At 41.6% G+C, this 65,862-nt stretch overlaps 1 protein-coding gene and 1 long non-coding RNA gene across 2 annotated transcripts; both read right to left on the reverse strand.

Moving 5' to 3' along the window:
• Positions 1-1,135: 1,135 nt before the first annotated feature.
• Positions 1,136-33,303, reverse strand: LANCL3 (LanC like family member 3). Its single transcript, XM_068686590.1, has 5 exons — positions 32,546-33,303; positions 8,266-8,389; positions 6,640-6,837; positions 4,775-4,982; positions 1,136-3,741 (listed from the first exon to the last, which is right to left on the reverse strand). Exons 1-5 carry the CDS (start codon positions 33,083-33,085, stop codon positions 3,582-3,584), a joined length of 1,230 nt encoding a protein of 409 aa, XP_068542691.1. The 5' UTR covers positions 33,086-33,303; the 3' UTR covers positions 1,136-3,581.
• A 1,000-nt stretch (positions 33,304-34,303) lies between these two features.
• On the reverse strand, positions 34,304-35,118 carry LOC137858614 (uncharacterized). Its single transcript, XR_011097884.1, has 2 exons — positions 35,062-35,118; positions 34,304-34,569 (listed from the first exon to the last, which is right to left on the reverse strand). It is a non-coding gene; the product is annotated as an uncharacterized lncRNA (long non-coding RNA).
• Positions 35,119-65,862: the final 30,744 nt, after the last annotated feature.

The following is a 65,862-nucleotide window of genomic DNA, read 5'->3' on the forward strand; positions in this document are numbered from 1 at the left end:
AAGGAACACAAAGGACCTTATTTTTTATCACACCAAAAAGTGCCAATGGCTCTACTCAGGTTGCTGTCCTGTCCATGCATTTAATGCAGCAAATAAAGGTTGCAACAGCGTATGTGTAAAATAGTAAGAAGGAAAAATAGCAATTAGAAGATTAAAAGTAGGAAAAAGATGGAAAACCGTGCCCATTTAACGAGTGGTATTTTCAGAAGAGCCCTAGGGTATACTGACATTGTTCAGAAGTTGTGACTACAGCACATACCTTAGTCCAATTGGATCAGATAAGAAAAGCAACAAAGCTGTAAGAATGAGCTCAAACTGACACATACAATGTGACAGATGAGTCACTATATTCCAAGATTTTACACAATGTATCCTATGGGACTGGATGTCTATGTTACTATGATTTATATCTTAAGTTTCAGTAAACACACTTTGTGTGTTGCTCTTGCTGACCTCAGTGCTGAACTTGTGGAACTTGCAGAGAGAGAGTTGGGACCTAGATTTTGAAAACTGGGTGGTTGCATGGGTTTTCTCATTGCTGAACCTATCAAGTGAGCATTTTCTTTCTCATAGGATTAGTATCAAATGACGCCAAACACATGGCTTTATATACGGAGAAGGGTAGCAGACACAGAAGATTGTTTTGCTGGTGCTGCAGAAAGCAACACAGAGCAGATCTGAACCTTCTCTGAACCTAAATCAGAAGAAATGAAATCTACAAAGAGACGTGGGGTGGGGTGGAGGGAGCACCAGAAAACTGGCACTGAATTCTTCAGATAGATTTATATTATTATAGAGTTATATTAAAAGATAAATGACTGTTGGAAGTTAAGCATAATAAAATGGAGTGATTTTATCTACTACTGTTATGGTAAATTTTAACATATATGTGGTGTAAGTTACAATATCAGCATTCATGACCTGGTCAGGGTCTAAATTACTGTATTTATTTATTGTGCTCTAGACTTACTGAGGTTTTGGCAAAGGTTTTCTCCTTCAAGCATCTCCTGACAAATAAACAAGTAAATGGATGCAATTAAATGCTTTGGCATAGTGAAAATTAAAAAGTGCGTGCTGGGAAAATCGAAAGGTCATGATTACTCTGTTGATAGGCGTGGATTCTGTTAAGGCTTAATTTTTGTTTGTTTCTTTTTTTTTTTTTTTTTTTTTTTTTTTTTGACTGTGTAGTTATCCGAACACTAGGCTTTTTTTGTTTTGTTTTGTTTTGTTTTTGTTTGCATCTATAAATAAAATAATTGGTAATAAATGTAGGACTGCAACATCCTGTGCCAGATTGTGGCAGAACCCATGTATTTCTCTGTCTTACGATAAGATAAAATGCAATTGCAATAGCTGTCTAAATGCTCTGACACAAATGTTACTTACATATTTTAGCTGAGTGCCACTACCCTGCAATACAAATTGAGACTGACATGTTGTTGGTCATGGGGAAAAAGTGGATAGGCCACATGTTACCTTCCTTCATCTTTTGTGTAAAAAGGTTCCGGTTATGACATAGATTAGCCCTATGCATTACAGTAAGCAACTAGAGGAGAATCCCAATGGGCTCAGGATCTGCACTGCTGAAAATGGACTTTGCTCTGATTTAACACGTGCTTTTAAACATGGCTGGGCAGAGCACATGGACTTCCCATTCGCTTCTGGATTTAGCCTCACATGTGTACCTCCCTATGAAATACCTGTACACAAAAATCGTACACATCTCACTGCTCACAGTGATGAAGTGACAGTAATGGCCTCCTTAAAAGACCCTTTATCCCACAAATGAACCTGTAACAAATGTATATTGAATTTTAACATTCATCAGAAGATTCCCAAATACTTGCTAAGCAGATACAGGACTACATTGCTTTAGTCACCAGTGAAATATGGTTACTTCTATGTTTAAATAATTAATTAGAGCTGCACAGTGCAAGACAAATAGCAGAAATCCCAATCTGCAGCTCATAATAATGCAAGTCATCAAGTTAAAGTAAGAGTGGCATGAGGAGAAATAGGATTACAATATTAAAATATGGAAGGATTGCAAGACTTGGCTCCATGTTATAGCCTGACCAAGGCCCACTGAAATCAAATGGGAACTTTAATCCATTAGGCATAAAAAATAAAGAAATTGTAATCTCCCTCAGTTAAGAATGCAGGAAGAGAGACTGCAATGCTTGGCAGTGCACAGAGGTCAGGTTTTTTTCACTCTAACTGCAATCTTTGACGTACTGGCCTTCCCAATCTATCTGTAAAAGGTAATTGCATTACATTACTCCCATATAAATAAAAATAAATAAAAATATTTAAATATAGGTATTGGCTTTATATTTTTAGTACAAATTACATATTTTCTTTAGTTTTTAATTATCATAATATATATATATATAATACGTATAAAACTGGATATAATTGCAACCTTAAGTGCTAGTGCAACTAGTGATTAGGAAATCATTATTTCTATAGAAATAATTTGGGCATATATATTATTTTGTTAACCAGGAGAAGAAGCAGTTTTGTTATCATTTTTTTCTTAAGCTCAGTATGCCACCAAGGGTTTGCATTCAGTTTGCAGGGTCTTTAATGAACAATTCATCAGGAAAATAGTTTTTCCATTCTCTGAACTATGTATGTCTTAGTTCAGAAGTGCTGCTATAGGTAATTAATTTTTAAAGGGAGCTTTTGTATCACTGAACAATACCTATCTAGCAATGCTGTACTGTGAAGAAAGCACCTGCCTGCTGTGTCTTTGCTATTTAACTTCTTCATCCAAGTCTCCTCCACGGCTCCACTCATCTTCCCTGTGAAAGGGAAGGTATTGATGAGTGACACTGTTACGATAAATTAGTAAAGGAGACCAGCTCCCTACCACAGACTGTGCTCTGAAGAGAATGGTCAAATTCAGTCCTGATTTACATACGTGAGACCCCACTCACTGAAATGAACCTGTGAAACTGCCAGCTGAATATGTATCTACCTACATAACTGTCATTATATGCATATGATGATGAAAGAGCTCCAAGATACAGGTATTTCTAATACATGGTACTAGTACTAGTAAACGTGGTTTAGGTAGAAAATCCCAGATTTTGCCTTTGTGCAGTGTAGTGACATATCTACAACACCCTCCCCGTTAAGTGCATCGCTGCAGAAGACTTGCTTTTACAGGTCTCTTTTTAAAACATTCTGGATGTATCATTTTCTTCCTTCTTTGCGTGTCCCTGTAATTCTACCTTGCCTTTTCTATTCTCCTGTGTAACCACCAAATTAAAAGTTTGATAATGCCCCTTTCTCTCTCACTTGAATAATTAGATTTTACTTCTTATTACAGATAAATATCTACCCCTGTCAGATTTAATCACTTCCCCCCTTTTTTACTGACCCATTTTTTTGGTCACATGCTTCCCTCCCAAAGCCCCAGAGTATTTACTCCTTCACCTGACTCCCAGCTACATTAAGGCTAGCATTAGTGGTACCACTGGCTTGATTTTTGTAAATAACCTCTCCCGACACATAAGTGAAACTGCAGGTGCCCTCTCCCGTTGCCAATGGGATGCGGCCCAGAAAAATGCTATTCTCTAGACAAAGACACTGAAGAGAGGAAACTCAGCTTGGTTGGGTTGCAGCAAGTCAGTCAGGAAACACACGGTTCCCGAGAAGCCTTCATACAGACTATATACACTTTCTAATGCCCGGGAACCAGCCTTAAATTCTTCTGTAAATAAGAACTCTGCAAACCTAAGAAACAGAAAAAAAAAAAAAAAAGAATTTGTTATTATCTGATGTCCCTGTATATCTACTTCCTTGTTGCTTGAAAGCATCTTTCTAATAACGTTCAACAATTAAAAGAGTTAAAGGTTCATTATTTAACCTTATCTTCAATTTTTACACTATTTGATTTCCACTCCAAAGTCAGGTCCATTAGATTTAGAAGACTCAAGCCTTTGTGATCTCTGCATGTGCTGTGCTTCAAGAGCTACGCATTGTTCTGATTTCTATAATGCATATCATTAAGCAAATACTTTTTCATAACTTTTATATCAATTGTTTTTTCAGCAAGACTCAAGCAATGTTTTGAATTGACACAACAAATTATATAAAGCTGAAATAACAAACTTCCAAGAACATGGCTGAAAATAAGTCACCATAATTACCAAACTACTTCTTCTCATTAAAGAAAACAGTAACAAACACAGAATACTATCATATTAAATGTATAATAAATGACAGAAATATAAATCAAAGATAACTGCAGCACTATGACAATTCTCATTGGGCTGTACTTTCCTGCATCAACCAAATTGGGCTTGACTCCACCAGGTAAGCTGGATAGGACAATGTCAACTGGGCATGGTGAATTAAAAAAAAATGTGAAATACACAGCACAGCAGGTTCTGCACTTCTTTTCCACTTTTAGTGGTCAGGGGTACCGTGAAATGCTCTGAAAACCAGAACAAATCGATACGATGAACAGTATCTCATCCCACCCTGCTTCTGGCCTTGTGTAGGCAGCTTGGCAGGTTTCTGACCTCAGGTCAGGCCGAGGCATGGCCGTGGGCCATTCCTTCTTTTCCCTCTGCAGGGATCCCAGGCTGTGGGCAGGGAGGAAGGCGAGTCAATGCCGCCACCTCTGCCGCCACAGGCAGGCTGGCCTGCACCCTAACGCTCCCATTACACCAGAAGGCTGGGATCGCAGCCCCCGAGCAGCTTTAAATTCAGTTTTTGAGGCTGTCTGGTGCTACCCTCAATCCAGACGGGTAGTAATGCTAACCTTTGTGCCCTGTAGATGTATTTTGAGTTCCCAGTCAGCCTATAGAGCAGCAGGAACACGTAAGCACTACCAGCCACTCCGTGGCATATGCCAGGTCCCTTCTTCAGCAGGCCTTTCTGCCAGGTTAGCTCTCCACAGCGGATACAAGTGTCCAGATACTGAGGCTTCTTGGAAACCAGATAAGCTTTGGCAAACAGATACGCAATGCCTAGGGAAACAGCAATAAAAATAGTCTTGTTATAAGTTGTACACATAATAAAACAAAGATAATGCATGAATACATAGTAGATTGACATGCAATACACCTACAGTCTCATGCTCTACACGTCAATGTTACATGCCTACATGTGGAGGGGAGAGTATCTGCTACACTAAAAAGCGCAAGGTAAGATGCACTTTTGCACTCTGTGTGAAAACACCGCTTTCAGTCTTTTCAATGCTGTACTTAATTTCAGGTTTCCCTCTAATATTCCCAGTCCTTCAGCAATTTAAAACAGTAGCCACATTTCTGCCTTGAAAACAATAAACTCTTACCACTGCCTTCTACCCGTTTCAAATCCCCATTCACCTCACCAGTTTACAGTGAGAGAAAAACAAGGATGGGCAGGACAGGCAATATAGTTTCCTGCATTAGCAACAGATACAATTTTTCTTGAGAAAAGAATCTTGTCTTCTCTTCAGTAGGGCACACGTTGCTTTACTCTGGTTATGAACAGTTATGAATACAGACTTTTGTAACAAAATGCTGTTCAGCTTATTTTTTGAGGGATTCAAATAATTTAATCATAATCTTCAACAGAGCATTGCACTGTTTAGTTCATGGTAACCCTAAAAGAATGCATATGACATATAACCAAATCAAGCACCTGAGGGTATATTTTGAATAGCTCATTTGTGGTCTGAATATGAAATACACTGAAGTAGCTAAAAAGCTACTTGTAAGCTATATGTGCTTTATTACGCACGAAGAGTGATGGGATGAAGGAATTTCTGGGAAAGAACAATAGCAATTAATGAATTTAGATGTCTCTAAATGTTTGCTAAATTAACTTCTTTATGCCCTTTGGGATTTTGTCACCTTGGCTGAGTCTCACTACGTTTCCACTAATAGGTAAACCCACATCAAAGTCTCAAGAAACTGAAACGAAGAGGGCATTTCCTCACAGATTTCATCACTAGGCCAGCCACACCATAGAATTCACTTTTTTCCTCTTAAAAAAAAATGTTTTCATTAGAGTGCAAGAGCAAGAACCTTGTTCCTTAATCATACCAATAAAAATATAATGCATCAGCAGAAAGCACATTTGAGGAATATTAATTATGATGTACTTTTTGTAATTTAAATAGAAACCTTTAAAAGAAGTGCCTCAATGCTTAAGGCCATTCTTGAACAGAAGTCAGCTTCTCTGTAACCTATGTTCATGTTACAAAACCAATAGGACTGGTCAGCAACAAAATTCTGCCTGGGGTTAAAAGAGCAATTTCTACATACAGCATTACTTGCCAAACTTGGTAGGGTATAAGACTAGATTCTGATCAGCCTTAACTCATGAACCCAAACTAAGTCTTAATGGATCAGGCCTTTTTCTGCATGTCAGTGCTCAACCAGATCCCTAGAACTTTTTCAGCTACGATCACATACATTTATAAACTAAAGTAGGATGTATGCCTACCCTTCCAGCTGCTTGAGCAATAATTAAAACACTATTAACTGCAAGAAAAAAGATTAAATAGTTCACCTCCATCTCATAAAATGTCAAAATCAGTGACATTTGACCTGAGATTATCTTCTTCATGGCATCACCTAATGTGGAAAAACAATGTGATCAGAATCTGGCTATGCATAGCATCAATGGGGAAAGAACCTGGAGCTCCATGACACCAGTGGACAAGCTCATTCTCCCTCTCGATCGTCTCCCCCAGTTCAGGAGGCCAGTTGCTGTTCTGCTCTTGGTCCATGAGGAAATCAACACTCTGCCACACAAGCTCCTGATCTGCTGGCTGCAGGTACTCGTAGTAGGAAAGTAACATCTGAAGGATTGATGAAAGCCCATGTGCTGCACCTGCAAGGAACAGCAACAGTCAAAAGGAGAGGGTAGATTTAGGTGCCACCTCCATCCCCCTGGATCTTTCCTTCATGACTGATTTCCTTGTCCAGAGCATGGCTCTTTGGTCTTCTTTATGCACGTCACAATAGTGCTTTAAATGAAAGCATTTCAGGTGCATGACATGATGCTTCTGTCTTTTCCAGTTCTCCGAGCTAAGGAAAAATATGCATGGATTTTGTCTGCTCTCTCTCTGGCATGACTGACATTCTGTGCATGAAGTTAAACTGAACATTAACTGAAAACTGTTTTAAGATGTCATTTTTCTTGACACAGTGCTGAGTCTGAACCATTGTTCTGAAGTTTCTCTTGAACCCAAATTGAAACTGGGCCAAAAAAGGCATTTCCAGTTACTGACTGAGAGTATCATCCAGCTAAAACCTGAAGTTCAGCACAAGAACTGTCTGTACCTGCCAGAGTCTGTGGAGCAGTATTGCTCCGTGACACCTCTGTCTGCTCCCCTGCCAAAGAACTCACTAACATCTGCAAACCAGTCTCGTTTTCTGCACTATGGCACAGCGCCTTGAGGACCCCACTAGCGATATGCTCAACAACTTTTCATCAGTGCTTCAGAGGTGCTCCAGCTAAGCTGCTCATGATGGTGACCATATGCTTGAGTTGCATGGCAATTACCAGAAAGGCTCCCCAAGTCCCTGCCTGGCAGCATCAGCTTACAAAGTACCTCCCCTGACACTTCTCTCCAGAATTCTTCTCCACATATGCATGGGGACCAGCACCTCTCCCTGCCTCCACCTGCCAAGGGCAAACGCACCAGGGCAGAAAGGAGGGAATGAAACTGTTCTGTTGTTGCATAGGCACCTTTTGTACCCTCTAGCTCTAGAAATCAGTCCTTCCCTCCATCTCCTCAATCCCATACAGCCGATTTAGGAAGCTTGATACAAGCCGTGACACTAGGCTGAAGCTGCATTTGGTGCTGGGGTACAGGAGCTGGGGGTCAGGAGTGTTAGACACCCTCCTGGGCTTGAGGACACTCTTATTGTGCTATCTGTTAAAATATCTGCTGCTACATGTTTTTTCCAACTGGAGCTGATTGTGCCTTGTTAAAACAGTTAATGTACCCGCAGAGAAATAATCTCAGTCACAGCTAGACCCAAACTGGAACCAGATGGAAAAGTATAAAGGTTCAATTATCCTATTTTAGAATAAGGAAAATTAAACTTTTTTTTTTTTTTTTCTTTTTTCACACACAGGAAAAAGCATTTCACAGCTAGAAACACTACTTTTAGGAAAGGAAAAGGTCCCATCTCAGTCAGGAGAAATCCCACACTATAGATTTTACTTATTTTTTTACTTATTTCTGAATCATCTACTGGCTCAGTATCTACACACTGCATTGCTTTGAAGTATTTGGTGTGTTTTACTCACCGAGATACTCTGTTCCATAGTAGGAATACATGAGTGGGAATGGTTTCCTCTTCTTCACTGCATACTGCTTTCCTGATTCCAATATGGCCAGGCAAATTGATTTTATTTGTGCTGGGGTCAGCACCTAAACAGACACACCAAAAACAAACAAACAAACAAGTCTATTATAATAATTTTGTATTTCAGACATTTTTCAGGACTGTGCTATTTTCCTGGTGCACAAGACAACGTACTGCCTTTAATCTTATGAACATGCTGTAGTGTACATTCCTGTTAAGAGTTCCTTACATAATACAGTAATTGTACATAATATTTCTCAAAAACAGAGTTTGATCCCATCTCAGGAAAGTGAATGTCAAATCTTAGGTGCACAGAGGTGAAAAGAGGCCCACTAAGAGCCTTTCTTTCCCAGAGATACTTGAACCTGATGAAAGCAGACAGCAAGTATCAGGCAAGCTGCAGAACAACAGCTGTGAGACTGGAGGAAGAGACAAGATGGGAAGAAAAAAGACAACATACCTAGAGAAGAAGTAAATGTTACAGGCTTTATTGGGACATACTGAGCAAGGCAGATTTTTCTTCAAACAAGATTAAAAAAAAAGAGTAAGCAAGGAAGAGGGTATTAGACTTTATTGAAAATCAACACTACCTATGTGGGTTCAGAAACATCTTACTCAAGAATCACCCCTTGTAACTTTACAGAAATGCTAACAAAAATGAAGTGCGGGAGATTCCTATGAAGGGAGGCTAGCTATGTTTACAGGACTTTGTCATCAAGAACGAGTCAATGCTGCCTTTGTTTTAATGGAGTGCTAGGAACTGTCTAACGCCTCACTTTTAGGTGTGCTGAAAGGAAATAGGATTGACAAATCACATGTTCCACCAGACATGAACTTTGTCAAGTTGCTGACCTGAAATATCCAGTGAGGAATCTGTTTTACAGCTTTTAACTGCAGCTCTAACGATACATATTTCACTGCAATCATTTGCAAGTTCCTCCATGTCAGCCACTTGTGCACATTACTGACCAGTAAGTACCTAGGTTGTTGAAATAATTCAGCTCAGCTCAGCAGCATTTTGGCTTTTGAGGAAAGCCTGTATGTCACCTGTGTTTTGCAAAAATACACTTCAACTTGTGAAAAGAGAACTGGGAAAGAAAGGGAGAACAAGCAAAGTGAGACACATAAAAGAAAAAGGTTGTAGGATAGCCTCAACAAGATAGATAAAAATCCTAAAACTAACTGGAATAACAAGATAATGTATTTAAAATGTTTTTGTACACATTTGTGCTTGTAAATTGTATTATCAGAGGTCTTACAATTACTTAAGTTTAAAAAATACCATTTGCAGTAATTTTGCAGGCAACATTTGTTATAAACTATACACTTTGGCAAGTAAGATATGCTACAGATAGTTAATGTCACTTAGAACTTCACTGAAAAATCTTGTTTGTCCATCTTACTTTACTCCCTGACAACAAGGCTTTTTATTACTGCTACTCCAACGAATTTGTACAACCTAGAGAACAACCCAGTTCTGCTCTTGATTAGTGTTCTTTCATTTAACTGCAGCAGAAGTAAATAAGCTCTTAACATCTGGAGACTTCACTCATTTCCAGTCATTTTAAGATTAATTGTTTCAGCTTCACTGAATTTAATAACAGCTTAAATCCTAAGCAAATGAGAAGATCACAGACGTAGAGAGACACACTGCACTCTCTCCAGGGTTCTGATTTATGGTCTTGTAACTTGGGACCTAATTCTCCAAATCCTATACTTTGTACAGGATCAGTAACATAACCCTTGAAAAATAAAAGTAAAGGTTAAGATCTCCTCTTTGTAATGCTGGAAGGCAAATGCATGCGGATTAGAAAACTCAAGATCAGTTCATTTTCTATGTGCAATGGTTTCTTTACTTAATAAACGAACTGGATTTCAATATAAACCATGTTTTGATCAACTTATTTTCATGTTTGGCACATTTAATTTTTAAATTGAATTAATGACAATTTCAAAATGCTGATTGTATTTTTTAAATGGAATTCAACTTCTACCCAAATCCAGCCTTACATGACACTGTGTAAAGAAGTATCAGCTACTAATATGTGTATCATCACTATCTTCTAATGTAAATTAAGAGTAAGAAGCAGAATGCTTAAGCACTACGTTTACAAACAGTATACCCTTTTGACTGGGTTAATGAAATTATGTCAGCTAACAACTTAAGAATGGAAAAAAAAACAAAAAACAAAAAACAAACAAACATGAAAAGCCAGATGAAAACTTAATATTTAAAATCATGACTAGAATGGATGTTAGAAATCAACCCATCCTGAGGCACATCCATGGTACTGAAGAGAAAATGGAGAAGCAAATAACCTGTATATCTTGAAAGCAACCTTCTTCTCTTTGGCCACTCAGAGTGGCCTGTACACATGAGGTAGGTGGGAGATGTGTACTAAGAGCTAAATAAGAAGAATTTTGTGCTGACTCCAAATACTTCTAGCCAAGCACCTCAATCCACATGTTCGAATAAGGCTGCTGGTTTTCAAAATACTTAAATATGAGACATTTGTATTTGCTCCTTATTCTAGAAAATGATTCACTGAGATGAGAGACTCTCATCATAATTATTAGTGGCCTTCCAAAGGTTTAATGATCTGATACCACCCTTAAGATCCTCATTGACATGCTACATTTTATTTCAACCAAAAATTTGTATTAAAAGTATATATTTGTATATATTTGTATCCTCAAGAGATCTTTCATCTTGCCAAGAAATAAAAACTAAGGGCAGTATTTGTATGCTCCATCTCAGCATCTTTAAAAACTAGCAAAAAACATATCACCAGAACAGCAATCAAAGAATACGCTAACCATAACCACAGACAGTTTAACTGTGATGCCATGAAGTTCATTTTCATTTCAGCATAGTCACAATGCCTACTTGCCCCTGGGAATTACTGAAGCAGTATGTTTAATTAGAGACAGCAAAGAAATAGACTGATCGTCCCAAGGTCTTTAAAGGATAAGTTGCATATTGCTATCACGTCCTCGGGAGAAACCTGTACAGTGCTTTAATGAAGAATAAAGCCAATATGAGAATCTGTTGCCCAGAAAACAAACAAACAAAACCCCATACACATATCAAGCTATCTCAAGCTATATTTTCATAAACTTTGATGTCATTTAATATGAGCTTGCTATGGAGTAGGTAAAATTATTCTTTATTACGTCAGTACTCAGTCAAAAGACTACTGATGTTAAGAGATATATTGCTAATCCTTTAATATTTCAGCGCTTTTTGTATTTTTAAAGACATCACAACCTGTCCTGTCACATCAGAAGTGCTCATTTCCGTTTTCTCACTAGATCATAATTTGAAATATATTTCCACATGTATTCTACATTTCTTCTGCAATTTCCATATCAATGGGTTGGTGGAGTTCTTTATTTTCTGTTTTACATCATTGCACGGCGCTGCTGTGTGCTGTTAAAAACCCTGTTCCATTCACAGTGGTGACAGCTGCATTCCCACACGCTTTTTACTTTAAGCACAATAGTTAAGCAGTGCTATGAGGCTTAGTATTCACACTATATTGTCAATGCCTTGGAGCCCTACTTACAGCCAGAAATGCTGCTGTGATTGCTTCTAGTCTCTCTGCTTTTCTCCTGTGTCGCTCCAGACAATATGCCTTCTTCTATTAAGGCATTCCACAAATATGTGAATTACTTAAGCCAGGTGCTTTATTCAGTAAATCCTTGTTACAAGTCAGCAAGGAAGGGCTATGTCTAGATCAATCACAGAGCATCAAGCTTTTTTGTTGTTAGAGGTCTTTCTCGACTTGAGATTGTTTAGTTGGAAGTAAATAATTTCACAACTCCGTTTAAAGTACTGAGAGAGAGATACTAATATATTGATTATGACAGTGCTAGGCCCTACAAATGTGCTTCAAAAACTGCAGACAGAAATCTTCACCTTGGGGAGTAGGCAGAAAGAAGCAGCAGAACTAGCTTCTCCTTGCTGCTGATTATAATAACATTTTCAGCGCCTCATCATTCTTCTGAATGCTTGATACAAACCCCTTGGCTCATGATTTGCCCTTTGAAAAAACTATTGCATACAACTGCACACGGTATTGAATATATGTGATGGCTGTAAACTTTAAATTCTTGTATCTCTATTTATTTCCTTTGAGCTCTTTTTTGTGTGTATGCCATAGAAGGCATTACTGAATACTAAGCATCATTATGTGCTTATAGATGCACCAGTACTTTTAGGAGGTAACTTGTACCCTTACACTATTATGGAAAAAGCCTTACTCAAAGAATCACAGAATGGTTTGGGTTGGAAGGGGCCTTAAAGATCATCTAATTTCCCCTGCCTCCCCTCCAAGTGGGCAGGGAAACCTTCCACTAGATTCTTCCATGCATGTAAAATTTTTTGAGCATGTATGCAGCCCATCAGACCTCTGACAAACTTCTAAAAAGCCATGTACGTGAATTTGATCATATGATTCTTCTGATGCTATATAAAGTGTCAAAAATAAGCTGAAAGAATTGGGTCAGCCAAAAAACCTAACAGGAGCTCTGCCACTAGTCTCATATTTTGGAAGCCCAGCAGAGGGAGCTTGTGAATTACTTATGACACTGAAAAATGCTGTCCAAAGATACATCTCTTTTCAGCTGACTCAAGCAGAAAGGTGCTGGAGCCATCCTGGTAGTTCAATGACACCTTACTGCACTGTGTGATGTCTAAGTTCACTTCCTGAGATTGATCTTTTTCTACCAAAGACAGGGCTTGGGATTGCTCAGGGACCCTTCCATGCAGTGTCACAGACATTTTTTTCTTTCAGATGATGTTAACACCTGATGCCATGAAAGAGTAGCGGGCACAAAGACACAGAGGGCTGCCTCTCCGTTGTGTTATTCCAGTTTGACTGATGTGGGAAACCCGGCTCCAGCTCTACAGCTGGCTGCATTCCCTATAAACAGTGTCGAATACACTAAACAAAAAACAAACAAACAAAAATCTCCTGAAAACATTTTTTGATGAATGAGATTAGTTCCTGATGTGCTAATGATCCTGTTGCTAATGCAGCATGTCTCATGCTGTAGTATCATCAAAAGTACTTTCTAGAGAGCATAATTTCCCAAACTTCTCATGTTAACACAACTTCAGGACAGTACATGTAGACTCAGCACAACTACTATTATGATGCCAGTTCACTGCCAGTGCAATCTTGAGTTAAACAGATTCCCCTATAGATCCCATTGCTGCTTATTTTTAACATGTCATTTTTCAATTCTTTCAGTCCTGTTCTTTTTCTTAGCAGCATGGAAATGGCAATGTCAGTCCTATCCTGTTTTGTGGGTCACTAATCATGACTTCAACAGAAACAGAAGGGTGCATTTACTCCTGATGAATTATATTATTGGCAAAGAAGACAACACAGCACTTTTATTATTGCTAACAGCATAGAACATTTTCCACAGGTCTCACTTGTCAGGGCTGTACAGCAATAAAACTGTAAAATTTTTGCAATTAAACCTCTCCTTTAGAAAAGGAAAAATTCAGACATGGCTGCAAATGAAGTGTTGCAAAACAGGATGAAGCACTGCTGTTATTGTAGCTAGCAGGCTGCCTGGGAGCAGCTGGTGCTGCTACAGAGCTGGCCAAACGCAATGAGCATCGTTACTCATTGTGTCTCAAGGTGAACGCTGGAGAAACTCAAGTTAAAAGAACAATCAGCCTTTCCTCAAGCTCTCCCTACCCTGGGTCAATGAAAGGAGAGGGAAGGTGTCAGTTTCTCTGGTTATGCCCTGTTCCTCTTTCCTATCTCCCTCTCCATTCATGACAGCCCCAAACATCTCTCACTCTGGTGGCTGGCTGGATACAGCTCGCTGCTCCTACCACAGCAGCTCTCCTACATCCTGGGAAGGAAACAGAAAGTTCCCGTCACACTCTTTACTTGAAGGCACCAGGGAAGCACAACATCCAGCTCTGTTGCTGCAGAAGTGAATCAGGAAGGATGCCATGAAGAAGATTACTGAGTAGTTCAGATAACCAATGCAACTCAGCAGGTATCAGCCTATCTACTGAGAGATTACGCACCATGTCCGATGCATGTCCTGTCCTACCTAGTGGGGTTAGAGTTACCAGAGAGCACAGAGAGACAGCAACTTCATTTTATGCACCTGTCCCTGGAATTGCACCTGAAATTCAGAGCATGAATTAAAGAGAATGCTTAAACCAGTACAAATGTAAGACTTGCAAATTAACTGAGAAGCAATCTTCGCATTGCTCGGAGAGGCTTCTTTATACATTATACAATTCTGCCCAAACTTTTGGCAACATACAGGTAAAATTGTGCTGTGTTTAGGCTCAGTCAGAAAGCACATCCATACATGAGTCCTGTAATTAACATATGCCAAAACTACAGCACCAAGCTGTCATAGCCTGACAGGGGGGTTTATGCTGTGCTCAAGGTAAGTGTTCCTGACAATTATGCATTATGAGTATAAACATCTTCCAAGCTGGGCACCTTGCACTCAGGTTTGAGGAACAAGCTGCCCAGTGTGTTGTAGCTGTGCTGCCCCAGGATCCTTTCCCATTTTTAACACAGCTAAGCAAGGAACATCTGCTCTACCCATGCATTTTGGATCAGCTTACTTCCCCTCAGCAGTGGGTCTTCCAGTTCATTGGAAGTCAACCCGTGCCTTCATCTGTTCCACAGGTACTTTGTGTAGTAGCAGAGCTGTCCTGGTGCTTGAGTTGGCTGCTGCATGTAACCTGTGCTGAGACACAAGAACACTGCCGGCACCTCCAGCTCCAGAGCAGCAGGAGACAGGATTCATGAAGCAGCCTTTCCAAAAGATTAGAGCTTTGTAACACGGATGAGAGAGCCTCCCCAGACACCGCAGTAACCTTGGCAGTGCCTCTTGTCTGCACTCAGAAACGATGCAAGTCCAGTTTAATCAGGTGCTCCCATTTGTTACAGGCAGACCTCTCATTGGAAAATAATTTGTTAGTGTTGGCACATGTCTGCACGTCAACATGAGATGGACAGAATGTCATCTCAACACACTCAGTAAAGGTTAATACTTTTCACTGGGAAGTTGACCTAAGCGTAGACCTCTGCACAACAGAAACCAAAGAAAGTTGACAGGCCATATTTTAAGATGTCCTGAAGGTCTCTAGAAAGAGCAGAAGGCTTCCATTCCTTCTTTCATTTCTCTGGAAAGGAGAGCACTCGGCATCTTGCAGGTAACTGATCTAATAAAATGTAAACTGTTTACTTCTGAAGAATATAAATGTGCAAAGAGAAATGTTCATGCTAGGAACTCTTAAGATTATGCATTGGACCAGTGACAAGTACATGAAGACATAATTAATTTTGAAGGTGCCACTAAATCTAGACGTTAAATCAGGCACTGGAAAACATTTTGCAAGGGGAAAGAGGAAATGAGGACACTTCCAGCTCACCACCAAATTTTAAACTCTGATAAATTTAATGCAGAAATCTAGTTTTCTATGGGAAAATAGTAAGTTATGTGTAAAGTTCCTTCAAACTGGTATTTGGTTAAAAAAGACAAAGACACAATGGCATTGTGTATCACTTCCTACACCTGGCTCAACTCAGCTTTGCTGCTGTAGTGTCCTGTCCCTGTAGAGGCTATGGGCTCTGTGGCTGGCGTGCTCCAGTACTCTTCATCTCTGCTGGGAAGGGCCAGCTGGGTGCTACATTGCAAAAGGTACCACAAAACTCAGACTTGCATAAGGTTGGCATAACTCTTTCTGGGAGAGAGGGGAAAGGGGGTAAAGAGAGAGGCAGAGAGAGAGAAAAGAAAAAGAAAAGCTCTGCCGTCCACAGCCCGTGTTAACTAGCTGTTCTTGAAGACGGTGCTCTACACACAAATTCATTGCAGTATTGGCCCACGGTCAGAAGTTTGCATATAGCTTATTTAAATGGTTTAATGTTTTGCTACTGCACCCTTCAATAAAGTATCTTCGTGGCCAAGTTACTGTATAGAACATGTATGGTTCAGACCTAATTTCTGGTTATCATAAATACTATTTTCATGCTGCAGTTGTACACATCATTAAAGCTTCGCTAATTTCAAGAACAGTGATTTCACTGCTCATGTGAGATTGCTGAAAAGAGGAAGGAAAAAGAAAATATTACACTGGAGAAAAACTATGTAATGAAATAAGTAAAAACTACAGGATGGGGACAGAAAGATTGATAGTTAGTTCCTTGACAATCTTTCTAAAGATGCTCATAGTTCAATTCATCATAGGCAATACGGTCATCTTAATCATCCAGGGTAATGGAAAAGAAAAAGAGGCTTTTCAGTCTCATATATTTTATTTTTTTTTCATTTTGCCAAAGTCATTTCACCTATTAGATCATTCATATTGCTTTTAATATCAAAGTCCTCATGGACCTGAATGGGTTTTGACTTGGAGGGCGTTGCTCTTGGCAAGAAATGCTGGAGGTTTTTCCAGTTCACCTATTATCTAACAGTCTGAAAAATGGAGTAATTTCATGACCCTGGGAATGGAGTCCAATAATTCAATTAGCAACCAGGTCAATACACTAGAGTTTCTATGCCATATAATTAATCTTCTAAACTATTGTTGTTCCATGTCATACCAATAAAACTACAGGGCAGGCTCTCAGTTTGTTGAGAACGATAATAATTTTGCCTGAGGCAGCCTTTAAAGACTGAGACTACAGGAATATGGCTTACTTGACAGTGTAAAACGCTGACCTTGCTGGCAGAAGGTGAATAGAGAATCCCAGCAGATATAGCTGAGCAAACACACAACGCTTCAAGGATTTGATCCTACTCTCCTTTTCGGCAGTTTGGAGGGAAGTTACTAGACAGATGCTTTCTTGTACACTGCTCTACACCAATGCAGAGTGCGTGGCTTATATGCAATAAAAAATAGTTATCTTTTTGACACTTTTTCTTCAGTTCAAGGTTGTGTACAAGCTAAGCCTCTATTGACTAAAGATACATGTACAAACAGCAGTTCTTGCTGGAACTCCTGGAAAAGCTTTACTTTGTGTCAAATATACTCAAGGTCATTGTTTCCTGTGACAGGCAGGACATTATACCTTCTCCCTTACTTAAATGAAAGAAGCTTAATAACTTCTGCTTAGGCATGAGTCACCACCCCACTGCAGCTAGAATTCCAATATATAGTTTGCATTTTCTGTTGAGGCAGACAGAGCCTTGCACTCTTGCTGTAAAGCTACTGCAAATACTTTAAGGAACTAAAAACCTAGCAGTAAAATGAAAGATTGCAGCTTCTATACCCAGTATCAAAATGGATACCTATATTGGACATTACACCTATCTGATCTCATTCAATATGCAGTTCAACAGCAGGAATTTATTTGCCATTTGAACTGTTATGTTAGGTCTTGGTTTGCAGATGCAGCTATGATTGTAGTGCAAAGGTCAAATTTCCACTGTTTTCCAGGGGGAATTTTTTTCTGTAGGACTATAGGATTGGGTCTGGAGTATACCTGTCAAAAACATTTTATCACTTTTCAAATAATCAAATATAACAAGTAAGCAACTGCACATGCAGTTATTTAGGAATATGAAGCATGCTGATGGATATTAAATATTACTTGTTCCTCCTTTTTTCTTTTTTGTCTTCCTCGGTGTTTTGTTTAGCTTTGTTTACATGGTTGCAACTCACAAAAAAATGCTGTGTACATTTGAAACACTGGAAGATGGAGACTTCATACTATAAATTATTATTTAGCCTAATGTTTTTTTCTCTTTGTGTTAAAGGCACTGAATTCCTCACCTTTCATCTTCATATAGTCCTCTTACCTTCCCCAGGGATCAATTCCTAATACATTCCCAATCCAAATGTTTGGGCCCTCCTTCTATACAAGTGAACATACTTCATGCACAGGCTCAGTGAATGGAGTGGAGAACAGATAGGCCTCCTCAACTTCTCATGGCAGAATTCCTCCCCCCCAGAAAAAAAAGTCATGCGAGAGGCTAGTAGCTCAGAGGACAGAGCTACTAAAGCAGAGCACTCCATTTCATACTCTTCTGCCCCAACCAAAACACCAATTATTTTGCTCCCGACTCACAACCAATAGTGCTCATTGCTAATGAATTCTGCTACAGAAGGTAGCATTTGGCAAACTACCCATAGAAGACTTTATGGCTTGTTACTGTGCTAAATTTACAGAGGTGATCTACAGAAGCACAAAAGACCACAATAATATTATTTTTTTCATCTGTTTCAAATTAAGGTTCAAGAAAGAGAACACGGTTGCAGCCACAGTTAAAGGCTCCCAAGTGCAATGCTTTCAATTTTATTTTATTTTTCATTTACAACAAAGGAAAGCTTGGTTTTACATATTAAGATGCTACGTATGGATGCACGAAACGCCATAATAGTAGCTGCATAATACCTGCACAGTGGTAACAGTTTAATACCTTAGAGGAGTCCTTGACCTAAAAACTCTTATAGTCACGGAAGAGTAGGTCTGAAGCTATATGTGACAGTTTCCATAGTGCTGTGAACTGCTTGGTTAAAATCTCTCCTAAGTGTACTGCATCACTGTAAAAAGCAAACAAAAACTGTTAAGAAGCATGAAATACTGAAATAGTTATGAAAAAGCTACTTTATCAGCCACTGCTCGGTTCTTTCTCCTGGTATTTTTCCATGTCTGTTCTCTCACTATCAAAAATACATGTATATATATCAAGCAGAAACATATTTTAGAGACAAATAAGAGATTCTTCTAAGAAGTGAAGCTCAAAAGGCTGCCGTTCATTTTCTGGACAGGACGTAATTAATGTGATAAAGAACACAAGAAGTTATTTTATCTTTCAGCATAAGAAAAAAAAACATTATAGCTTATGATAACCAGCAAATTAAAAGACTAAATATTTCTCTGTTCCCCTAAGATTGAAATAAGCTAGGGAATTTATTCCTGCCAAATTTAGCTGAGTCCATGTGCACTGTGGATTTAACAAACTTGCTGAACTGCTCTGTAACTAAGAGGATAATTTTTTTAACAGATTTTTTGGTTACCTGCAAGGAGTGCCCCACCCCTCTGACTGAATTAAATGACAATTCTTTGGCATATTGTTTAAATAAACATTTTATCACATTTCAAATAATCAAATCTTACACTGTAAGAACATTTAGGCCTGATAGCTGTTACAGGGCTACTTCAGGTAATCAACTCTCAGAACTCAACACAACAATGTAAAAAGAAAGGTAAATCCTTGTTCTTCGGAGCATAAAGCCAGTTCTGGCAAAATGCAGGTTAGTAATGTTACAGGCAACACATTTCAAAATTGCCTTCCACAATGATTTGTTCATCTACTCTGAGCCACCTAGTACTGGTACAAGACATCAAACCAGATGGATCACTAGAAAAAAATCCTGAAGAGAAAAAAAACACGTTTGTGTACTGCCATGAAAATGTTGCCAGCTCCTCACTGCAAGCAAGAGGAAGCATTTGACTGCTTGGACAATGTCCATGTTGTGCTGTACGCAACACAGTTTGCAAACTGTTGCTCAAAGCTCTTCTGCAATTAGTGTGGCTCTGCCATACAGGAACAGATTCTCTCTGTGCTTACACTTTGGGTGACTGGGACACAGAATGACTTTGGAAGCTGGAGTTCAGGGCATTTCCCTCCAAGCACTGCCCTAAAGAATATCTGACTACTTTAGATAAGTAATTTCAATCAGAGCTGCAATAAGGGATACTTGCTCTAGCAATCAGCACACTCAGCTTAGAGGTGTCAGCTTCAATTCGTGCATCATGTCAGAAAAAGAAGGGATGTGAATTTGAAGTTAGTGATGAAATCTCAAGGTCATTCTGTATAGGAAGGAAGAGACTACAGCCTCCACTCAGACTGTGATTTCCTCCGAGTCCAATTTGGTCTTAAAACCTGTAAGGGTAACCAGAGATGATTGCATCCTGCCCTTGCTAGTGGGAAAAGGTAAGATGCTTAGTTTGCTTTTACCCCACACCAGGCCAGACCCTACCTGGGTTTCTGTGAGAAGAGCACCTCTTGCACATTGGGAGACACTGCAACGAGGAGACAGGAGCTAGGTGGGATGTGTGCCCTAGCTGCTGTTCAGGGCTGCAGCCCAACAGCCTCCTTTGCAGGATGTAGAGGAGAGGATGTAGTTACAGCTGGTGAGACTGAATGCACAGTGCCACTACTGTGTGAGGGCAACTGGAAGCTGGTGCTTTAACACCATGGAGAAAAGACAGCACTGTAAATCTGTACTAGAGCTGCACAGACTGTCAGTGATGCAGTGGCTGATAAATTCTGTCAGGGCTGAAGTGCCCCTCAGTGCAGCACTTGGGATTTGCATGCCTATCAAAAGATGCCCAGGAGAGTTTAAGCACATAAAATGGGTGCCTTGCACATTTAGGCACATCCAACCTTAGTCAGCAGCAGGGGAACGTTCTGACTACAAATCTTTTGGGTCTTGGCATCCAGGGTGGGTTTTAGGCAATGGGAAGACCCACAGAATCACAAGGAGCAAACCCATAATGCCTCTGTAGGGTGGTAAATCTGTGTGGGCAGTCCAAAATTTCACTGGCCTTCCTGATGCCCTACTGTGTTCACCTCTGTTAGGACTGGTTATGACTTTTCACTTGTACTACTTGTTCATTCCTATGCAGAATAAATGCAAAGCAACATGATGTTGATTTACACAAAAGTGCTACGCAGGTTCATCCAGATGTACAAACGGAGATGCGACAGCCGTGCAGACAGTATGCCAACACAACCACTTCAACTGAGTACATGAGTAACTCAAGCCCTGTCATGTTCAGCTTACTTCAATCTCAGCTTCTTCCTAGCAGAGAGGATAAGTATTACAGATAATTCTCCCCAGATACATGTACTTGTACTGCTAAAAATAAACCTTCTTTTAGCTCATTTTTTAAATCTCTTGAACTGTTTTCATACCTTCCTTCTTCCTGCATACAGTATTTGGCACTTCTGTCAGTTTAGGAGCCAAAGCAATTCTTATCCGGTAAGCTGCCTCTTCTGGATCATTAATGAAGATAATACATAAGGCTGGTTCCTACATCAGCCTTTTATTAGCATTTATGATTAGCTTTGCTTGTGGTCTTTCAGCCAACTCTAAATTTTCAATGTCGCCATCCAAGTCAGCATATATTAAGTTTTCAAGGAAGATTATATTTGACACTGTATCAAAACCTTTATTCAAATGCAAACAGGGTATTGGCTACTGCTCTTTCATCAGCCACTAATTTTATAATTCTGTTATTTACAACAAGATCTCTTGTTTGTCTCACAAGACCTCTTTATTCTTCTGAGTCATGCTGCTTTACACGCATAGTCCAGTTATGTAGATGTTTATGAGGCATGTGACATCTAGAAGTATGTCTAAATATTTGCTGTTGAGGAAAAACACTGCTACCTGCAAAATTAGTTAAATGAGTTAAACCACACAATAGGATAATTCACTGGCTAATTGAAGCATAAATGGATCGCTTCAAAGCAGCATCAGCACTGCTTTCAAGCAAAGGTAATTCTAGAGAACTCCACGCTGGCCTCACGCCACTTTTACTTTCTGTGATGATCTGCAATTTGTGCCACGCCAGTAAGCCGCTGAGTAGAAGTATCAGCTGAAACTACAAGAAGAATGCTGACAATGTAATGGAGGAAAACCAGATGAAGGTGATCAAGTCCTCTGAGTCATCTGAATTTTGCCCTGCTCTCAGACCATAGGAACTGACTGAGGTAGTAAAAGTCCTGGTGATCTCTGTGCTGGCTCCCAGATTTTCCCAGGCACATTGACAAGACAGTTCTGAAATAAAAGACAGTAGCCTAAGAGCTTCCAGTGGCATTGCCTGGCAATACGCCCACAAATCCAAATGCAATTCTGGCCATACATCAGATACAGCCAATTGCTTCTAATTCAATACTGCTATTCTTGAAGGGCAGAGTGAGGGTCATGGGATTACTCTGAGGAAGGGTGGAATACCATGTTCTTCAAAAACATAACTAAGCTGGGAAGTAACAAGATCTGCATTTTTCTCCTTGTTAAAAGGTTGCCATTTGATGCTGTAATAAAATTAGGAAATGCTACCAATTTTCCCTTTGTGCAACTTCTCCGTTGTGACTGCACGTACTGCACACTCTGCGAGTACAACTCCACTGTGCCGCAAGACATGGACGTGGTTCAAACTTCACCAGGAAAAGAGTACGAGGATCAGCAGCCGTAAGGCAAACCATCCCACCGCCAACAAAAATTAACAAGCATTCCCCGCACTTAGCTGTTACCTTGCATTTGAAGATCTCAAAGTGCTGTGTAGTTAACTAATGGCAATCACTGTTACCTCATGCCACAGGCTACATTGTTTGATCGCTGCCCTGGGAGCACTCAGTGCCACACTCCTCTGCCACCAGATTCGCCGTTTTACATGATTATTCTCAGCAGCTCTATAGAGTAACTGTGTGACATGAGAGAGGACGGCCTGGGCAGCTATTTCTGCTCAATTACCTGGAAGAACTGATAATAATTTTGTCAACCTTAATATTTAGCTGCTGGCAGAAGAGTTTGTCTTTCCTTGATACAGCTGAGATTGACAAGGAGGGACGTGACTGGTATTAAAGGCTGCATGGCAGCTTGTGGTGCTGAATGGCTCTTTTTGACCTTTTTGGACTTCACGCAGGATCTTCCCTGCTGACAGCTGCAGGGGATCGGACATGACTGAAGAAACTGCAAGGCTTTGCCCATCAAAGTCCATAGAGGAAGTCAGAGTAGGTGCAATAGTGATGAGAACCTGGTAGTGGGGAAAGAGGCAGGAATGACTGCAATTTGTACTTAAAATTGAATTTTTCTGCCCCTCAACAGGTGCTTTCCACATACTAGCTCAGGGATTATTTAGCCTAGAGAAGAGAAGGCTCAAAGGAGATCTTATCAATGGGTGTAAACACCTGAGGGGAGGCAGTAGGGAAGGCAGAGCCAGGCTCTTCCCAGTGGTACCCAGTGGCAGAAAAGAGAGAGCTTTTCTGCTGTGAGGGTGGTCAAACACAGGAACAGGTTGCCCAGAGATGCTGTGGAGTCTCCCATCTCTGGAGATCTTCAAAATCCAGCTGGACATGGCCCTAAGCAACCTGCTCTGAGCATGGGGTTGGACCAGAACATCTTCAGAGGCACCTTCCAGTCCTGGCCAGGCTGTGACTCTACGCCTCTGAGCCAAATCCAAATATAAGTGAATACATGTCATTACACTGCTCAGCCACTTGTGGGGATTTTACCCCTCCAAAGATTTTCAGATTCAACTCTGAATTTGAATCATCTTACCTGTGTTGGTTTTTGTTAACATTTACCTCACAATATTATTTACCAAAATAAGCTAACAGTTCCGTAGTTCTTAGAGAACAAAATCAAAATATGAATGCATTCCTACTATGACTCCATCTACATTTTGTCTTCTGGATTTGTAGAAGTACATAAGCATCATTCCCGGACATTTTTGCTGGCATTATCAAAAACGTGTATGTATGCAAACAGCAGCCTGGCATAAGCACGCTCATGATTGATTCAGCTCTGCAAGACCAAGAACAAACAAATCAATATTTACTTAAAGGGTCTGAAGAAGTTTGTTTTGCTGTTCTAGTGCAAAGAATTTTCACCGAGTACATATTTGACTATCTTATTTCTGATCACATTTAAACAGGTACGTGTGAAATGTGTATCTTGGGGGCCATTGCTATTATAAATGCAATTTTGACTAATCTATCTCTGGTTTAGCCTGAGAAAACTGAAACAACAAAGTGTAAGGTTAGCCTTTTCACAGCTGGCAAATAGAAATACCTAGAGATCCAAAGTCAGCTTTCCAAAGAAATTAAGAACCTAGAGAAAGTGGCAAGCTTAAAATACTATGAACATCTGCAGCAAGGGTGATGCTTCCAACCCGACTACAGTATTATTTTACTACAAGACAATCTCTGCTTTTGTTAGAACACATTTCTGGTGAGCCAAAACACCTTTGGTGATGCTGGATGAAGCTATAAGAAACTTTTATCCAAATAAAAGGATAGATTTCCATCGACTCATGCTGCTGGTGAATCCAAGAATATACAAAACAGTCCTCACCAAAGACAAAAGATGCAAGATGATATGGCGCTTTATATCTACATTAGCAACAAAAGCAAATCACGAGAGCAGAGTAAGTTTAAACTCCAGATACTTCTTCATATTTCATTTATTCCTTGATTTCTAATGTGGACTAAATAATGACTTAATATGGGTCTCTGAAATATATTTTCAAAACTTTACTTCCAGAAGGAAACCTCACCACTGCCTGATGTCCCCTGAATATGTGATGGTACTTCTAGTATTACAGCATTGAGTAACATACTTCCATTTTTGTTCAGAGAACAAAGGAAAGGAGATTATCTATTTGATATTAATGAAACGACCCCCCTGTCATTGAAGAAACTTCTCACTTTGCTTATTACAGCACAACTTCTGTGTCTTGGTGATTCCCTGACTTTACTTGACCTCCTACCTGCTTCGCTTATTCAGTGGTCCTACTGAATACCCATCCACGTAGCAGCAACCTATTAAAAGTCTGCTGGATTATAGCAGGTCATGAGATGGATGTGAGTCAGTGTCATGCTGGTGCAAGATGCAAACACCTTACTGAGCTGTATAAATAGAAACACGACCTGGAAGAAACACAAAGTTAAATCTCTGCTCGGTTAGAAAGAGCTGTGCCAGAACTACATGTCCAGCTTCTGGCACTCTTCAGGAAAGGCTGGAGGGAGTCTGGCAAAGCACATGGGAATGACTAGAGGTGTAGAAAACATGATGCACGTGGGAAGATTAGGAGGAACAGGATGGTTTGTTTAGAGAAGAAAAGATTATGGGCAGAAATAGAAGCACTCCTGAAATATATGAAGGGCTGCTGTAAAGAGGAGCAGAATAAACTTTCCTTAGTATTTCTCAATGGAGAGGACAAGGAATATCAGGCTTGAATTACAGCAAGACTCAGATTAAGCATTAGGCTAGACTTTCCAATAAGCAAGGTAACAAAATAGTGCCTCTGACAGCCAGGGCAGACTGCAGAACCTCCACCACTATCAGGTATTTGGAACAGGTTGGAGAGAGGCTGTCAGAAATGACACAGGCACGGGTAAACCTGCCTGGGGGCCAGGCGACAGCCTAAGCCACCCCTCAAGGTCCCCACCAGTTCTTTGGTTCTGTGTTATCACTGTCAAGACTGAGCAGACAAATTATGCAAAATTGCCATACAGAATCTGCAATACCCACCACATTCCAGTAAGTTATGCACTGACTCATCAGTGGAGAGCTGCTTAAACGACTGTCCTATGCTGCTGCTAGCCCCAGGCACACGCATCAGGAAGAGCAGCTTCCACTTCCCTGACACCGAAATCTGAATTGGATGAGTACGCTCCCAACTCACCATCCCCAATTACATTACTAACAATTTATTATTCTACATGAAATAAAAAAATAAATAAAAATGCACCAATGAGAGGACAGAAGTATTCTGTGAAGAAAAGAATTAGCCACACAAAATAACCAAATGCCTTGGACAACCGGGTCTCTCTATCTGGCATAATTCTTTTTTCCTGGATCATTCAATGCTGATACCCATTCCATCTCACTCGTGCTACACCGGTCTTCTACAAGAGATATTAAGCCTTTAAAATGAAGAATTCAGGAATGCCAAACTGTGGCAAAAATAGATTTATGTTTCTGTTCTCACACATCAAAATACACCAATCTGAGAAACACGAAATGACTCAGCAACAGCTTGGACTGCTATTAAGATACTTCTGATCATGTTTGCCTGGAACGAAATACCTATTTCAATTATTTTGCCTTCCTACTCCTTGAAAAAAATTAAGCAGCTCACTATCACTTGAAAATAATCCTACAACGTAGATAAGGAATAATTGGTTTTGACTGTATTTAGCTGAGCTCTGCCATAACGGAGTGGACAGAAGGTTACACAACATCACACAGTGCTTAATCTCATTCTTGTCAATAGTCAAAGAACTGCATGACAGACACAAGACAGAGGCATCTTGACATAATGCCTGAGCAAAAATGGTGACCTGACTGCATATATTGAATTTTGATTAAAAAGGGGGGGAGGGGGTGTTGGAGGAGGGGATATTTAAGTTAGCTGACAAGACCCCAGTTTTTAACAAATGCCGTACGCGATGCTGTGCTAGGATGCTCCTGCAGCAGCAGAGCAGGCCCATGGGACTCAGATGTTTTAATTGCCTCCAGCTCCTTTATACATAGAGCTCCTCTGCTGCCTGGAGGCAAGGCTGAGGGTAGTGGCTTACTGGCTGAGCATCCACAACCACAGGACACCTGCTCTGCAATCTTTACATAGGCTGTCAATAGGGTGCTGGGTCCATTTTAAGACTGTCCAGCTGAATTAACGGAGAGAAATTAATTAACAGAAAGAAGAGGGTCTATCGACTTAGTGGAGGAAGGAGAGAGAGGGATGGTTTCTACACCTGAGCCCAGCTAGTTGTGGTGCACAGCTGTGCTGTGATTTATATACACACCTAATATTTTAACAACGTGTACTAAATGACTATCAAGAAATGCAAGGCTTAATTTTATCCCTTAATCTCAGTGCTGTAAAGTGCAGAGGATGATACTTCTTCATTGGTGTTGTTAGCCTGGAGCTCCTTTCTTCTCTCACTAGAAGCTCAGTCTTTCATTTTTCTATGTCTTTAGTCTTGTAAATAAGGTTTCCTAACAGAATTACTCTTCAGGTTACACAGTAATTTATGATACTATGTGCATGTAGTAAGAGAATTTAAGTGCTAGAAGCAAATAGAGGAATATCCATGAACATGTCCGTATTTGCTTCCAGGCATCAGGTAGTTATCTCAGTTATTCGTTACAGAAAGAAATTATGGTATAAGACATAATGTTGTGTTCTGAATTTGCAAGTGCTGAATTAGATGACAGCTATTTCTGTAAGTGTGTGTGCTTATGCAAAGAGAATGAAGTAACAGAAGAGTGACAAGCAAAAACCACGCAGACAAAAAACGTATGTTTCCTCAACCTAATGCAGTGATTAGTCATTGACCCCCTCCATAATCCATTTTCTCCCTGTCCATACTCTTCCGTTGTATGCTTGTCTTCTAAATTGAGTACATTATCCATCAAAACCACAACAGTTTACCAGATAAACTGGTTTTGTTTGGTTGGTTGGTTTTTACTTTCAGATTTAAATCTCCCCTGCTCCAGGGCCCAAGCTATTTCTTGCTTTTTCTTATCCCATTCATCTTTGAGTTCTACTCCTCTTCAGACTTCCGTTTTTACATTTTGCTAGTATTTTATCTCCTTTGCTTTTTAATATTTTTAATTGACTCTTTTTTCTCCTCTCCATTCAGTTTCTGTGAAATGTCATTTTTTCCCATGCCTCTACTGTTTCTCTGCCTTTCCATACTCCCCCCCCTCACACGTTACCCACACACACTCCTTCTGCTGTGTCATTCAGTGCTGCCTGACACCTCACCCTTGCAATTAACTGTGTCTCCCGGTCTTTTGTCAGAAGAAAGCCAAAAAATCACTATTAGCCTCTGTCATGGAGAAAAACATAAATGTCAAATATAGCTCTCTGTGGAAACACAATTATAATAGCATATATGACATAGACATAAAATACAACATAAAAAAATTTGAAAAATATCACGCAACGAGAATGAGAAACTTCTTGCAGACTGCTAGCAAACTGTCCATAACACACACTTTGAAGATCACCAGCTTCCACCCCAAGCCCTGTGCCTCTGCTGGCCCTGGTTTGCTGATTGAAATCCCTAGGCAGCTCTGGGTGCTTCGGGAGATTCAGCCACTGCATGCACTCAGCAGAATGGACACAGCACCTTTTCTAGAAAAACGCCCTCATTCTGATTGCTTTATTTCACTCCTCAGACCCCATTACTCACGCTAGGAGCACATCAGAGGCAGCTCTGCAGAGGGCAAAGACACCGTGCACTCAATACCTCCGCTTCCCGCAGGCCAAGGAGAGGTGCTGACAGACTCCAAGGGGTGACCTGAAAGCACTCCATGGCGATGATGAGCATGATGACTGAACCGTCAAGGCTTAGAAGTTAACTTTGAAATTTAAACTTTGCTAACTTTGAAATTTAAAGGAGTTTGAAGGAAGATGGCAAAGTAAGGATCTATTTTGGATATAAGAAACTCCTCTGGATATGTGTTGGTTTTTTTTATTAAACACAAATATTGTAATGTCAGTATTACAGCTTGGGTTGCTATTTCAGCAAAAAAGATGGTGCTACACTGGGAAGCAATTTTCCAACAGCACAAAAAAGTGCAAAAATATCTGACACTGCCTTTGTATAAAATTATTTTTAGCAGACAATGGCAGATTACTACCACTCTTTAGCCATAAGCTTTTGAAATCCGTATTTCTGCAACAGAACATAAAATGTCTGTGCACTGTCAAACCTGCATCAATCAAATCTCCTGTCCTGGCAGGATCCCCACCAAAACCTCTTTACTACAGCACTATTTACTGGCAGTTAAACAATGTGCTTGAAATTCAACATTTTAAAACCTAAATTTTCTGCTTTACCTCTACAATTGGATATTCGTCTCCCATCATGTTGAGCTGATTTCTGGTGGCCATTATTGAGGTGCCCCGATCTCTGGATTTGAAGGCTGCTTAAAATAAAGATTTGTGTTGCCTTGATGAAGAGAAATGGAGTGGTTCTGAAATGTAGACCCAAACCATTTCAGAATGCTTTCTAAACAAATCCAGGTTTAAATAATTCCTTTTGTTTCACTTTTTATTTTAGAAAACTCCCATTTTCAACTGCCGGTTGAAATTCATCAATTTAAGCAAATTAATGCAAAATCTGTCCAGTGAGGCTTGGGAAAGCATGGACAGAAAAATGTACATTTTCAAGAAGCTGGCTAGGATCAAAAGCTTTTTTTAAAAAAATCTTTACTGGTATCTCATTTAAATCCTCTATGGCAAAATCTGACATCCTGGCTGTGTAGTGGCCTGTGTAAAATGAAATAATGAAATCAGTAGAGCTCCAGCTAGCATCGCAGTGTTTAACATTACAAACACCACATTTCAGATTAACAGGCAAATTCTTCCATAGATGACTTTAATGGGTATAGAAAGGGAATAAAACCTCACGTCAAAGGACAACCCTTCCATTTCAGGCATGGGTCGGATAAAAAGCCCAACATAAGTACTTTGAACTTGGGGGTGCACCTCTTCAGTGGGTATTTTGCAGATCCCCCCTTTGTAGGACCAATCCATCGAGTGTCTTTCATAAACAACATGTTCAGCATGAATAATCTTACATTGCACTTTTAAAAATCCTAAAGGAACACGTTCTAGGCAGGATTTAGGAAGCTCCTTCCTCTCATAATTTCTCTTTTTCTAATAGAGAAGTAACATACAATAGCGTTGAAACGCTAGGTAGAAGGAAGACACCGAGGAACAAGTAACGGCATCCAGAGACATCTGAGGATATGAATGAAAAATATGAGGATATGAATGAAAAATAATTTTCATTCTCCCCCAGAAATACACTTGCTGGACCTGTCAGTTCCCAGGCACTACATGTCATAGCATCTCATTTGTCTGAAAAAGAACCTGAGGTACCTCTCTGCTACAGAGATAGAAAGGTTACCCACACGTGGTGGGTAAACTCTTATGATGCTCACGATGTCTTTCAAAACTGCTGCTCCTGCTTCTCAACTGAAACCACACCATCAGGCGGTGATGCAGTTTTGCCTCCTCAGTGGTATGTAGTGCTGTTGGTCACTGCCTTTGTTGCTGCAACACAGTTAGTGAACGTCAGTCAGGCCCATCGGTCCAGCCAGTTACTGAAAGAAACCCTGAGCTGCGCTAAAAGGCCGTAACATCCTAGCAGATGGTGATGCAAGAAGCCGCTTGAACTTCTGTACCTTCTCCTCCGTCATCTGACAGTGACATTGCCGGAGGCACTGCAACTGCTGAGGCACACCATGCTCCATCGGCCATGAAATGGGACAGAAACATCGCTGAGAAACCATGAGGAGAGGATAAAATACTGTCTGAACAGGGGGGCAAGACCACCATTTTAATGGTCTCTTACTGCTGTTTGCACGAGCAAACAGACTCGGTGAGCTGAATTGAAAGAAGAACTGACGGATTTCCCAAAGAATACATAATGAAGCAACACTGGAAACATCAGAAAAAGAGCCACCTGGTGAAGACAGAGCAGAAACAAAATTTCCCCTTAACAGTGAAAACACAGGGGCTAAGGACTGCTCAAGTACATGCACCTTATCTATGCCTACCTTGTACAAATGATGTGTTGTTTCTGCAGGAACAACATTTCACCTCTCTCTCTCTCTGCAAAGTACTGATTACAACATAATAGAGATTAAAGAAAGGATGAAAACAACCATCCTTCCTAACGCACGGTGTCTTCTGCATCAAGAAGGTCAGCTCCTCTTAATTCTTGCCTGAGTAATCCTTACTCATGCAAAATCTCACAATTAATTCATTGGGGAAAAATGTTGTATTAGCCTAGAAGTCTGAAAACCAGCAGAATGCAAATGCCTTCTTCACAGGAGGACAATGTTATTCAACTGACAGCTCCTTTCAGGACAGTCAGTCGACTTTCTTAAGAATATGTGAAGCCTTAAAACCCTGAAACAGTTTAGCAAGGACCAAAACATCACAGCACAGCAGCTGAGCTAAATTAGTATTGACTGAAATAAAGCAGTCCCCTTCCTGCCCTGCCCGGAAAAGATAAAAACCAAACCCACAACAGTAATTGTAAAATTTGCTCAAAAAGCCTTTCTTCAAGGGCAATCGATTTCTCATATGTAGGTTACAATTTGACTTATTCAGAGGAATAAATACCCATATGGGCAGCAATGGCCAAATTTCAATGTGAATGGATTTCACTTTGTGTTAGAAATATTTGCGCGGCAGCATCAGAAGAAGAACGTGGGCCACAAGAAAACATGCTGCAATGAGCCATGTGAGACTGTGCACAATCAAATTACAGGAGGTAGCATTTTCCAGCAGTTAGAATCACAAGGCGTCGCTTCTATTCTGGGATGTACCTGGCCTTCTGTTTGACCTTGGGTAAAAAAAAAAAAAAAAAAGCATGCACTCTCTCTGGGCATCCCTCTCCTCATTTGTTAAAAGATGCAGGATCCTGTTTGGCAATGCACTAATTAAAATAACCCTGTATTAGGAAGGGAATTTTTATCAGCGCACCCAAATTTTGCTAAAGCACGGGTACACAGGCTACTGATCATTATCATCTTGCTCACTTAAGGAGCACAATATTTTATTTAAAAGTAAAAAATGAAACTTTTATTAATACTTAACAGTTTAAAACATTTTGATTTATTTCTTTCACTGAACATTTAAAATTACAGGGTGGTGACAGAATAAATAATACTATGGAAGGATGTGTAAGTAACTGATTAAAACATCCGCAAGGGGACACAGACTACGTCTTACTGCAACCATGGCAAAATAGAGCCCCTATGGTTGTCCTTAACTCACCTGCCAGAGGGATTCCACCATATGTGCGCACCTGTGCTCACCTGTGGGGAAATTTAACTCTTTCCAGCTGCAAAGTATAATTTTTCAGCAAGCAAGCAAAGAGGGAGAGCTTTTCCCCTTCTTTGCTTTGCCCGCTAGAAGGCTTCAGGAGGTTGCACCTGCTCTCCCAAGCGCAAGGACTGTTCAGCGATTGCTCTCAAGGGTGCAAAACAAAGAAAAGGGGGAAATAAATGAAGCAGCGGGGTGCAGGGTGCGATCTCATAGAGCTGGTATGTCACAGTAACACCAGATATATAGGATATAGGTACCGGGACACGGTCCCCCAGTGCAAGCTGAGCTACAAAGGTGGCTTATACCTCTGTGAGGAGCCATCATCCCCTCAGACCGGTCCTGCCGCATCTACAAAACTTTCATCGAAAATGGTGTTGGAATGAAAAGTTTGGATATGCTGATGGATAACACAACCATTTTTTCGTTTACAGCTCTCCCGGGAGGAAGCAGAGCCAGCAGCACACCAACTCGCGAACCGGGGGCTGACAGAGGGAGCGCGGAGCGGACCTAACGCGGGGCGAGGGACCCAAACCTGACGAACACCGCGCAGGCACCGCGCTACCCACCGCGCCGGCAGCCTCCAGCCCCGGTGCTGTTAACCCCAGTGCTCGCTCCCCGGGCCCTTACCTCCATGCCCAGCCGCTGCTTCAGCACCAGGGCGGCGCACAGGTACCCGGCGCGGCCGACGAAGAGCTCGTCGGAGCCGCACTCGAGGAAGGAGAGCGGGGCGCACACCTCGCTCAGCTCCCGAAACTTGCCCAGCGGCCGGGCGAAGTCGGGCAGCCCCAGGGCTCGGTAGACCAGCGCGGCCACCGCGTAGACCCCGGCGCCTCCCAGCAAGAAGGCGGCGCGGGTATCGGCCTCGCCGCCGCCCCGCTCCTGGGCTCGCAGGCAGGCGTCCACCAGGCGGCGAGCCGCCCGCAGGTAGGCGTCCCGCGACGGGGCGAAGAGCGGGCACTGCGCGACGTGGTACAGCATGTAGGCCACGCCGGCCACCCCGCCGTACAGCCCGCCCTGGCAGCTGCCCAGGGGGGGCAGCTCCCGAAGGATGCGCTCGATGGTGGCGGTCACCAGCGGCACGGCCGCCTCCGCATCCGGCCCCGCCGCCCCCGCCGCCGCCCCCTGGTAGTCATCGAAGCGGTTGGCGAAGCAGCGCTGGCTCGCCATGCCCCGGCTCTGCACAGCGGGCGGGGAGGCGGCGGGCGGGGAGGCGGCGGCGCGGCAGGGAGGAGCGAGGGAGGCGGCGAGGGGCCGCCGGGGCGGGCGGGACGCGGCCGCCCTCAGGGGCGCTGGGGAGGCAGCGCCCGCGGGGCCCCTGCCCGCGGGCCTTCGGGGGGCAGCCCCCTGGGATGAGGGGAGCGGGCGCTGGGTGGATCGCTGGTTAACACAAGCAAGCGAACAAAGCCACCACCAGCAAAGGAAAAGCTCGAGGCGGGCGCTCAGAGCCGCTCCTGTGTGAGGCGAATACACGGTTGTCACGTCTGCCCCTGGGTACGTGAGCTGGTGCAAGCAGGAGTGAATTTATCGTCAAAAATCCGTGACTGCTGGTCAGCTGGCAGCCCCTGGCACTTCCTCTGGTAGGTGCAGCTTCAGTGATTCAGGGCCTCCCCATGGATGCTGGAAAAAGCGTCTTGCCAGAGGCTCCAGCCAGGGCTGGCACAGCTTTTAGCAAGACCAAAACCACACTCCTCTAGACGCCAAAATATTTTCCTAGAGCTGTGGCTCCATAGCTCCTTTGCACGTAACACCTTTCTTCCAGTTCCCCGTACACGACAGCAGAACAAATAACGTGGTTTAGCTCAAAGAATCCCATTGCCTCTGGTAGGCTTGGGGTTAAGACACTTAGCAGAATCACAGAATCGTCTAGGTTGGAAGAGACCTCCACGATCAGCTAGTCCAACCTCTGACCTAACACTAACAAGTCCTCCACTAAACCATATCAGCAAATATTTCAAGCACCATGCTGTTGCTGTTGGATTCCTTTGAATTCACCATGTTCTGGTCAACGTTTTCTCCTCAGATTAGTTTTTTCCTACATTTCCCTAACAGTTCCCTACATTTCTCAAACAGATATGTCAGTGGCTTATCAGCAAATGCTATACATTTAAGATTAATAAACCAAATAAGAGTTGATACAAATCAAAATGTTTCTTATAAAGTCATCTCTTTTACATCCATTTTTGGAAACTGTGATGTGCTGAGTCATAACAAAAGATGACACCATTGGCATAGAAATGTAAGTTAATAAACAGAAAATTAATGAAGATGCTTGGTTGTCAGTTTCTGAAAGCAAAACTCTTTATACCTCTCTAAAAATCTTCGTGGTACTTCTAGGCTTGTATTAGCCCATTCTACAAGCACTGATATGGACAGACTTTTGCCCACTCCATGGGTATACATATCTGCACTGTTATGGCCAGCCTTGGGTGTCCAGGCTTAAAAAAATGATCTTGTAAGTGAAATTTTGGAATTTTTGTTTTTCATTCTGACACATTTTTTTCCCCACGTTTTGAGGATGCTTGCTTCATATTTTCAGTCTTATTCACATTTAAAGGACTGATAGTTTCCTTCAGGCTTTTTGGGTGTCCCGGATAGTGTCGTCCCATTGATGATGAAGGAATCCCTTTACTGGAGGTCCTTATCTCCCTGCACTGAAAGAAACCAAGTGAGTCTCTGTGGTTTAGGTACATCTTTTTGAGAATCTCACCAAGTGGAAATGGATCTTTGCCACTCTCAGCAGCAAAGACATTAAGAAAAATAAAGACTTCACAGGAAAATCAGTGCATTAGCAATGCTATTCTTAAGGAGGGTCAAGTAAGACTGATACAATATTTTTTAGAAAGGAGTCAGTAATCACATGCAGAAGAGGAATGTCTTCAGTGCTCTCAAGAGTCTTTTGACAAAATGAAGAGTGCTTAGACACTGTAGGGTTAGCCGAAGTCATGGAGCAATCAGCAAGAAATGAGAATGACAGTTTCTGCTGTACCTTTTTTGTACAGGAGTATTAAACTGCCAAAGGCAACAGAAGAGTTGAAGAAAAATTACAGAAATGCTTCTTATAGCTGTATACATATTTATTTTTTAAAATAAAGGGCCAAGTCTTAAACTGCTTGTGTTTTCATGTACGAAAGTTTCATGCTTACAGATAAGATGTGTTCTGTATCCTTTTCACTCAAAGCACGCATAGATGCACTCCTGATATGACTGGAAGAGAAGGAGGAATCATAGAGTCATGGAATCATCAAGGTTGGAAAAGCCCTCCAAGATCATCTGGTCCAACCACCCCCCTACAACCAGTGTCACCCACTAAACCACATCCCTAAGCACCACGTCCAACCTTTCCTTGAACACCGCCAGGGATGGTGACTCCACCACCTCCCTGGGCAACTCATCCCAACGCCTGACTGCTCTTTCTGAGAAGAAGTGTCTCCTCATTTCTGACCTGAACCTCCCCTGGCACAACTTGAGGCCATTCCCTCCAGTTCTATCTTTAGTTACCTGTGAGAAGAGGCCAACCCCCAGCTCCCAACCACTTCCTCTCAGGTAGCTGGAGAAAGCAATCAGGTCTCCTCTGAGACTCCTCATGTGTCTCTCATCAGATCATAGCCTGAGGTGTACCCTCCTTTGTGGTCCAAGAGGAATTGTTGGCCTATGGTGTGTGGCTTCAGCTTGAGAAAAAAGTGAATTTCCTCTGTTTCACCCCCTCTGCACTGGTTTGTGCCCCCTAGGCATACTGTGCTTCTGGAAGCCACACAGCTGGAGGCAAGCTGCATGTTATACTAGGAAAGGGTGTGACACAGGTGTGGTGGGTGGAGGTATTGGGGGAGGAGGGACTGGAAGCCTCAAAACTGTTCTTCATCTGGGTAAATCTGTCCTTACAGAACGCATATTCTGGGTATGTGTTTGTAGTGTGTTGATAAAACGTGCAACGATGGAATAACTGCAGTTATTCCATGGCTTGGAGGGTCCCCAGGAGGTCATCTAGCCCAAACCCTGCTCCAAATAGGGCTGACTACTTGGTGGTGTAGTTGTTCCTGCATGCTTATTCACATCCACTTGCTTATTTACATATTCCTTTAGGGAATCAGAGGCATCTGATATTTCCGACAGAGCACAGTAGTGTGTCCACAGTTGTAGTGTCAGGACTGGAGGCATCCCCTAACAAATATCTTAAAGTGTAGTCTGTCATTTGTCTCACATGCTTTTTTACTGATGTATCAATTTAGTGGGCCTTTAGGGTTTTTGCATTCCCACATGGTTGCCAGTTTTGTTCCTACTCTGTATTCCACCTCTCTCCCGAGCTGAAGGTGAAACATTGGGCTCACATACCCAGGCTGAGCTCCAGCAACAGATGTGTGATTAGTGGTGTGAACTGCTACGTAGCTTACATGAACAGGGTTGTGCTAGTGGCTGTTCAGGCTGGTTTGAGCACACCAGCTCTTAAATTCAATGCTAGCTGAATTCCCACGCTGCATATGGAAATCAGCTATCAGTACCCTGTACTGCCTAGTGCTGCTGTTCCCTCTCAGGAGAGCTTTGCCACTGTGGGTCACATTTGCAGCTAGCTCCTCTCCCTGCCTGCTCAGGCTTTGTTCTGAGTATCCACGCTCCTACTGAGTGGCTCTGGGGTTTACAGGACCATCTGTGGCCCTGCCCTGCAATCAGTGCGTGGTTGATAGGCAGCTGGATTTGAGCATTTGGCAGAAGTGGATGAATTAGGCAGAGCGGTTTCATGTCCCCATTAGAAAAGAAGTACCCATTTTCCCCATATGCCCTTCATCTACCTTCCCTGCCATGGGTTCTTGAAGAGTGAAATGCCACTGTGCACTGCAGAGACTGTGCTAGCAGCCAACACACCGAGAAGGCTGGGCAGGAGTGCCAGTCACACAGCAGGGGTGCTCCCAGGGGCTTCACACCACTGTCATTCACCAGCCACATCCTTGTCCTGGCAGTCTCTGGTTGCTCAGAGACTTACACTTATGGTTTCTTACCATAAGTATTTTTTCATTTCTCAGGTTGAGCTGTCCTATAGTATATGGACTCTGCTCACCAGCCGCACAAAAGCTTTTGAATTTTCATTCCTTGACAATAATTGACAGTGACGTGTGAACCTATTTTGAAAATGAAGTACTTCTTGGCATCGCACAGTGGAAGCTCTTTTCCTAAGCCAGCCTTTTACTCCGTTACTTGTGCGTGGTCGATAATACAAACACGATTGCTGCATGACAGAAGTGATGTTTTAGTGCACATATTGCCATTTCATCACAAGGAAAGTTGTCTATCAGAAGATAAAGCATGTCATTTCACAGAGATTATGTTAAATACTGTGTCAAATATTTAAATTATCCCACATCATTTGAATTCCAGTGGGATTACACTGACTGCTCTTGCTGCTTTTATGCAGCAGACCTACGTTCTGGGACTTGCATGTATTTGTTGTTAAACAAGCCAGGCTATGAACAGTGAAACTAATAAGATCTGGCATCTTACTTGTTTGTTTTCTACTTTTCACAGTGGCCATCTTATTCCCAGGCCTGTCCTGTGTCTGCATTTCTCACCATGGTCTCTGCCTCCTAGCCAGGCTGTTCCCATTCGGTTGGTGGGTGAAGTTGAGTTATAGCTGGCCCATGCAACCAAGGGGCTGCATTGAGTTGATTTTTGTTCCAAGGGGGCATTAAATTGCTGTACACAGCCCAGTGTCATGAAATTTAGGGGTTGAATAGGAATTTAATTTCTTCAAGGCTCAGTCTTTATTACCAAATTTGGATGAAATTGGCCAACAGGTGCAAAATTACGGGAATAGTGTAAAGCGATGAAAGGTAGATGGGCAGTTATGCATGACCGTGTATGCCTTGCTTCCTTAGGAAACAAGGCTAGAGAGGTTTTTTTGTTTGTTTTTGTTTGTTTGTTTGTTTGTTTTGTGCTTTTGTTTTTGTAACAAGATACTGAAAGTGTGGGCAGAGGTACTCATTACTTACAGAATTACTTCTGGTTACAGAATATCACATTATCAGCTTGAAAAGGCAACTTTACTTTAGAAAGGGTATCGGGATAGATAAAAACATAGCTACTGGTATGAAGTCTCTGAAGATTTTTCATTGGGAAAAAGTATTACATTTTCTCAGTACCTCTCTGTATGCTGATTTGCCCATTTATAGACAGGTGAATCACCACACAGTTGTTGTCAAATGCTGAGGCTCTCTGTGGAGCAGGAAGTTTGACATTCTAAGTTTGGGCTTATCTGGCAAAAATCTGTCTTCAAAACAGCATATGCAGACCCCATCCTGAGCCACCCACAGGCATGGTTATTCCTAGCGTTCTTCCCTTGGCTTGAACCTACTCAAACTGGCAGGGTGGTAGAGTTCTTTTCCGCAGATACATCTCTCACAATCTTCAGTTTCTTTGTCATGCAAATTGTGTCCGATTTTGTATGTTCAAGGTGATTTCTAATGAACCAAGAGTACTTCTGTATGCTTAGAGAACAGTAGTTAATTTGCAGTTCTCTGCATGGTTCCAGCATTAGCCAACACAATAAGGAAGCAAAAAATCCCGCTGTGCACTCCATTATTGATATTAAAACAAACTAGTTATTTTTGTCTGACTAATTAGTCTGTCAGTACAACATACATTGTCAATTTTAAATTTCCTTATGTGCATCTATTCTATCATTGATGTTAATGTGAGATCTGAGATTTTAATTGTAACGTTTTTGTCAGATCCAGAATTTGGAACCATTTCAAAGTACAAGAGCAAAAATCAATACCTGAAATCAAGTAATGTTTTTACCTGAAAGCAGCTAACATTTTTATCTGTCACACTTTACTTCAATTTTCTTATCTGTACATTTCGCTATTCCCTTTGTGCTACCTGATCTCAGTAATTGTTGTGATAGAAATGTTAACCTTTTATTAACAAATCATGCTCCTGCTTGGCAGGGCAGGGACTTCACCCAGCAGACATCATCCTACAGCACCTGCAGGTGATGAAGGAAGCTGGGGACGGTGACCGAGCTCATTGCAGCCCCAAGATCAGGCACAGCCCCAAGCACGAATAGTAAAATGTTGGGATTTCAGGCTATGTGACCAAATCTGATAAGAAAATGTCCTGGGGTCTTAAATACAAGTAACTATGAAGTTGCTTTTATGTCCTTGAGAAAAGGTAGCACCTCCAGAAACAAGGCACCCCTTAACCGTATGCTAGGAAGTTGGATTCATGCTGATTCTAATGTGGATAGAAGATTTCCAAGTCCCGAGTCATCAAAAACAGCACAGCATTTGCACTTTTTAAAAAATTTCCATCTTGGCCACACATACTGACCAGATCCAACATCTCTTAGCTTGATGTGTTTGAGAGGTTCAAGTGCCGGGCAATACAGCATGAGTTACAAGATATGTACTCCCACCTAGAAATACTCTCTTACCCAGAAGCAAAAATTCTTTGAGGTGTTGCTGTTTCTGTTTTTTTGCCTTTTGTTTTTGTTTTTGTCAAACTAGTGAAACTTTTTTGCAAGGCTGGGTTTGCAAAACTGAAAACTTTAATATGAGACTTCTAAGAACTTTCTATCCCAGCTATGTTCAGCAGACCCCAAGGAGTAACAAGGCCTAAGTTAGGGCACATGAAGTCACACAAAATTGCATAGGTCTAACTTTGTGCAAGGGGGAGCAGCCTGGTCTAGGTGCTTTCATGAGTTAGCAGAATGCTGACTTCTCTCCATGGGATCCCAATCCGTTATACTTTATGATGGCAGACCTAGAAAAACAAGATCACCTGGCTTAGCGTGTATAGTTATTTCCCACTCAAACAATAAAACAGGTGACTTAATTTAGGACATTGAAAATAAATTAGGTTGATATTTAAGAGAACTCCAGTTACCTTGGAAATTTTCCAGATGGATACATTTCAAAACACAACTCTCAATGTATTCACAGCATGGCTGGGTTTGTAAGGGAGCTCTGGAGGCCACCTGCTCCAAGCCCTGCCCAAGCAGGGCTACCCAGAGCAAACTGTCCAGGACCATGCCCAAGTGGCTTTTGGCGTTCCCCAAGGAGGAGACCCCACAGCTTTCTGGGCAGCCTGAGCCAGGGCTCCTCACCAGCACAGCACAGAAGTGCTGCCTGCTGCTCAGAGGGGGCCTCCTGAGCTCCAGTTTGTGCCTGCTGCCTCTTGTCCTGGTGCTGGGCATCACTGAAAAGAGCCTGGCTCCAATCTTCACCCTCCCTTCAGGTACTTATGGACACTGATGAGATCCCCCTGAGCCTCCTCTTCTCCAGGATGAACGTCCCCTGCTCTTTCGGCCTCTCCACACTGGAGAGGTACTCCAGTCCCATAAACATCTTTGTGGCCCTTCACTGGACTCTACAGTAGCTCCAGGTCTCTCAAAAGAGAAAATGCCAGAGGTCAGAGTTTTTAATTCTTAGGAACCCTGAAGCAATGTATGGAGTACCTTTTTCTTAATACAATGATAATGTTTTCTTGGGAAAGTGCCAAGAACACTTCAAAATCAATTTCTGTTCACTTTTATTTACAGCTCTTGTGATTAGTACTCCGTCTGTCTTCATTTCATTGCTATATGTTAGTCTGATGGGATGCATAGAAGCTGTGATGAAGATTCATCTATCAGAGTTTATGCTATTTTGCTTGTTCAGCATCCCAGGGGGAGGTAACAGAAATGTGAAATACATTGTAATCTCTGTTGCTTTTTTTTTTTTTTTTTTTTTTTTGGTAAAAGCAAGCTACAAAGTCATAAATTGCAATAGTATGAAGTATTGGACTTTGAACAAAAATATTTTTGCTTTATTTTTTTTTTGCCCTCAGATGTGTAAACTGTGATGCTGTAAATGTTTACACCTGGGATTTAGCTTATACACATGAATGGTACCTCACTGTTCTCAGTAAATAATGTGTGCAAGATCATGGTCGAAGATTGTTCCAGAATGCCATTAAACATTTTTGTTTTTCTAGTCTTCAGTTTGCAAATGCCTTCAAAAAAACAAAACAAAAAAAAAAAAAGCTGGAAGATGCATAAAAATAATTCACAGCGTCATGAATTATGCAAGAAGACGTTCTTGTTCCCTGTAGATAAGCAAAATGTTCAGGTACTGAAATATAAATTTTGGATTACAAAATTGGGCTCTGATTCAGAAAACCATTTGGGTCAGAAGTACAGCTAACATCCTTAATATAAAAGATGCATGTCTGTGGGAAGCCCCTGCAGGATCGGTTCGGGAAGGACGGCATCCCGTGGGAGGGACCCCACGTGGTTACTATAATTTGCCTATAAGCCAGATGTTTGAAGTTTGTTAATTAAAAAGGCAATGTAGAGAAAAGAACATATATGTATATGATAGGTATACACAAAGAAATTCTATATATGTATGTGTAAGCTCATTTCAAATTCGAAAATAAAATTTGCTCTGGCAAGTCTGCAAATGGTTTTAAAACAAAGGCGCTGCTTTCTCTGATTATTACCTTTATTTTTACACCTTAATAAAAACAAACACAACCAAACAGTTACACCTACTCATTTACCCTATGGTTTATTTGCTGGTTTCCTCACTGCTGTTGGTGAAGTCAGTCTGTTTTGCTCCACTTCACTGCTTTCAGCACTTTTGCAAAAGAGATGAACCTTGACACTACTTTTTAGAGTCACAACCAGTTTATATGAATTTGCCTGCATTTGCCTTTTTCTCTGGCTGCCCATCCTTCTCTGTTCCCCTTTGTCAGATTCAAAACCTGGAAAAAAAAAAAGCCATCAGCTTTCTGAAATCAGGCACTGAAATACAGCTTGGTGAGCAGCCCCTCTGCTGAAGAGGATGCTGGACTCAATCATCAGAAGTCCCTGCAATAAGAACTTCTGTCTTTGTTCTTGTAAGTGCAGCTGTGATGCTGGCAGGGCTGGACTGGCTGGCTTTCTGGATGACCCACATTTGGATTCTTGTTCTTCAACACACAGTGGCTTTCACAGATGTCAGTGCTGGCTACCTACTGTGGAGAAATTAAACCTCTGCATGTTAGCCAATGTACAAACTGTTCCCTCTCTTTAACATCACTTCACCTTCCAGTGTAGGAAGGCTCAGAGGCACACACTAGGGTACTTAGTCACATTTTCCCATATGCACCTTTAGATTTCGCTGTTGTTTTGTTCAGGAGATGGATTTAAGTCTAAAATATCTCTTCAGATTAGAGCAACCCTGCATCAATAGATCAGACCAATGTTTTCAATGGGCTTGACTCGTGTTTGTGGTAAGGTCCTGGACTTCCATTTGTATGAAACTCTTATTTTTGCAGAATGTTTCCTGGAGCTGAGTCTGTATCAGTCTTGGCTGTCACTCCAGTTGCTTGGGCTGTTAAAAAGATGGAAAAACGATATATCCGACCTTGTTCAGCACAGGAATTTTCCACTGGCTGCCTCCCACCATTGCCATAGAGAGAGTTTCTGAGTGAGAGGGGACGTGTTCCAAGCATTATATGGCCCAGTGATGACCTCTTCCTAAAATAGCACCTGAAGATCATTAGCTTCTGGAACAAGATAGTGAGCTCCTACTCTCCCACCCACATACCCCTGCACGTATGTCCTGGGGAGTGTGGGCGCCCCCAGCTCTCTGGCAGGCAGCTAACAGTGTGAAAGGAGCTCTGTGGCACTCAGGATATGTTTTGCTGCCAACATATGACCTTGTATCGCTGTTCCTCACCTTATGGCCCACAGGCGGAACTGTTGAATATATGAGGTGAGGAACAGAGGTTTACACTTGTTGGCTGTGAGATTATTAGTTAATTCACCCTAATTCTCACTCCAGCCCTTGGCTGAAAACAAAGATTTCTGAAATGTCTTCTTCCTCCAGCAAGTAGCAGAGAGAAGACAAGTTTTATGGATGGTGCCTAGCTGGATGTGTTTTTTTCATCACCAAAAACACGCACTGCCTTAATTTGATAAATGTTCATCCTCTTTGATGCTTGCCTTTCAGGCCCAGAAGACTCAAGTTTCTCTTCTCCCAAGTAGTAAGATCCCACACATGAGGTGAGGAGGCACTCCGATCACCAGGCAGAAGAGGTGGTGTAGCAGTCAGGGAAGTGTGCTGTGATATAAAGCTCCCCCGCTTACTCGTCTTTTTCTCTTCCCTTGTCCTGCAGGCCGGAGGAATCAGGGCAGGCAGTTGGAGCAGCTGGCTGCTTCTGGGAGGTGGGTTTCATCCATGAAGAAGGAGGGCATGGTAAATCATTGCAAACGAATCAGATGTAGATGTAGCCAGGGGAAATGTGAGGTGAGCCAAGTGCATTAGTGTCACTCTCACTGTGTGGGACTTTACAGGTCTTCATATCAGAGGCATAAAGGTCATTTGTGGTTTTGGAGCCTGTCCCTTAAGGCAGCATAGGCATGATTAAAGACTTGAAATTAAGCTGGTTTACTTTAAAATCATTTCACAAGATGCTTCCTTCTCCCACCTCTTTCTCCTCCATGTAGGTTTGTTTTTAATGATTCTAGGCATTAGTAAGAATAATATCGCTTCCAGCATGTGGCATAACTGAGATTAGTTAAGAATTCATGAATGCATCTGGAACAAACAACCCCATGTTATTGAAAATAAGACCAGTTATGTGATTAAAATGAATGCAATCAAATTTGAAGCTTCAGGCACTGCAACTAAACAAACTGATATATCTAATCAGCAAACGATGCACTTTTAAGGAACGTATTATAATTTAGAAAGAAGAAACTACTTTAAAACTGTCTTCCCCATACAACGAATGACTGTGCAGCACTATTTATACAGTCATAAATAGAACCTTTTAAATGGAAATCATGAAGATTTTGTAATTGGACTTTACAGTTAAAAACTTTGCACCTAAGAACTTGATACAAGGGAGACATCTGGTGAGGCATCCCCGTAATGCCATGCCTCAGCACAGAGTCACACCCGCAGAGCAGCGCTTAGCTTGCTTCACTAGAGACTTCCTCTGTACCCTTCAAACATATGAGATACCCTGAAAATTCTCATGTCTTGGAAAAATCTGACTTCTTTGTCATAAATTGTCAGTTGAAGTATTTATAATATCGGCCTCGTGGACTTACAGAGCTGGTATTATTACAGAGCGCTAAGTGACACTACGGGTGTGCTGTTAACCTTGGTAAGTGAATAGGAATCCAGAAAGGAGAGGTGAGGTGAGGCGAGGTGAGGTGAGGTGAGGTGGCGCAAGGACAGGAGAGAAAAAGAATTTCTGCATATGCCATATTTTATACTTCTCTGTGACATCTGCATTCACAAGCAATGTTTTATGATTTTTTACAAGTTCCCTGTCATTCTTTCATCTGAGGCCCTTTAATCAAAATGATAGTGATGTTATAGGGTAGTAAACGCCTTTTAGAATTACTGCAGCCTGCCAGTACCTGATCAGGGCCTACAGGAAAGCAGAAGAGGGACTCTTTGTCAGGGAGTATAGTGATGGGACAAGGGGCAATGGGTTTAAACTAAAAGAGGGGAGATTTAGATTAGATATAAAGAAGGAATTCTTTACTGTAAGGGTGGTGAGGCCCTGGCACAGGCTGCCCAGAGAAGCTGTGGGTGCCCCATTCCTGGAGGTGCTCAAGACCAGGCTGGATGGGGCTTTGAGCAACTTGCTCCTAGTGGGAGGTGTCCCTGCCCATGGCAGGGGGCTGGAACTACGTGATTTTAAAGGTCCCTTTCAACCCAAACCAGCCTATGAATGTAGGATAATTAAAGATGCATGTTGTATTTTGTTTAACGGCTGACATGTTAAGTGCTCTAGATTCTACACACAGACTCTGCTTGTCTTGAAATTGCTGTGTTTAATGGACGCAGAAATGAAAATGCATTTCATTTATTCCACGCTAATGCATTTTTACTCAGATACTGCTGAAAAAATGATGTAAAGCATCCACGTCCTGCTGTGGTGGCTGTGTGATTGGCTGTGTGCTGCTGTTTGGAGGGTACTGGCTGTGTGATAGCCTGGCACCTTCCCACCAGCTGCCTGGTGCTGGGCACCACATGGAAATGTCAACTGTCCCATGTGGAAATAATGCATTTTGTGTCATATTTTCCTATCTGTAATCCTTTTTTTGATCTTTCACAGAATGTTTTTCAGGCCTGCAGGAACATTTCTGTTCATGCAAGGGTGTCTAGGCCACGCTACGTCCATGAATGAGAAGGGTCAGGAACATAGACTGCCTCTCAGGCCTGCCCTTCAGCATGTCCTGCTTTGGGAAAGGGTGGTTATGTTGGTGGAGTCATTGGACAGGACTTTAGCGAGTCTTGGTCCCACTACCAGCCCTTCTTCTCATCTGCAGAGTTAGCAGAGTGGTGAACTGATCCTAGGCAGGAGGGCAGCTTGCCTGGTCAACAAAACCCAGGTAACTGATGTGCCTGTTCTTCAGAGCTGACATCTGTGAAGATGTCTAAACCATGCTCAGGTAGCTTGATAAATGAGACTATAAAAGAAAGGTATGAAAAGCTAATAGTAATTTATTACCATGGCATTTTATTATTTTATTCGTATAAGCATTTATATGGAAGGGGCACTTTTAGTGTGCAAAACTGTGTTTTAATTCATATTTTTGTATGCACATATTTGTCTGTATGCCTCAGTGCAAGCACAAAGCAAGGGTGGTCTGAAAAATTAAAGCCATTCCTAAGTTTGCTGTCATATTTGTGTCAGAGACCTAGATAACTGTTGTTTTTGGTTTGTTTATTTGTTTTGCATTTACATTTGCATTTGCATTTGCATTTGCTATTTTTTACTTGCTGGAAACATTTCTGGTAACCACATGTGAGAAATACTGCAGGCACTATTTTTTTTTTTTTTTGCACCCACAATTAGAAATTGAGCAACTCAATAGAAATTCATTAGACCTACTTACTCTGTGCTAGGGACAGATTTGTTCTGAGATCATCTGTGCAGTTCGCAGCAGCCTAATGTTAGACTGCAGGTGAATCTTTACTTGAGGCTCTCTTGACAAATCTGGTGACTTTCCAGATTTCTTCTTGTGTATAGACTTCAAGTCTGGGTGTAGGGGAGATGATTTTAAATGACCCGTTCTGCTGTCTGTTTATAGTGCTGACTCTCAGGCTCTGGCTGTGGTAACACAACCCTTTTGCCTACAAGATTTCAGTTCTCCTGGGATGCTGCCCAGCCTTCCCTTTCCCTTCCTTGGAGTAGCACTGTTTGCACTGCTTCTTCTCCTAGCTCCTCTCTTCAGAGCTCTGAACATCCTTAAGGTGTAATGACACACACTACTAAAGGTCACCACAATGCTTATCACTAAGCATAACTTCAGTTTTCACAACGAAAGGTGCTGGTCCCGGCAGATAAGGCTGGCTATTGTATTTATACTGTTATCTATCACAGGCACAGCAAAAACTTTCAAAAATTAACAGAACTGTATACAGTCTTTTCATTATAAGTGTCTCATAGACCCTACCGAACACAGCCTGCAGAGGCAGCCTGCAGAGGGCTGCTAGGAATCTTGAGTCTTTCTTGAGTGTTACAAATGATGGCTGAGACCATACTCTTTAAATGTAACATCAGAAAAAGATTTTAGACTTCATCCTATAATTGAATGATGTTCACCTTTCCAATCATTGCTGATTTTGTTTAGAAGAGTGTGAAGTCAGCACTTGTGGTTCTGTTGCATGTTAGGTACTGAATGATACTTATGCATGGCAACTACTTCAGAAATCTTATTTCCTTGCCACTTTTCTGAAGAACAGAAAGAAGGCTATGAGGTTGTCAAATTCATCTTAAGGCCATTGTACTAGCCAGAATATTCAGAAAAACAAAGAAATAGGCCCTCAATAAAAAATACACTGCGATGCACTGCTCTTTCATCAATCATTTTCTCTGCTAAGCTATATTTTCAGTTTGAGTTTGTAGGCTGCCCTAAACAGTGGGTTTCAGCTCCCTGCCTGGAGCTTGCTAGATTGTGCTGCAGTGCACATAATAAAGATTGAATATTTGCTTCTGCAATAAAAGCTACCTAATCAGGTGGTGAGGACACAGATTCACAAATCAGAGAAACTCATCTCAGCTCTTGCCTTAGCTAATGACCTACTCTGTGCCTTCAGTATCTGTGGCAATTTCTCAGATATAAAGTAGGGAGAGTGGTACGTGTTTTCCATTATAAAGAGAAGAGCTTCTTAGGTTAAAAATATTTTTGAAACGTTACTGTGATTTTATTATGTTTTAATTCCCCGTGATAAAGAACAATGATATCTATAAATGAGAAGTGAAACATTACTAAGACATAAAAGGGAAATGGAATTTTTACAACTCAAATTAGGACCTGTATTAGGACCTGTAGAAGCCTGTGGGCTTCGGTACTGAGCTTTTTTAAATTAGATAAATAAATCTACTGTTTTAATTGGCATATTTTTTCTCTTCAACCTTCATGACCTCACTGAGTAATGAGTGAAACAACCAAAGAATGATATGTCATACCAATATGCAAATCATCTTTAACATGCTTATTGTAAGAGATACAAAGATTTAGAATTACTACAAAAAGAAAATTTTACTTACTGTGTTTTTCAAATGCAGGTACATGTATGCACACTGACCTTTTAGAATTACTGGTGTTCTGAATAACCACAAGCAACAAACAGTTTGGAAATCTAGAAAAAGTTAAACATAAGAACCAAGACCAAAAAAAAAAAAATTTGTCTCATCTTCTATGATTACTTAACTATTCCAAAATAATTCCTTTAGATATTGTTCTCTTCACATCTTCAGAGAGCACAGCACTGTTTATCTTCTCACATGGGTAAAACCAACTGTCATTGTTCTTTTTCTTCTGTATAAGGGAGATGAGTTAATATTTCTTCCAGATGGGGAATTCTGCCTCATATGAGGAAAGTTGTCAAAAACAATCAAATCAAACAGCAGTATAAAATACATAACAGAATCCCTCTGAAAAATTGAAGAGAAAATCTTTTATATATTCCTACTCTCTTTTGATTAAATGCAAGTTGAGAGTTTCCAGCCACACTTGTTTTTCCAATGATTGATTTATCAATGAAGTGGCCAAACAATGAAAATACTGCAGATCAACCCATCTCCCCAGTATTTTATCCCACTGGTGAATGACGTGATTTGTTTTCAGACACTTTTCATAACTTGGTTAATAGAACTGAGCCAGACCTAGATCAATAGTTGCTCTCTCTCGCAGGACTCTTTGCTCTCCACATTTTATTGTATGACTTCAGAAGCAAGTGCAAGCAACATCATTAAGGCACCTTATGAAGTTACCTTGTGAAGTAAAACAATTCATCTTTATCACTGGCCAGGAAACGGGACTAAGCATACTCATAGCATGGTGCACCAACCTGCTGACAGAACAAATGACTTTGAATCATTTTGTCCATTAAGTATTTTATATTTTTTATATGTATATTATATATATATAGTATTTTATATAAAATTGGCCACTTCAGTGAGTTTTCAAGCCTTGTGGCATACAAGGAAGCACACACATCTACCTCCTTCAGTTCCTTTCTCACTTACCATAAACTCTAGAGCACAAATCAAGGTCAGATCCAAATTACGTGCTATGTGAATAGTGCCAAGTGAACCCAAACTGCCTTTTCAATCCATGATGTATTCATTCAGTTACAGCTAAAATTGTAAAATATGATTTTTTGTTTATGATGTTGATAATATACCCTTTTCATTCTCTTACATATATATTAGGGAATGTTATACCCACTCACAAGTATGGCTATATGCTAAACTATAATGAAAGAAATAACTTCTCCATCTCAATCTGCTAGAAGCCCGTTTGACACTACAACCATCTGTCTAATCCAAATGATAGCCATTACAAAAAAATATTTCAAATTTTTGTTCTGCTATAAATCCCTACTTTCTCTCTTCACATCCATCTACCACATGGGAAAAATCAGTTCCTCAACATTACTTTCTTCTAGCATTCAATATTCCATATTGGACATGTATTTCTAGGAGGATCAATACAATGAAATTCAGAACTGTGCAACTGTTGGGAGAAGAAAAATGAAGTGCCATTCTGTGGGAAAGGTGACTAAAGCTATCAGATACACATTCAACAAACTAAGGGAAAGCTTCATGTTCTCAAGTTTCAGTAAATAGTCTAGGATCATGCTAAATTATCACCCTATATTTCACAGGCACATTTACATACAGTCTCAAAAACCCAGTCCACTGGCCTTCATTCAGATCTAGTAGACTCCTTTGTGCTCTTCATGCAGAGGTTTCATTCTAAGCAAGATCAATCATACTCTCACCCCAGGAGCCTTCCAGACTCAATGCTGTGAGACACAGGGATCTGAGGTTAGATGAAACCATTCTTCCCCAAATCCCTTTACTGGAAGTCTGGGACCACTGATTGAGAAATCAGAAAGAAGTGGACAAGAAACTGAAATAATCTCTGCCACATTACTGCAATTGAGATGAGACACCTTGCCTTCCTCAGAGCTTTGGGAAGAACAGGAAGAAAGACATCTGGCAGGTATTGCCACCTCCAAAAGACAGACTGGCTCAGGAGCAGAGATCTGTGGCTTACCTTCCCAAGTCTTAAGAAAATTGACCATGGGATGTCCCTGATCACAGAAAATTTTGTGCATATAATGTTTTGAACTGCTTTTACTGAGTCAGGCTGTCTGTAAGAATGGTAGCATGACCCCTGGTTGTTGTTGCTGTTGTTGTTTACCAGCCCTAAGAGAGAACGTGCAGTTGCAGGGTCTGTTCTGTCTAGTTTGTGGGTGCTGAGAAAATGTGAGCTCAGCAGTCTGCCCATGCTCACTGCCAAACTGGATGCAAAAGAAGCTACTGCTAGAAGGACCGGTGTGGGGGAGAGAAAGGTATATATCATATAGCCACTACTCCATAATGCATCTTGGAGGAACTTAATAACTTTATACATACTTTTCCTAGTATGTATAGTCTTTATTGTTTTACAGGGTCTGGACAGGTGCTGGGAAAGATCCTGACTTGAGACAGGGGCCCAGGTTTGCCACCTGACTGGTGCCCAGAGACATACATGGGCTCTGTAATCTGAACTCGGCTATGCTTCTGATGAGCCAACAGCCAAGGAAATAAATCCAATTATTAAATAAAATAAGTTAAGAATGAAAACAAGCTCAAAAAGAGTAAGGTCTGTCTGAGGGCAGTATGCCAAAATGTAAAAAAAAATAAAAATAGAAGCCTCATTTGGCTGGCAGATAGGCAGTGATGAGTGTGCTGCTCTCTTATGATTATTACCCAGCTAAGCAGGAGATACATCAGCATGGATGTTGTTAGAACTAAAAATCTTGTCTTGCATGTTTGGATATACGCACACCACAGTTTGCATGCTCATATGGACAATCACTTGAAGGGAAAACACAATCTGCTATAATGCCTATCTGCTAGACAAAATGTGCGTGATTACTTCCATATGGCTTTTCTTTCTGAAACAGTAAAGCTCCAAAGTGAGGGAAGATTTTAAACAGAGGTGATGATGTATTTCAAAATCCCAGTTCAATAGTGCACTTGTGGGGAAAATTGGCCTTCAGTGGGATGTAAGCACGCATTTCTGTGCTTTGCTGAATAGTGATGTCCTTAAACATCTGCTTAAAGATGTATACGTACTAAGACATGATCTTCTATGGGTGAGTTTTTAATCAACTCCCAAGTGATCTCCTGGGTGAGGATTCAAAAGGAGAAATCTGTATCCTGCAGAAAATCAGGATCTGTTCCCTAATATCACATTTTTTTTTCTTTACTGCTGCGCTGGATTTTGAAGATGAAAAGAGCTAATGCTATTCATCATCACACAGTCATGTTTAGGAAATATTCACACCACTTAATGGAAGGAGGTCCCTAGTTTAATGTGCCTACTCTTACAGTTGGTGGGGAAGGAGTTCTTCAGATGACAAATCAGAAAATCCAGATGTTGCACTGCATTTTAATGTAACCCACCACTGATCTGAAGTAACTCACCCCTGACCTTTAGTTCCAGCTTTGGAAAGTTTCAGGGTGAGCTTTTCTTTCCACACAGCATGCAAAGGAAATGAAGCAGGCTATTTTCCTAATTTCATGTTTAAAATCTAGTTGCCTAGATTTAAGAGCTGTTAATAAGCAATGTGAACGATCTTTTCCAACCAGAATATTTGAGGGGAAACAGGCGCTAGGGTCACTAATTGCTACAAATGCGAGAAAGAAAACAGAGCAGCCTGTTGGTTTACACATTCAAGAGTGCTTTAGCAGGCCTGCAGCGTGGGGCTGTAGGAGCTGCAATGTACAGTGGGTGGCATCACTGCTGCCAGCACCTGCCCTGCCGCTGCCCTCCCCAAAGGGGACTCGCACTCTCCAGCAGAGACAGGGAAATCAGGCGTCCAAGTGGGAACATGCAAAAGCCAAATCACTGAGCGCAGGGGAGTTTTAAACAAGTCAACCAGAAACACCAAGAGAGCTATGTGTCTAAAACCTTGTCTTTGATGTTTCCCCAGGGATGCAGGAATTCACAGCCCTGAAACCACTGCCTGTGGTGCCTTGCCTGCTCTCTTCCACAGCCAGGGATTAGGAAATGCTCTCAGGAGGTGAGAGCTAAATCCCCAAGCAGCATCACCCCTACAGAACTTTGTACTGACGGATCTGCATTACACTAAAATACGTTAGCAGCCAGCTTATGGGGCATTTTGTATGGAGGTGATCCTTGCCTCTTAGTGAGCTCAGTCCACTCCAGAATCAGAAGTGCTGACTTTTTGGGAGCAGCAGGCAAGGGGCCCCATGGGTGAGTGGGCTTGGGATTTAGTCTGGGGAGGGACATTCTGCAGTTCCTCAGACCGCTAAGAAAATTGAAACTCAGTGCTCTTAAAGCAGAGAAAATACTCTAGAATAGGAGCCAGCCTCCTCATCTCAGGATATGCACTGCCCTCTGGGCTCCAGGTCATGGCTGCTTTCTTCTGATGCTAAGGTCCTTCCATTCTCAGATGCACAAAGGCTCAGCTTCAAGAGTCGTAGGGCGTATTCCCACCCCAAATATGCACAGCCTGATGTTTGGGAGATTTTTATAAGTTCAGGGAGCTGAGGACTCAAACTTCCATGAGTTTAGAAGTGCCTAGGATTTGGGTTTTGTGTTTTCTAGGTTACTGGACAGAAGAAAGCCATTGTGTTACATGATAGAGTCATCTAAATTCTACTTCAGGATAGTTCAGGCTGGTGCAATGAATTCTGAATGCATGCAGCAGGTTAATCCCCAAACAGCCTCCCAGGTTAAACATACACCTACTTGGTCAGCTCAGTGCAGACAAGATGACATACATTGTGCCTGTTAGCTCTGCAGCAGGCTCTCAGGGACATTTTTCCTCTTGGGTGGTAGATGTCATGTGCATCAAACAAGCAAGGCAACATTTTCCTCAGCTAGTCACAGCAGGGTAGGACAAGATCATATCTTGATTCTTTCCCCTCTGGGAGCTTCCTAGGCTGTGCCTCCTCCTCCTCCTCCTCGATGTGACTGCTGGCAGCACAGGCCGCATGTTGAGTCCTCTCTGAAAGCAGTCTTATTTGGGAGCTTCTACTTCATATACAGAAATGAATGGCTTGTACCAGGGAGCTGAACCACTGTCACTTTCTGTCTCCCTCAGGCAGAGAAGGGAACTCGCTGTAGCTTTCTGTATGCCAGCAGACATCTCTAGCCATAGAGAGGGGCTTTTGACAATGCGCATTTTGGATAGAGACTCTTAAAGCCTGCCTAAGCACCACTTTATATGCATAAATCTCTTTTTGGATCTGAGGATTAATCTCTTGCCTCACTTTGTCATCTGCAAAATGGAGAATTTCCCTACCTGACAAGAGAATTGAGAGGATAAATATTTCAGAGACCATGAAGCACTCAGACAACTCTCTCAGTACGGGTGACAAAAGCACCTCGGATAGACAGGAGAATGCTGCTTTAAAATTCTCAGGAGAACAGCGCAGAATAGAGATGAGATATAACAATGTGGGAGGCAATTGTAGCAATCTAAGTGATAGATGGCATCATTCACAGGAAAGCAAGATGGATCTGCCTATAGACTCCCATTCACAGAGTTGGACTCACTTCTGGTGTGCATTTCAAGGCACGCACCATGCCACAAAATAATGATGTTTATCCACATGCTTTTTGATTGCTATTTCCCAACTTAACTCCCATGGAAAAAAAAAAAAAAAGCTCACGAGTGTTATCCTATTTGGGCTGCTTAATGTTTTGGCACTCCAGGATGATCTTTGCAATTCCTGAGGTCTGTGGACTTTTTGACTACGTGTTTAGGATGTACAGGTCTCTGAACACTCTTCTCAGGCCAGGCACCCCTGGGTGCTTGGCTCAGGCCAGGGAAAACCTCAGCGACACCGAGGAAGGAGAGCTTGCAGCTCGGGCATCTTTAGCTGCTATTTACAGGCTCGCCCCACGAGAGGGCAATATGGCAACATCCACTGTGCTTCCACTCCTTAATAAACCTTTTAAAAAAGGATCAGGCTCTTGAACCGGGAATTTCATTCTACAGTGTATGCACAGTATTTATAGAAAGAGTATTTTCTCTTTTAAAATGTTACTATTTTGCTTCTAGCAGTAACATATAATCAGTATGCATTAAATTTCTTTCATCTCACAGGCGATAATGTGACCCTCTGCTGGTATCCAGTCTAGAACAACTAGACATGGGAAGGAAACTTAATTCTGTTCGTATTTCAGATATTCCATAAGAGAGTGAAACTGGAGGCTCAGTGCCACAGCTCATCCTCAGGGAGCAGCCCATTTATCAGTAATTTTAAGAGGATTAATAATATGAATAAAATTATCTAGCCTCATGTCCTTACGTTCACTGACCCTTATGCAATTAAATATCTTATTTTGTGTCTTGCCCTCAGGTCTGTAACCTGCCTTGTTTCGCTGTCAAATTTCTGCATCACCTCCCAACCTGGCTGATCTGAACATGGTTTTCGAATGTGCTGTTGAAAGCAAATCACGGCTGCTACTATAGTCTATAAAAGGTTTATCTTCCACTTGAGTGGAAACTGCTAACCATATGCTAAACATTTTTGATAATGTCATCCAGAAATGTTTTCTCTGCATATTTCGTATTCTGTTTTATCCTCCAAAAGGCCATGCATATTTTGCAGCTGTCTTCTCGGATGCAGCTGAAATATTTTTCTTTTGATTCAGTTCTGTATGAATGATTTGTCTTAGCTTTGTCTTACACAGAAGTTTCTCGCCAGCTCCCGGCTCTGCTAGTGATTTGCAGTGTCACCTGCTATCAGGAAGGAGAACACAACATTGTTAACCAGATCTTGACAGGTAAATGATAGACAAACCACATCAGAAATGCTTTGAGTAACGCTGTTGGGGGGAAGGAGACACATTCTTACACACAACAGCTTAAAATGAATAAATAACTGAGGTGATACAGAGCACACAGGCTGTGCCAGCACGCGATGAGGGCAGGAATGCGGGGAGGATGCTGCAGCCACCCTGGGACCAGGCAGGGCTGCCTCCTCCAGCCGTCAGCCCAGGGACTGAGGCACAGCTTGTGCCTTACTTACAGCCACAGAAAGGTCAACGTGTTTAGCATGGCATAGAAATTACTGTTTTTGCTTCTCCCACATATCACGATACCTAATTGCTGTAAAGCATTGGGCAGCCCCGTGGAATGGAGGAAGTAGTTAATTGAATTAGTGATTGCTCGTGCAGTCATTGCTCAGACACGTGGCCCTCTGCACGCACCGCGTTGGACACATGTGCTGCGTGGCCACCAGTCTCAAGGGTGCGCCCCTGACATCTGAGCTCAGAGGTAGAGATGATGAAAAGCAAAGAGGCATTCATTGCACGGAGAGGAGGATGTGGTGTGGAGGGTCAGAAAAAAAAACTGTGCTTTGAGAAGTGCTTGGATGAAGTAAATTGTTTTGTACAGATGAGGACAGGGTTGTCTATAATAATCCTGTACCCTTTTGTGAGAAGTGGCTGTGCTGCCATCATGAAAAATTAGAAATTAATTTACTCTCATTTTCATTTTGTCTTTACTTTGGACACCACCATCAAGCAATGAGCAATGTTACTGCTACACTTCTGCTGCCAGTAGCTTTTCTGACATTCACAGAAAAATCTGATTTTGTGCCTGTCCTCATGATATGTATTTGGAAAGAGATCTTTTGCAAGTCTTTGGCTTCCAAATTTACTTCAGAAAAGATGCCAGGAGGCTCTGCTCAGATGAAAGGTTTGGGGATGCCCCTGGCAGTGCTGGTGCTGGAGCCATTCACCCAAATGCGGGAGCACCGAACAGCTGCCAGCACAAGAAAAACAAGCCTGATGCTGCCAGAACAGAGGGAGAGAAGATGTTCCTGACAAGAGGATTCACAGCAGACTAAAGTATGAGTTAAAACAGCTGCTGTCCCTTCCCTCTGGCCATGCCCAGTGATCCCCTGGTCTGTAGGCTTGCTGGTTGCTGTCCTCACCCCAGCTCTGCTCACTGACTGGGAACAGTGGGACAGGGATGCTTGGGGAGGCTCCTGCCCTGCTGCCAGCCCTCACTGTGCCAGGACATCCTTTGTAGGCTTGTTCCTTTAAACGAATATAATGGCCTTCTCCAGAATACTTTTTTTCAAAAAAAAAAAAATGTAGTTTTTGATGATCTTTAGTAATAGTGAATTGCCGGACAGAAAATTTCCTTTGCATCAACAAGATTTGCTTAATGAAAGAGGATGTTGCTGTCTGGGAAAGCTGATTTTCCAGCCCACAGAACCAATTGCCAGACAGCCACAATGAAAGAGGAGGAAAAAAAGATGGAAACCATAAAAAGCTCTATAACATTTTAAATGTGATGTTTTAATTGTGTTATATATTTGACCATAAATTGCAACAGGCTTTTAAGCAAAAATAAACTTGAGTAGACTTTAAAGAAATTTGATCTGTGAGGCATATACATAAATAGAGCTACACAACTTTTATTAAAGCATCGTAAAGAAGAAAATACAGATTTAGTGTGACTTTCAGTATGCAACTAATTCATAAATCTCCATTTAAAATTTGTACGCTGTGAGGAACGTGCATGCATAGAGGTTGGACTCTGGATAATCCCCACTACTTAGCCAGAGTAAAACCAGAGCGGTGAAACCTGATGAGTGGTGAGGTGGTGGGAGGATGTTCAGCTACCTCCAAAATTGTGTGCCACCCATGGTCCCTTTCTCACAGGACAAGCTGCTGTGCTAAGCTACCCAAGCAAGTCTGCAACAAAGTGTTAACCAAACAGGTTAACAAGAAGTAGATAAGATTAAAACCACACTAGCCCAAAACTTTAACCCAAATAAAGAACTTCACAGGGTAGGCCCTGGATATTAATAACCTTGTCGTATGTCTATTCAATCCTGTCATATGTCTATTTTGGCTGTTGCTTAATTTGCCCACAATCTGATTAGAGTTTTTCCAACCAAGCTGCAGAAAAAAAAAAAAAAAATCATTTAAAGACTAGAGACTATACACGCAGGGTAAAAATTTGTCAGGATGCTTGGTGCACCTTTGGCTCAACTCTCAAACTTGAGTTAAAGCTCGGGAGCCGTAGTGACTCCTTAGCCAAAACTGAAAGACATACCAAAAAAAAATTCTTCAAGTGCAAGTTTCTTCCTCTTGTGTTTGGACCATAAGATTTCAATTTTTTGTATCTGTTTAGGAATACATATTTTCAGTCTCAGGATATCCTTGCCAAAGTAGGAGTGTCTGAAGATATTAGGTACTCCGGTGCTGCCACCTGAGACCAAGGATCTGAAGCCAGCAGAAATGGAGGATGAGCTTCATCCCCTTTCTTCCAATGAGTGCTACTTGGTAGAAAAATCCCTCACTTGTACTAGAAGACCTTGTTTCCAGTGAGCATATTTTATGTGGGAACTTAGAAGATACTAGACACTGAGGTGTTTAGGTGTCCAAAAAAAACCCAGAAGTGTGTCACAGCACAGGAAATGAGGAATTATATATGAAGAGACTTTTGTTTTCCATTTGGTGTAGAGATGGAGCTTGCAAGGAGAGCAACATACAGATAGAGTTGGGCTCAACAGGTGCTGTTTGGTAGGGTTCTCTGCACCTGAGGATTGTGTACCAAAAGCTATTATGTCTCAACTCTACTCTGGATAACAATGAATGATCAATCCCCAATTCAGAAAAAATGATCCCAAAACAAAAGAAAATATTTATAGCTCCCATTCAAATATCTCCCTGTGCTTTATAGCTGCAAGCTGCAAATGCATGTAAATCTTTGGGAGGCAGGTAAGTAGGAGGTATAAATTTCAGCACAAGGGTAAGTGTTCTGCTGATTGCACTGAGTTCATGCCCTGTCTTTCATACAACTTTGCTTTCCGTTAGGATTTTTTTTTTTTCTTAGAGGACAGTAACTAGTCGTAGAAATTATAGGAAGTACAGGTGGAGTAGGTCATGCATGGGGACATAAGAAATGCTTCAAATCCAAGAAATGGGAGAACTGAGTAGTCATCAGTTCTATAGGAAAGGATCTGAGAGCTGTTGTGTGAATAAGCAGGAGGATCACCTGTAGGACATGAGCATGATTGGACATAACCCTTTCCACTCTGCTCAGCATGGATCAACCCTCAGCAGGACTGCTCTTCCAGCTTTGGGCACTACGTCTCCATAAAGAAATGGACAAATTGAGGAAAACCCATCAGAGAGTGATGAGAGTGGCCAAAGTTGTAGAAATTGGACTATTACAATTTAGAGAAGACTAATTACATGATAGTGATCTTCCAAAATGTAAGAGGCAACTGCAAACAGTTCTTAACATCCACCAAAGACTGGACAAGAGAGGGTTTACACTACAGCAGAAAAGGCTCGGGTAATTCATCAGGAAAAACCCTGGCAGGACTCTGCTGCCTGGAGCTGGAAGTCCTTACATGATGTATGATGGTCATTTGCCAGGAGCTGGCTCTGCCTTGTGGCAAGGGGAAGGAGCAGATGACTTTTCCAGCCTCCTCCAGACGCCTGCTCCCAGAAGCAGCCTGTGTGGATGGTGCTCTCTGAAGTAGGCAGCTTTTCTGCTTTGTGAAGGTTTGTTGCACCATAAACCCAAAAAAGGTCACAGATATATTACTTAGAATAGAAAGATACATTACTTTTAGCGGAATTATTTTAGCTATGGTTACACTTCTTTAAATCGGCTAGCTGTCAAGGTGTCTATTTACATTTACTCTTCCCACTACCTGGTTAAGTAAATACATGTTCTTAACAGCTAAACATATAGCAAAGAGGTTCTTGTGTTTATATCTTATTTGATTGCCTCTTCTGTTACGAGATTTGCAATAAATATTGTACAGCATCTAGATGAATAATGTGCTACAGGATGAGGACATCAAACACAACTAATTAATTCTAGTCCTTTTCTTTATATTTACCTCCATTCATTAATACAATTGGCTAAATTGGCTTAATATTAGGGGAATTTGCAGACCATTTAGAGCTTTTGCAGTCAAGTGCATGCCAATTTTCCCACAACTGCAGCCATTTCCCTGAGTACCTGTGGATTGTTTTCCTGAGACATTCATGCTTGGGATATTTACCTTTTATACCAAAAAAGCAGACATTCCAACTGAGACAGATTGGCAGATTTAAACCCAACGGGATCCTGACCCCAGGTTCCATAAGCAATAGATTAGATAATAGAAGTTTATTACTTTTCAGAAGAAATGACAAAATTGAACATTAACAGACAGATTGACTTTCCTGTGGGGTCACTGTTCATTAAATTTCCCACTGCTTTTACAACCTGAACCACTACAGTCATTTAGGTTTTAGTTCAAGTCCTTAAAGTGAGAAGATTGTTTCTTTATTACCTTGCAGCCATTCTTCATTTTAATGGCATTTTTCAGACTCTCATCTTAAAACTGGCGAACACTGTAAAAAAATGAAAACTGTGCCTTCTGTGGCTTAAACATAAACAAAACAAGTTGCTTCCATCCTTCTCATTTACCATCTGACAGGCACCAATTTGTATCAGGCAGGTAATGAGGTGCCTAATGGAGACAGCTTGATAAGGATGAAACCTCATTCGCAGAAGTTAAGGGTAGACTTAGAGCAATTACCAGTGAAAGTGTGACTCCACAAAGCAGCAGGCTTTGGGAGAGCCTTTAGGAAAACGTTTCCTCAAACAGGTCCTGGCAGACAGAGGAATCAGGGCTAGGAACTGGGGACAAGCAGCTGAACAGAGGACAGAATGCCAGAGAGGGGTTTTACCACTGGGAGCGTGCACAGATGCACCAAGGCAATTGTAGCCCTGTAGCTGGACCAGAAACCGGTGGCTTCAATAACCCTGATATCTTCTGTCTGCTTCTCCTGGCTTCTCCCAGAAAGTGGGAGGAATAAATTCCATATATATTCTGTTATATTCCAACGTATGGAATATGAACAGAAGGCATTACAGGTCATGCAGGTATGGTAGAGAGGACTGTTGTGGGAAAGGGGACAGTAAAAAAACAGTAAGCAGCTTTGCAGAAACAGCCTGCAAAAGGATTATGAAAAAGGATTATTTTTATTTTTTTTATTCTTTATTTCCTGCAATGTAGACGTGATATAACATTGATAAAATTGTAATAAAAATAATTCTAAAAATGATTTAGTACTCATCTTAATCACTATGTATTTACAGATAATGATAACTACCAGGACAGTATCTTATGGACCTTCTTTTTTAAGGTCACAGGATATTTAAAAATACAAGGGCTACAATTCAGAGTGTTTAAAAAACACTCGTTGTTAGAGTTCCCTCTTCTTTTACATCTCTGGTTTCCTACGAAAAACACCTCTCCTGCACATACTACAAGATTTACAGTAATCTGGTTGCTTTGTTTTCTGAAAACACAGGGATCATCTACTAGATTTTACATGGTTTGATGGAAGATTGAAAAAAAACAAACTTGGTTTTATGCCAGCATCCTGCAAATAGATTTTGATTCTTTAACTCTTTTTTCTTATCACAGACAGACGGTGGAGCACCACAACCCAACCATCTTCCTTTTTGCCTACTTCAAAAACCAAAGGGTGATAAAAACAACAGGAAAGATGGGAAGAGGCACACATCTGTTGAATCAGTGTTCTGTGACTTAATGAGATTTTTTAGAGCCCTTAACCCAGCGGACTGTAACCGCTAAGGATGCCTAAACCAAGAAACATTTGGGAGAACTTTGCCGCTGAGCAACAGCGGGGGAAGAAGGATGTGCAACATCATAGGCTGCTCCTAACATTACAAGCGCCAACTGATTTTCCTTTCTAAATCCAGATTTATTGTTTGGGGCCATCACCAAAATGTTCTTTGTTTTCCCACTATGAAACAGATGGCATAAATGTGCTCTGCAGTTTTATTGCTGTGTTATAATTTCATTGTGTCATGCTCAAACCAATAGGTTCATTCACTCTACAATAAAACTTTCATTCTGCTGTGCTGTCTGTGGATGCATTGGATAAAATGGCAGTTTAAAAAGTTGCAAGTTGCTAAATCAATATTCCATTATTTGTCTCATATTGGTTTTATTAGTGATAGAAATGCAGCTCGACAACTGATAAGAGCTTGAAATGGTTACTTGAAAAGATGTAATGAGAATAGACTTGTGCAAAACCATTGCATTTTTAATCTTTCTTTTCATTTCTTAATAGAAGTTTAATACATTTCCCCAACATGATTACGATTGACAAAGTTGCTTAGTTCTTTTCTTTGACAAAGTTGCTCAGCAATATTCTTTGTGAGGTTGCTGAAACTACGAGCTGGAAGAATCTTTCTCAAGGTTATACACAAGTGAAACAAAGCTCCCAATATAAATTTACCTTGACACAGACTAGAATAAAACAGAAAGCCTAATCTGTGAAGAGACGTTCTAAGGAGCGATTAGTTCAAGAGGAACATGACTTAGAGGGAAAATACTTGCAATAAAGCAAGATACAACTCTCCCCTGTTCTTTATTAGTGCTTTTCAAACACAGCAAGTCATCTGTGCAGCACATTTAATCATTTAAGGCCAGAGGCAGGCACAGAGACTTGCTACTCTAACCTCAGAAGTATTCTCATTACCCAAGGTGGAGTGGAGTTGATACCTGAATATATAAACACGTACAGAAATCCAGCTTCAACCACTCTTTTGATTTAAGGTGAAATAGAGCAGACCACACTCTATCGGCATTTCAAACAGAGCCTTAAAAGAGAAAGGCCAAGGAGAGATGTTGATGACAGAAATTCTCTTCTACAAGAAAAATAATGCAAATCTCTCAGCTCTAGGGGACACTTGCCCTGTACAATTAACCTTACACACACTGCCAAAGGAGCAGAAAGGCAACTTCTGCATGCCAGCGAGCCTCCCATTTGCCCTCTCTCAACACTGACTCTTTCACACAGATACCATGAGTGCCTGAACTGGCCAGTCCGGTTCAGTGGACCAGTATCTCTGGTTACCCATGATGGTGACTGGTCTGATGTCTCCGTTTTGATGATCTCCCCACTGGGGATTTGCTGGGTAACTTGGTATCAACCTTTGCACAGAGGCAAGACACATCAAAGCAGAAAAGTGTGCATTAACTTGATCCAAATACAGACAATAATGTTGTAAAGATATAGGATACATGTACATGAAAAAATAGTGATCCGAAGGACTTCTAGCTCTCGTGTTCTGTTACCAGTGTAATTGTTTCAAATGACCTTCAGCCCTCTTCCTTTTCTTTTTCTTCCTTTTGTTTTTAATTAAAAAAGAAAAAAATATTTGACCATTACTTAGTTGTATCACTTTATATTTGGCATTAAAAGAGACCTTTTAACATTTCCAAGTGCCCTTCCAGTAATTAGACTTGCAGAAACCACCCTGTAGCATTCCATTAAAATAAATTCTCACCTGCCAGCAGCTTAAATAACGAAGTGAAGAAAACAATGTACATCAGACACTGGACAGCGATGGCAGGAACATTACAAAAGCACCCACATAATTTCTGTATCCTCCTTTCAAACCCTTATAAGAAATGCAGCTTTTACATAAAGTTAAAATTTGACACAAGTCAGGGAGAGACAACTGCACGGACCTGGAGAGCTCCTGATGCACACACAACCTCCTTTGCAGGAAAGAATCCCGCTGAGATATTGCTACCTGTGGTTGCAGGGGCATGGCACAAGGAGAGCAGTGATCTCTCAGGTAGATAGGTCCAAGGCAGCGTAGGGGTTTGCAAAGCAGCCCTACTACCTCGGTCTGCACAGATCTCACAGCACTGCAGTTATTTCTGTGTCTCGCTTGTGGACTGAGCAGTTCTTTCTACATGAGCTCTGGTCGCACAGAGCATGCTGCATGGAAAAAAATGGCTTTACACCATGACAACAGCTGCTCTAAAGGGTCTAACTTTCTGGTCACACACGGTTAGCAGCCAGGTGTCATAGGGCATGCACCACAGGCACTCCAAGACCACATCCTGTTGATGACCTCTCCATCAATGCTGGATGCCCTTCTTCAGGAGGTGGAAAGGACAGCATCTCTGCCATCCGTGTCACCCAGAAACGTCTCCAGACCTTCTGTGCTGAACTACAGCCTCAGACCAATATTGCTGCTCTGGAATATATGTATTTTTAATAAACTGTTCTATAGTGAAAAGTAATTCAGTGGAGTTGAAAGTACTCATGTGACCACACTAGCTTTGATGAAAACAAGCAACAAAACTTGCCCTGACAAAGACTTTGCAGGTTCCAAAAGGAATTTGTGATCAAGAAAGTGTAATGGGAAGGTTGGTGTCACCAGCATACAAAAGCCAAGGGGATTGGCTCAACTCCAACCGCAGCGATATACCTGAGTAGAAAACGAATAGTCTGCTTCCAGCAATGCAGAAGAAGCTAATTAAATAAAGTTTTTTTTGGTAAGTAGTTTAAATTCACTGTACATAAAAAGCTGCATACAAAATAGTGAAATTTCAGGGCATTTTGAAGTTTGAAAAAGATGGCTACTAGCCTTGTCTAACATGCAAAGCAGCCTAATGCCCTGCAGTGGAGAAAACCCAAGTACAAATCCTGGCTGTAGGGACATGGGAGAATGGTGAGGTGAGGGCATGAGGCAGTCTTCCTCGTGGGCTGGGGTCTGCTGAAAGCACCAGGCTACTGCCTGTGGTGGCATGGATATTGTGAGTTTGTGAACGAGCTTCAGGTGGTCAATCTTGTGCTGATGCAGAATAGTAAATGTTGAAATCTGAAAGCACTGCGCAGGACAGAAAAACCCCTTTTAAACAGTTCTCCTGCAAATGGGTGAGATAGCAGCATTTTCACAGAGCCAAGCTGCCAGTGCAGGAGAGCTGAAAGGTAACGAAGGTGGTAGTACAAATGGGGAAGAGAGGGGAAACTAGGCTATAAATAACATTTTGTAATGCTAGAAAAATATTAAGAAAGAGAACTTATCATTAGAAATTATTTCTAAACCTACATTTTTTCCTAAAGAATATGTGCAATAAATACACCAACTTTTACATACTTTGCTGTAACAGCATCTGAAAGATTTTAGTGGGGGAACAGAACAAGGAGGTATCGTTTTTCAGCAGTGCTATTAAACTGCGAAAATCAACAAGTTAGGAGGGAAAAAGAGAAAAGCTAAGCACATAACTTTTTACTGTTACTAGTTTTACCTGATTAAACATGTTAGATATTTTTTCATTTTTGCAAAAGTTATTAAATGGTTAAGAAAAAATATCTGGAGTTCTGACTGACAGTGAGACAGCTCCATAAATGTTAATCCCAGTTCTTACAGCCCACAGCTCCACTCCTAGCACTGCTTTGGATGCTTTGCCTAGCTCAGGCTCCCTCAAGCAGTGACTGCTGCTCTGCAGGGTGCGGTGCTGGGCGGGCTCATGCTGGTGCAGGTGGCAGAGCCAGGCCATGCAGGCACAGGTGGATAAGCCAGATCACGCTCTGCTCCTGGGAAAGCATCACAAGCATGTACGTTAGAGCAATGTTTTGTTCTCTGCTGGCCCTGTGCCTCAGCCACCTCTGGTAAGCACCCACATGCAGCGAAGAGGAGCTAAGCCATTACAATATACTTATTGTGGGCAAAACCCGCAGGAGCACCACCATACAATTGCCAGGCTTGTACTAATTGCCGGGGTGGCTGCCCTCCTCCCAACCCACATGTCTTGCTAGCCTGGCAGCCAGGCTGCTGCCCACGCAACACGAAGCTGTGCCACCCATCCCTGGCTGCACATCAAGCCCTCTCAGATTCAGTGGGCCCTCTCAGAGTAGCAGATTCAGCCTCAGTTTTGAGGTCAGCATTTATTTATTGCATGAAAAGCAGCTTTTTTTTCACTTTAAAGTTGATATTTACCTTCCATCTTCCCCACTTGGCAGGTGCTTTCACAGGAATTTGCTTACCGTTGCCTCCCACTGCTAGCAAATGAATATGCATGTGCCCAGGCTTTATTGTTCTAGTACAGCTGAACTTGTAGGTGAGTTGGAAACAACCCAAGCAACGATTCCACGTGGCTGTTAATGGGAAAGGTGCTATTAGAGACATCAACCAAGCATTCAGATGCCAAGTGACTGCATGCAAAGAGGAGATTAAGAGATAAATCCCACTACTGGGCTGCACAGCAGAAATCAGAGTGGAGTTCTCTGGTTTTATTTAAAACTCTAGTGAGGTGGGTTCATTAGAAAAATCCTGTCCCACCAACTCACCTTCCAGGTAGATGCAGATGAATATACCTGCCCCCTGAAAGAACAACCTATGGCTATAATATAAGCACAAACAGAAAAACAGACCAAGACACACACAAAAACATCAGTAATTTATTAGTAAATGGAAATAAATGACTTCTGAGAAGATGACTTAGCAGTGTCAGCCAGGGAATATTTTAGAGCAGGTCACATCATCCTTCATTTTCTCCAACTATCACTTTTCACAGAAAATCCTGGCAAGAAATGCTGTCTGCAGTGGTTTTGATCTTGGAAACGACCCATCTGTGGTGACTGCTTCAACTGCAGTTAGAAGGTCACAGATAACAGCCTGTGCCTCACGCTGTGTAACAGCAGACTGATGCCTGTATCCGGCCACAAATCCATGAATTCAACCCCTCATTTATGTTCATCCAGCACTGAAACACTGCATGAGGTGCGACCGAGCCAGCAAGGCATGTGAGCAAGGCATGAAAGGAGACAAGACTGGGTCCCAAGCCCTCACACATACAGACCTTGCAACAAGCAGTTGCTGACTGAACAAGGCAATCCTTGTGCACAGCAAAGAGCTGCCATTGTGTCAGCGATGGCAACTAAGTAAGAAAATAAAGAAAAAAAAATAAAATCCAGAGTCTCTGACCTATGGACTTGGTCCAGGGTCTGTTCTGTGGGAAAACATCCTACGCCACTGAAAGGTCAGGGAGACAGCTTGGTACAGACTACTCCTTATGCAGACATTTCATTACTGGGAGCATCTGAATAAATTTTCTGAGTATGTTTCCTTCTTGTTTTAACCTTCTCAACCAGCCCAAGGAGCCACAAAGCTTCCAGCTGGAGAAGGAAACGGCAGATCATGCTAAAAGTTTTTGATTTTTTAGTTCTTATTGTTTCTAAGACAGGGGGAAACAGTACAGTAGCTGGCATGTTTATATTGCATGATATACTGAAACAGGATAGGGGAAAAAAACCTCTCTAACATTCAAGAGTTAAATGGAGAGGAAATACTACATAGTATGGCATAATCGAGAGAATAAAGATGAGGACTTTCTTGCAGTGACTTGTTATTTAGCATTCAATAACCCATCACCAAGTCAGAAATACAATTACTGAGCTCCTACCACAAGAAGAAAAGTGGAATTCAACTTTTTGGCAAAGCTCAAAGTTCAATTACCCTGTAGCAAATCAATCAAATGCATGCGCAGCAAGCAATGAAGTAGTGCAGCTGTCACCTCCCTGCTTTCAGCTAACGTGGCTTTTCTTAAAAATCGGTGGACAG

The sequence above is a fragment of the Anas acuta genome, chromosome 1, assembly GCF_963932015.1.
Source record: "Anas acuta chromosome 1, bAnaAcu1.1, whole genome shotgun sequence".
In the NCBI taxonomy this organism is placed as follows: Eukaryota; Metazoa; Chordata; class Aves; order Anseriformes; family Anatidae; genus Anas; species Anas acuta.

What these genes read in the sequence shown, in the direction of transcription:
- LANCL3 (XM_068686590.1), bottom strand. Translation starts at nt 33,085, where the DNA reads ATGGCGAGCCAGCGCTGCTTCGCCAACCGCTTCGATGACTACCAGGGG. An exon ending in CTATGGAACAGAGTATCTCG is followed by an intron (nt 6,838 to 8,265) that starts GTGAGTAAAACA and finishes TGTTCCTTGCAG; the next exon opens with GTGCAGCACATGGGCTTTCA. An exon ending in TACATCTACAGGGCACAAAG is followed by an intron (nt 3,742 to 4,774) that starts GTTAGCATTACT and finishes TCTGTTTCTTAG; the next exon opens with GTTTGCAGAGTTCTTATTTA.